This window comes from Nothoprocta perdicaria, unplaced genomic scaffold (genome assembly GCF_003342845.1).
Source record: "Nothoprocta perdicaria isolate Ctin4 unplaced genomic scaffold, notPer1 scaffold_97, whole genome shotgun sequence".
NCBI classification, from domain to species: Eukaryota; Metazoa; Chordata; class Aves; order Tinamiformes; family Tinamidae; genus Nothoprocta; species Nothoprocta perdicaria.
The window spans coordinates 331,432-402,844 of NW_020456276.1; the positions used below are offsets into that span (position 1 = coordinate 331,432).

General features: G+C 46.0%; 2 protein-coding genes across 3 annotated transcripts in view; one reads left to right on the top strand and one right to left on the bottom strand.

Moving 5' to 3' along the window:
- Positions 1-9,502: 9,502 nt before the first annotated feature.
- PKP1 (plakophilin 1) lies at positions 9,503-49,428 on the top strand. Of its 2 annotated transcripts, XM_026053215.1 has the most exons (14): positions 9,503-9,704; positions 16,752-16,852; positions 26,480-26,907; positions 34,700-34,844; positions 36,510-36,717; positions 37,369-37,546; positions 38,429-38,482; positions 39,699-39,813; positions 40,589-40,744; positions 40,848-41,024; positions 43,047-43,200; positions 43,747-43,933; positions 48,019-48,103; positions 49,357-49,428. In XM_026053215.1, the coding sequence occupies exons 1-14, from the start codon at positions 9,503-9,505 to the stop codon at positions 49,426-49,428; spliced, it is 2,262 nt and encodes a 753-aa protein (XP_025909000.1). The 2 variants fall into 2 exon arrangements, with proteins under 2 accessions (XP_025909000.1, XP_025909001.1); XM_026053216.1 differs by lacking the exon at positions 38,429-38,482.
- A 10,456-nt stretch (positions 49,429-59,884) lies between these two features.
- The window catches only part of TNNT2 (troponin T2, cardiac type), a 21,301-nt gene continuing 9,772 nt past the window's right edge, over positions 59,885-71,413 (bottom strand). The window contains exons 14-19 of the mRNA XM_026053201.1: positions 71,177-71,286; positions 70,236-70,326; positions 69,471-69,511; positions 68,775-68,780; positions 68,083-68,149; positions 59,885-59,939 (exon numbers count right to left, since the gene is read on the bottom strand). Of these exons, the coding sequence (XP_025908986.1) occupies positions 68,101-68,149; positions 68,775-68,780; positions 69,471-69,511; positions 70,236-70,326; positions 71,177-71,286 (297 nt within the window). The 3' untranslated portion in view covers positions 59,885-59,939; positions 68,083-68,100. The remainder of the gene's footprint in view (positions 59,940-68,082; positions 68,150-68,774; positions 68,781-69,470; positions 69,512-70,235; positions 70,327-71,176; positions 71,287-71,413) is intronic.

Genomic DNA, 71,413 nt, shown 5'->3' on the forward strand with positions numbered 1-71,413 from the left:
TTGTTCCCATTCACTGTCCACAGCAGCCCTGATGGCTCAGATCTTGGCTGCAGCCGAGAAGGACATTAACGGTAAAAAACTGGGACAATGCTGTACTTTTAGGACACTAGTGTTTACTGCACAAAAATCACCATGTACTGGGGAAAGACTTGTTGATGCTGCAGAAGCTATTCCAGCAACTTTCAAGGGGATCGTTGGCTTTTTTGGGTGGCTGGGATAGCTCACAAGGGTCTTAGATAAATCTGGATTAACATGCTTCTCTCTGTGAAGCGCGGATCATCTGCTAGTGTTTCCATGTCCCTGTGTGCTCCTGTCTCAGCACGGGGAAGCAGTGKTCTGCTCATCTGGACACATCTGTGCCACCAAGGAGAGAGGACCATGGGGTTGCTCAAGCACTGACCTGGCTGTCTGGATATCTTCATTGTTTGTTCCTTCTTCTGCTTCATCTTGAATGACTCCACCCTGCTCTCCACAGGACAAAGCCCAGGTGCATTTTTGCGTCCATTCCAGGAGCACTCCCAAAAAGCAGGATGGACAAGACTACACCAAGTGTGGCTCCTTCTAGCCTACACAGCCCTCCCAAACTATTCCAACAGGCTCTGCATCCTCATGCTGTGCCCTGAAGTGTCCTACACCTCCCCTCATTTCATGCTATAAAAACCCCAGCACCAGCCTGATATTATTTCCAGCCCTCAAAACCTGGGGAGGAAAAAGCCTCCTTCTATGCAGTTTTGATGATGTAGGCCACCCCTCGTGTCCAAAAGAGTGCAGTGCACTATTGATGCAGCCTGCTCTAGACAGGGCTATCCCAAACCTGCATTTATGGGATCCTGTCTGTTCACCCTGCCCATGGACCAGCGTTTAGTCTCTGGCCTTCTCCATATGGCAGCGTCACTAGGCAGGGGACACCCTAGGGACAGTCATGGAATGGATGTGAGTCCCCTTGGCCAACACCTGTGTGTTGCACCTCTGGTACTGCCCAAAGCCCCAGAAAGGTCCTACTAACATCTCTGTGCTCTTTTCCTTCCTCCAGCTGGTGTAATGGCCTTGGATGTTGTGTGCTGTGCTGGGAATACATGAATTCCCTCCCCAGGAAAGGCTTCCTTCCCTGAAAGCTTCTGCTGGGCTGCAGCAAGGAGGCTTTTCTCCCTCCCAATCATATGTCTGGAAGTGGCAGAAGATTTGCAGGAGGCTTCCAGGAGATGAGGTCTCAAAGGTTGGAGCAGAGCCATATAGAAAATTTGTGTCAAAACAAATCTTGCCAGAGAAGGCTCTGTTTTTTGGGGTTTTTTTTTGTTAAAAATTATTCAGGGCAGCTGCTGCTTAATAACAACTGAAACATCCTTTTTGGTTTTCTAGATCAAACATTTGTATAAAATGGTATAAAATGGCAGACTGTTTTTACTACAAGAGGAAGACGAGGCACTTTGATCTACAGAAGCAAGGTAAGATTTTTTTGGGGGTCATTCTTAAGCAGCAATGCCATCTTTAATGATTTCATTTTAATGAAATTATATGTGTATTTCAACCTCAGCAGCTATTGTGTCTTTAAAGGAAAAAAAAAACGGAAATTGCTCCCTGGTGTCCCAGCAGTGCTATATCTACTCTGCAGTCTTGGCAAGTTTATATGGCACATAGCTAGCCCTGAGCTTTACAGAAAGAGCATAGAAATGTTATAAATCTCACCCTTTCACAAAGATGTTTCCCATCCCCTAGACATTAGGAAGGATTTTGTAATTAAAAATGATTTTTTGCCCAGAGAAGTGAAGGCTGGAGTGGGATTGCTCAGTCTTCTTCTACCCATAGGATGGGAATGGTGGCAGAAATAGCCAGGTCCTTCTCCAAAAGGAARAGGATGAGTGAATCCATGCAGAAGCTGCGACAAATATAATTCCAGTTGCACAAAAGGAAAAAGATTCTCCAGATGGAAGTGCAGAGTTGGCACTGGAGAATTCCCATCCATAGAAATATTCAACACTTGACTGGACAAGGACCAGAACAACCTGACTTGACTTTGGAGTTAATACTTTAAACTTGATGTTGACTTGGGGCCTATTAAAGTCTCCTCCAACCTAAATCTTCCTACAGCTTTGCCCCATTGAAAGATATACACACATGAGGTAGTTTGCATCTTACAGAATCATAGAACCACGGCTAGAGAAGACTGTCAAGATCAAGTCCAACTGTAAACCCCTTCAGCAGCTTCGTYGCCTTTCTCTGGACATGCTCCAGTGCTTCAGTGTCTTTATTGTAGTGAGGGGCCCCATCTTATGGAAGACTTTTGAGGTTTGGAAGAGGGAGCCAATGCTTGACAATGATATAACTAGTTTTACTGTATCAGCCTAGGAAATGATAAGCATATATGGTTACCTGAAGGTGGTATTCTTAAAGGCAGGAAAATCACAGCTTGCCTTCTGGGTACTTTAGCCTCCTAACGACCTCCTTCAGAGATATCAGGATACAACTAGATGCCAAGCACAGACTTGCCGGATGCCTGGTTTCCAGTTTCTGCTCCCTCAAATGCACATGAGACGTGGCAGCTGATTTTGCCATGTCCCTCCACGGTGCCTGTGGCTGCCAAGCTGTGGAGCAGGAGCCCAGTCACCTAACCAGGAGGCTGCACAAATTGCATGTCTAAACCAAGGCTGAGGGGAGGAGCGCATCTCCTCTAACCCAAACTCACTCGCTGCTCAAGCTGGACATTGAAGGTAGGTCCATCTGTCCCAGTGATGGGTTAAAGTTCTCTTGCTCCTCTGCATATGGTAGGACGGASAAGTAGCACTGTGTTTCCCGGAACAGGTTGGCTTCTACTCTGCAGTTTCTTTGAGATCAGAACAGCCACATGTAGAGACAGGACTGGAAAAATGTGCCTTGTACTTCAGTACATTTCCAATAGCTGATTTCACAACAGAGAGGTGCAAACTTGGCAAAAGGGACTTGAAGGCTGCCATGTGGGCAAGTAATATGATAAGGCAAGAGACTGATAGCTGCCTCTGCCCATGTCAACAGCTGGGAGACTCAACATCTTTGAACATCCCCTTGGATGTGCAACCCCTTGGAAAGAGAGACTCCTTGCTCCATCACTAGCGTGCTGGGAGCATTTCACTCTTCCAGTTGTAACCTAACTTTGAAAATCTCCTTTTTTTTTTTTTTTTTTTTTTTTTTTTCCTATATTTAGTTTGATGTTGAATGTGTAAATACCTGTCCATCTTTGGAACCAAATGTGGTGTGTACTTCCCTGAAGAAGTTGACATGAGTTGAACAGCTACCGTGTGTATGGCCTGTGCAGATGAGCCTGTGGATCATGGTGGTAGCAATGCCTAGTGGTGTYGCACTGGATTCTGATGGTTTAGGTCCTTCCAGAACAATATGCAGACAGGGTTAGCCCAATGTCTGTGTTCTGACAGTACGATGTATACTGGCAGTTACAAACCCTCTTGGATTTCAAGTTCTCGAAAGAGCTCATGTCTAGAGAACTAGTAGTCAGAGAGCATCGCTACTAAGTGCTGATCCTGTTGCTCAGTCTGCTCTGATCCTATCTGGAAGAGGACAGCAGAGCTTGCAGCATGTGATGTCTAGTGATAGTTTCGTGCACAAGCTGGGGCCAAGCTCTAACGGGACTCCGTGATGCAGGATATGAGGACAAACTAATCTGCACCCCAAGATCTGTATTAAGATGGCCCCGTAGAGGGAAGAGCCTCTGCTGATAGCAGGAGTATCTGTACCTTCCTGCAGAGCATGTGGTTATGAAGCAATGGAGCTGCCAGATGTGGCGTGGGCACATGTCCGTACAYAACCTGTCCAAGTGGCTGGCATTTGACCCAATTCTTCTGCAGCGCAGCTGGTAGATCACACAGTGCTTGCACTCTTCTTTCTCGGCCAGTCTCACAGCACATCCCCTGTCTGCATCCAGCAGATTACTGGGTGATCACCTCCCCTTCCCCACTCCCCTAGTCAGTGTGTGTTTTAGCAAGTTGGGTCCCCATAGGCTATATTGCTAAAGCATTACATAATCTGAGCTGTGGGATTCCCTTCCCCCGCCAGAAACACCAGAGCATTTCCCAACACTGTGGAATTAAATGCATCCTAGCATCGTTTACATGCTTGCTCCTTTTCTAAATGTGACCTTGTCACGCCTGTTCATTCCAGAGTGGGAATAAGATCTCCCTTCCCCAAGTAGTTCTGAGCTAATCCAGGTTATTACAGGAGCAGAGAGGCAAGGAGTCCTACTTGGGTACCAGCTTGGCTCAACTGCATGTGTACCTATCACTTTTCAGCTGGATGAAGASGTAGGGCAGGATCGGTGGGGTCTGCTGCCCCATGCAACAGGGTTTCCTGTTGCTCAGAAATAAGCTGAAACACTTCACTGGAACAGGCTGCCCAGGGAGGTTGTGGAGCCTCCTTCTCTGGAGGTCTTCAAAACCCACCTGGATGCCACCCTGTGCCACATGCTCTGGGTGTCCCTGCTGGAGCAGGAAGGTTGGACTAGATGATCTCTAGAGGTCCCTTCCAACCTTGAAGACTCTGTGATTCTGTGAAGCTCAGAAAACTAACCATGGCACATGTGCGGTGCACCTCAAGTCTTGGGGAAGGGCCATCTTCTTATAGCCCTCACCACTGCCCACATTGCTGTCCTGGTGGAAGAAATAAACCCAGAGCAATATACTAGTGAAGAAAAATTTTGGTTGTGTCTGGTGGCACGTTGGGAGAGACAGGGACATGTTATGGGACAGCTGTTTGGAAATGATAGGCAGCATGAACAGAGACAGAGTGTGTGGCTTGGGATTGGGGTGCATCAACCATTTCTACAACTTAGAGTATCTTTTGGCATCTAATGCGGCTGGAGAAACATCTGCCTGCTAGTCAGCTACATCCGCAGCAAGGGCCAATGCTTACATAGGCCTGTTTAAGTGTGGTGGACGCATGGATCTCTTTAGCAAAGCTGGCCCTGAGAAGGCCATAGAGCTGCTATACTTGTGTCCATGAGCAGAGTATCAACTCTGAAGACAGTGCTCCACACCCCAAACATCCTTCTTGCCATTCTTGGAAACAGCAAAGGCATCTGACAGGAACTGACTGGGCTGAATTTGCAGGACACCACCCAGGTAATGTTCATGAACCCTATGGTGCCCAAAACAAACTTTTAGCTTATCCCTGGGGCTCGTCCTGAGGCAGCGCGGGGTCTTCTCCCCATCCGAATGTGCTTCCTCCAATGCCAACCTCAATAACTACCCCCAGCTCTTTCTGGAATTCCTCGGCATGGCATAGTGTGAAGGGGAGGAGTTCTGCAATGCATTAATTATTTAACAACAAGATAGCCACTGTTCAGTCCTCAGGTAGTCTTCAAGATCTAGAGAAGGGAGAAGGGAGATGCACCTATGGAGAGGATCTGTACTGCTAAGCACCCTCAGGCCCAAGGCCAGGTGTCTCTGGGCACAGCCAAGGGGGATTTGCAGGCAACAACAGCATGCAATGGATGCACAACCTTGCTGTGAGGCTGACAAGAAGCCACAAGATCTTGTCCCTAGGTGCACAAGGATGGATGTGGTAGGACAGTAGCATGGCAGAGTTATGGAGGTCAACCTCTCCATGCTCATCTCAAACATCCTCTTGGCAGCAGACCTGCGTTTCTGAACTGCTTGATGGGTGATCTTACTGCTGTCTGCAGCTACCTAATGGGAGGGTGCAAGAAGGCAGAGCCAAATTCTTCTGAGGTGTGTTGTGACAGGATGATAGGCAATGGGAACAAGCTGGACTGTAGGAAATTTTCCTTTGATACTAGGAAAAAATGTTCACTGTGAATGTAGTCAAATACGGGAACAGAGGCTGTGGAACCTACAATCTTGGTGATACTCAGACATCATCTGGAAAAGTTCCCCAGCAGCTGGGTCTAAGCTTGTCGACTCTGGACAGAGGGTCAGTCCCTTCCAAACTAAGTTATTCTCTGTTTCTATTATGACATACCTATATGATGCATTAACTTAATTTCCAGGCTTTATCTCCATTACACTACGCTTTCATCTTGGGTCATTTAGCCTCACAGCTGCTCCGTGCGAGCTCTGATAGAGCATTACACAGTCCTTCCCTTTCACAGAGCAATCAGGATTTTCCTTCTTTACTTCATGTAAGACCATTCCCTGTCCTTTACAAACTCCCATCTGCCGTGGGAGGTTCTCAGTGAAGTCTACCTACTTTGTCAATGGTTTACTTGAAATCTCATAGGTGCTATTGTCATTTTGTCCTACTGCTGCACCAACCTTAAAATCCATCTCAGTGCCACATATTTTGCTTGGAAATACCTTGTCCACTTGCCTCAGCAGGCTTCTACCTGGCTTTCCTGAACTTGGTCACTCTGTGATCATTTTTGTCTGCATTCGAGTTCCCCTTTTGTGCCTGAGCCGTCCATCCATCCTGTTTGAAAGAAGGGGAGCCTTTCAAGAGAGGCTGAGCGAAACTAAGGCTGTGCTGCTGAAGAGCAGGTTTCCTCCCGCAGAAACCTTGCCAGGCTCTGGGAAGTCTCAGCTGTGGTGGGGCAAGGCTGAGTCACCCCTTGGAGAACGGCGTTTTCCTGAGAAACACAAGAAATGCCCAGTCCTCTTACATCTGTCTCTCTTGGTGACCATCCATCCTTAAGAAGAAGCAAACCTAGAAGCTAAAATACTTCACAGGGCTCCCTGTCACCAATTTTGGTGGCCAGCCATCTTCTCCTGGCAGATTCTACAGCAATCTGTAGACACTTTGAATTCAGGAGTGTCTGACAAGTTTGAACAGAAAACCCTACACCACTCTGGGAGCAGTATTGGGCCAGCGAGCCCTTTGATTGCAATCAGTGAGTTGGCAAGAATCCCAGGAACTCGTACAAAAATGCTTTGAAGAGGCCAGATGCACAAGGTGTGTCCCTGTGAGCCTGTGGGGTGCGGAGTGGTGATTCATGGCATCACCATGCGATGGTTGGTGTGTGCACATGCAGCCGTCGGACCGCAACTGAGGCTCCGGTCCCCCTCAGGTCGCCAGGTGCCTCTTTTGCTCTCCAGTCTTTTGCCAGTTGTGCTCAAAATTCCACATGGTTCTTGTTTCCCTTGCAGCTTTTTCCTTCCGCTGTCCCCATGCCTGCAAGCTCCAGACGGAAAAGCAGACAGGGAATTTGCTTAAGGCACTTGGAGGTGCAGGACTCYGGCTGCCGTGCGCTACTCTGGTGCTGAGTGGGGCTCTCTGGGGATGACACTCACCGTGCCCTGCTAAGGGAGCATCACTGTGCCTGATTCAGAGCAGAAGCAGCAGTTTGCATAGAGCTGCAACAAACTCCTTTGTCCAAGTAGCTTTTAGAAGCAGGTTTGGGATATGTTTCCAAAAACCGGGAGATTTCTTCCCTTGGGCTAGATGGTGCAAACTCACCCCTAAAGAAACTATTGTTTCTTGAAAGACTTTATAAGCGCCCTGTCCCCAAATGCAGCCCAACTCAGCGTTTTGGGCGAGTTATGAAACAGGGCAGATGCCAGAGCGTAGCATTTGTATTATCCGCCAGTAAATGACTGGATGTGATAAACACTTGGCTGTCCCGCACRGGGACAGGGTGAGGGCTGTTCCTTGCCGTGGGGCAAATGACATTACAGGTTTGCAAGACCTGGGCACTTTGTTGTTCAGAAGCCATCTGACGCTGACAGCCTGTCATTGATTTGCGAAAACATCGCTTGGCATCGATAACAAGCTTTCAGGAGAAACAAGTAGGACACAGGAAAACAACACCCAGATATCGCTCTGCTGTTCCTTACCCTGACTGGGAAGCATGCAGACTTATCCCCACTGGGTGAAAACGGGCCCAGGAGCATCAGAAAATATTCCTCCAYGTCACTAGGCACTGACAACCCAATCTTCGGCAGTGCTCTCCCCGCTGGCCTCTTCTGCTCATAGTCTAAATGGACTGAGCCTGGAGGGTGCCAGAAGACAGTGAAGGTGCCACATCCTTTTGATGAGGTGTCAGGAAACCTGAGGAGGGGGGACGGAAGGTAATTAGCCCTTAGCTGCTCTAGTCATGAGTCTCATCAATAAATGCTGAGTTTCTAGTGCTGGAGTTTGCTGGAGGAGCATTGCGGAGCCATCAGAAAAGGAAGATGAACAGCCCCCATGCTCCTCAGTATCATACCTTGGGTTTTATACTACTGCTGTTTCTTTGAAAACCAAAATGCAGACACATGGGTTCACAAACTGCCAAGAAAACATGAAACCTGATGAGTGGAAGCAGAGTTAATTTTTTTCCATGTCTTCCTGCTGCTTTCAAGGAGTGACCTAGTGCCCCGGAGTGAAAGCACCAGGCCTGTGGCCAGATCCCAAGCACTAGTTCCTCATCCAAGAGAGCAGCTGCACAAGTGCTCTCCAGTAGCGCAAGGAACCTGCTCCTCCTGGCCCTTGTCTGGGCCTTCTGCTCCTGCAGACATCCGTGAGAGCCAGGACTGGGGGGGACATCAGGAAGCCTCTGCCCTGGGCGCCTTCTCTCCTGGTCTCCTGGTGTATCAGCCTCTTGTGGCTTGGCAAAAGCTTTGTCAGCATTTGCTGTTACCTGAAACTGGTCGCACCAGCATTGAGGTGTCTGGTTCACAGCAGTGCGGCTTGGCAGGGAGAAACTTCTTCCCTCAAAACCTCTTCCCTCCAATTCAAAGCTCGGTGTGTAATGTCTGATATTTTCTCTGTGGAGGAGAGCCTGGGCATAGGGCTGGCCCTGCAGAGGCAACGAGTGATGCCACCACGAACACCCATGCCCATCCCATGGTCAGCAGGCCTGAGGGATAGCTCCAGGACCAAGCTGAAGGGTTGCTCAGGCAGTCCCATGCACTCCCTGGTTGGTGCAGGCAGAGGAACCTTTCCCCAAATACAGGACTGGAGCTGATTGACCTGAGAACATCCCAGCAGGGCCAGGGACAGAACCCAGACCCACAGGCACAGGGGAGCGTTGCTGCCCATGCCCATGCTGCCTCTTACTACCAAGGGCATCTCCTGCTTCTTGGCACAGAAACCCCATTTCGATCCAGTTCAGACGCAGGGAAACAACAAAGTACGAGACGAGCGGGGCCGTGCRGGATCTCCTGCAGCCTCCCGGCCACCTGCTTCCCTCCCGAGCCCGCCAGGCCCGTGGGCCCCCGACGCGGCAGGGCGGCCGCCGTGCCCCGCGCTCGGGCCGGGCCGGCTGGCGGAGGCAGGGCCGCGTGCCCCGCAGCGGCGGCGCGGGGCTGCGAGCGAGCGCGCGGAGCCGCGCTCCCCGCGCGTGGGTGGGTAGGGGCAGGGCCGTATATCCAGTCTGGCGGAGGGTGTGCCTGCTCACACGCCGCCGAGCCGAGCCGCCGGCAGGAGCCCCGAGACACCCTCGGCCGCGGGACGTATGGCAAGGAGGGGCTTGGGAGATTAAGCGCAGGGCGAGACGTGTCGCGGTGGCCTCGTGTCGCGTGCGGTCAGGTGAAGTGCAGAGCCCCTCTGTCCCCCCGCCCAGCCCTGAGGCCCGTTCGCAGCCATGCTTCACTCTCCGCTGAAAACGGCGCTGGCGTATGAATGTTTCCAAGACCAGGCCAGTTCCACGCTGGCCTTGCCCTCGGATCACAAGCTGAAAACTAAGGGCACGGGAAAACAGAGGGTCCAAGAACAAGTGATGATGACGGTGAAACGGCAGAAGCAGAAATCGTCTGTGTCTTCGAGCATGGGCCACTCCAACCGAGGTAAAATCCCACAGCGCGGCGGACAGCAAGGGGTCCCTGGTGGGCACGGAGCAGATGYTAGAGGGTCATCCTGCTCCAGGCCACGGGCTTGTTGGGGGCTTTGTTCGTGGGGGACAGACCAGCTCATGTCTCTTGTTACCTACCTGCTGGGTTACCTTGGCCAGGAATGCCCACGTCTCTTGCACTGGACAGAAGAATTAAGATGAGATGTGGCTTTGGAGGCAGTGACTCCTTTGCTGGTGTGGATATGAGAGAAAAGTGAATGTAGATGAGCCAGGAGCGCAGTGGAGCCAAGCTGATCTGCATCCCTGAGGCACTTGGATGTTTCAGCACGGTGCTATTAACTCTAAAGCCGGAGAAGCTTCCTAGCCTTTGTGAATCCTTTCTCTGGGAATGTCCCTGCAGGTCAGCTCCTTGGCCAGATTCTTCCCCTCCTGTGGCCAGCTCTTCTCCATCATGCTGTGGAACTTGGAGCTGGCCAAGAGCTCTGGCTCAGCTGTCACTTCTTTAATACTGCTGCAGATACTGCAGCTCAATGCAGGGTTCCCCTTGGAGAGTCCCCATGTTTCCCTCCCCTTCCAGGCTGTGTTACAGAGAAGCATGGAGACAGCCGAGTCTCGGGGACACCACGGTGTGATCAGAGAAGAAGAATGAGAAAGGTGTTGAAGGTTTTTTTTCCCTTGCTGTGGCCTCTTGTGTTTCAGAGGGTACGGGACAACCCCATCTGTTTTGCAGACAGGTCAGTTGGGGTGGGGGGACCACTGTGGTCCACCGCTGTGCCAGGGACTTGTGCCGCAGAAAGCAAGCAGTCAGTTGAGTCCTGGAGTTTTTTCAGATTTTCTACCAGAACACTTTTTTGGGGACAGGACTTGGCAGGTGATTGGCTTCACTGTCCTTCTTGCATCTGGAGAAAGGTGCTTTGAAGATAAATCCCAGCAGAGCTSAGTTCACTGGGAAGAAGAAAGTGTGGGGACGTGAAGGAAGTTGAGCGGTTGGGGCTGAGCCGTCCGGCTGCATCCTGAGCGAGCAGTGCATCGAGGGGTGGTTACTGGAAGGCTGGGTGACTGTGACCAATTTTGGTGACTGTGGTCCTGACTCTACCATGTCTTGCAGGCCACTTCTCAGGGCTGGGTCGCTAGGGGGAATAGGTGGAACCCAGTGCTGTTAAGGCRTCATGGTCCAAATATTTTGAGCTGATTTGAAGAGAGAAGCAGGGTAGCAATATGCAGCCTGGTGAAGGAATCAGGATGGTGGTCCCCAAGGACCATAGGTGCCCTCCTGGCCATATATATTGCAGTTGCTGTGGCTGAGAGAGTAGAACAGCTTTGTGGGGGAAGGCAAATGTGCCATAGCTCATGAAGGGCATCGGTGGGTGCAGATAACTGGTCTCTTTGATTTGACTTGTTTGTGGACACAGATTCCAAGGGGTGGATGGGGAACAAGTGGGTGAAGAGAGCTTTTTTTTTTTATTCAGCCACCAAAAGGGAAAGCAACAGAGAATGCAAATAAAATACAAACCAGGATGATAAGAGAAGCTCTGGTTGAGGATTGAGTCAGTGCTGGTCTCCCTTTTCATCAGAGTTTTATTTCAAGAAGCAGGCAGGCAGATGTCTGATTGGTAAAGAGAAGAGTCCCTGTGGAGAAGTGTCCAAGTTAAATCTCCTGGGAGGAAGTCAGGGGGAGCAAATTCTCCAGGTGCTCCTCTTTGCTTAGCAAACCCACTTTAAATGTGTCCCCCAGACTTTGGAGAATATCAGGGAATTGCTCGGAAAAGTGTAGCTCTGGTTTCTATGTCCYCGGGAAGCTGAGTCACACTCCACTGAGCAACCAGCTGCTGCCTCCAAACACAGGGCAGAGACTGTCCCCTTCCCACAGCAGAACACCAACCAGTGCTGGGATCCTGGGCGCTGCCTCCCTGCTCACACACATATGCCAGGGASAGGTAGATTTGCCCCCTTAGCACCATGGGGTGCTGGATGGACTCCCAAAAGGGACAAGAAGTTCTTGTTTCTTCTCCAGCTTTTCTCCTGGGCTGACATCATCGTGCGAGGGTCAGACTGGATTTCAAGGAGCAGAGTGCTCTCTTGTTTTCTTTATTGCTGTTGTTCTGAAGGTGAGATGAATGACACCTCAAGAGACACAGTTAAGTTTCTATGAGTTATAAGGGACATTGCAGCTCTCTACTGCCTCTTTGAAGGCTCCTCCAATATTAGCTACACCCATCCCTACCTGATTTCTCAGAGATGCTCCTCAAAGGCAGCCCACGCTGGGGAATTTGCAAAGCCCCTTGAGAAATGTCCCAGCATGTTGTTCCTTCTGGATTCAGAAAACTTCCCACATGTGCCTGGTTAGGTATTGGTCCATGTTCAGCTCTCACTGCACTTTCTCCTGCAGTTTGGACAGGCACTGGAGAGCCCAGCAGAGCTTTGCTCAGCTTCTGGAGCATATTTACCTATGTATGTAGGATGGAAACACAGACATACAGGCATAAACCCTACTTACATGTAGCAGGAATGGAGTTAAAGTGACCCTTATCTGGAGTTTCATTAGAGGGCAACAGACATCCTTCCAACATCCTGCTATTAATGTCTGCATAATATTAATCAGTTAATGGCAATCCAGAACATCAAGGGACTAAAACCAATGTCTAAGCCCTGGCTGATGATCTAGTGTGTCCTAGTGTGTGTCCAAACCACAGAGCATTGATGCCTCCTCTGCAGGGCGAGGTGATCCTTCTAAGACTGAACTGATGTGCACTGGGGTAGGGCAATGAGCGGAAACCAAGTGCAAGGAACACAATCCTGCATCGTCATAGGGGCCTTTTCTCAGCACAGAACCTGTGAGTGTTTCCAAGGATGGCTGTAGAGCGCTTGGCTCTCAGATCTGTGGGAACTGCCTCAGGGACATCACTGCTCACCACGTGAACAGCTAACTGGAGAGCTCCATCTGATCTGGGAGTAACGCACAGATTTCAAGAGAAAATAGTTTTCTCTGGCATGACAGGAGAAAAAAGCCAGGCTAAGCTGAATAAAAACACCAGCCAGCTAACAGTKTATACAAAATCCTCTGGCTAAAGAAAACTTTCAACAGTGTCTCATCTCTGGCTAGCAAGAGGTACCAGGAAGAAAAGATCTTAGGAAGCCTGAACTTAGGAGTGTTCTGTCTGTCTGTCTCTCGGCTGGGTTGTGATTTGGAGGTTTACTCTGCTGGCTGCTGTTGAGAGGAGTGAAATCCCAACTAAATCCTTTGAAGTGAGACACTAGCGGACTTTGAGGAAAGTGAGTTTTTTGAAGACTTCTGGAACCTTCCCTCTGTATGAAATGATTCGGTGAACGCTGTCCACTCTTCCATGAGCCTTGCTTTTCGGAGAATTGTTTACAGTAGCAGAAACCCTTTAGCTCATAGCTGAGAACCCCAAACTGCACTTCTCATTCCTGAATGAAACGCAGCTGCTGGGATTTGACTAACACTTCTCTCCTTGGAGGCATCCAGGCTTTGCTTCATGCTTCCCACAGGCCTTCTACTCTTACCACTTCTTTCCTATGTTTAATCATCCTCATTGTTTTAAAGTCATGCATAGTTTATTATTCAGCTTGTCTAGCCTGCACTACCACTGACTGGTTCTTGTCTTGCCTTTCCCTGCCACAGATTAATATTTATTAATCTGCATCCATTGCCACAAACTGCCTATTAGCTTACGTGTCCAGCTGACATCTTTTACTGTTGTACTTGAGAAATGGCTCTGCTCACACAATTCTCCTCTCCGTGAGCCTTTTTGYTTGTCAAAGCTGCCTCTGAAGGCGCTAAATAGCTCATCAAAAGTTGCAAGCAAATTGCAGTAGGTTGAGTTTGCTCCATAATGATCAATAATACCTAAGGGGAGGAAGAAGAGGGCAAGGCAAGCATGTAGTGGCGCTTGCAGTATCTCAGGGCAARATCCAGCAATCCCTAGCAGTTGCAGGCAGTCTTTACTCTATGACCTCTCTCACTGATTGACACTTACCAGCTTTTGAAGGAAATGCCATGGGGTCATAACAATTTGGGTATGGAAGAGAAGRTTTCTATGACAGCCTAGCTAAAGCTTGGTTAGACAAGCTTTAGCGAGGGATATTTTCCGTCCACAACCACGATAGCTGGAAGGCTGTGCTTCAACTGAGCAATTAATATCAATGTTTTCTCTGCCGCCTATTCCATCTCTTAATGCATGATGTTTTAAATCTGCTCTGGGTTTAGCCATAAGCAGGTGGGCACTTTAGAGACCTGCTAAAGAGTTGCTCAGCTGTTGGCACCAGTAGATAGGACTCCCACATGTAAACATAGTTAGGAAACAGCACCAAGGAGGCCTCTCCTCCAGAGAGCATTTCCACCTCCTGCAAAATGTTCTTTGAAGAGGACAATCTCTTTTCTTTCCCCATGTTCTCAATATCTGTGTCTAGCCTGAGCGCTCTTTACCCTTGAGCTGCTTGCAGACAGGAATATCCTTCCTCTCCTCCAGGGCAAATTGCACAGCGAAGCCGCCTTTCAAAGTAAGTCAAGTGGAGAAGTTTAGAATTGCAGGTCAACATAGAGCTGACGTTTTCATTAGCCACCTCCATCAGGAGATCGCAGATTCTTCCTGGCTGTCAGACTGAGCTCTCCGAACAATAAGTCTCACTTTAGTGGTGGCAGGAAAAGTATCTTCTCCAGCCATCAGAGTGCCTTCAGAATGCCTTGGACATGTGAGCCTATATAAATTCTTAGTAGTGATGGCAACTGTTCAGGAACTGAAGCACATAATACTGCAGGAATTGCCTAGTTTCTGGAATTTGGGCATGTAGTGGTCCATTTATATAAAAGAAGCAGAGGTGATTCTAAGAGGGCTTTTTTTTTAAATGTCTTTTGGCTAAATCCAGAAGTCTTTAGTGCTATGCCTGGTGAGGACCAGTCATAACTGATCCGGGAGATAAGAGGAAGAAGGAAAATGGATCAGATTAGCCTGTGAGTTGTGTTGAGAAACTTGCATGTTAAAGGGAACTGCTAAACTCCTGGTGTCATGCTCACAGGTGCTTCAAACTGCAGTTATTCAATGTTCACGCAGAACAAGTGACCAATAACGAGTAATTCCCAGGAAACAAAAATCATAAGATTATTCTATCTTTGCACTCAGARCTAGTTTTATTGGGTAATTCTGTCATCTGGTGAAACGTTGGTGTCAAAGGTATCATTTCCAGCCTTGCCTTGCTTTTCCTCAAGCCCAACRCTGGTGTCCTCATCTGTCCCAAAGGTAGTCATGGGGAAATCGCAGGGTGGGGACGCACTAGCTGAAGGATGCAGCTGGATGGTACCTCCATGTTGATGTCTAGGGTCATCAGCAAGTCCTATGCAGCTTAACACATATGAATCAACAAGAACTGGAGAGATTATCATAGGGATCTTGAAACAATGCTCACTAGGTCTATAGAGTTTATGGAAAATGATAATGACGAAATGATGAAAATGATGTTTACTGCTGCTGCTTGTTTTGGGTTCAGTGACATTCCTCAGATGCTGTCTTCTGCGCAGTGTTGCTCCTCTCTTGTTGACAATAGAAAGCAAATCTTATTATTTATACTTTATCTACGGCAATGATCTTCCTGAGAAAATGCAAGAATTTTAGCCACGCACCAAATCAACATAACAGGTTCTGGATGCCTAAGGCAAGGCAATAAATTAGATATATTGCAAGGTTCAGTGGCTGTAGAAGACCTAAGTGGCTTCAGGGCCTTTGTGGTAGAGCTTATCCAGTTTATCTAAGAGATGAGTCTTATCAAACAGTCAAAGAGATTAGAATATTTCTGACATTACCCACCAGTTTTGGTGCATAACTGGGGACGGGTAACTCCTGATTTTGCAGGTTGTTAGACACTCAGGGGTTCCTCTCAAAGTTAATTGGAGTGTAGGGTTTGCACTTCCTCATAACGGGATGGGGAATCCCACAACCACTGAGAACTTTTAAAGATGAAACTTAAATGATCTGGAATCCCTTTGGAGCGTCTGAAGAGTGTCAATGGAATTCCCACCTGGAAAAAGATGGGATCTCTTCATTTTTGCTCATAATGTTTAATACAGCCCTAAGTAAAATACTTTCAGAAAGTTCCAAAGATGACGCTCCCAAGATCTGCTGGAAAAAGTCACCCGTAAGAGATTTTGATACGGTTGGGTTTGTTGGGTCCAGACACTCTGAATAAAGCACCCAGAAATAGTGATGGCAGTTGGGTTCCTCCTGATCCAAGAAATATTCATCTTTGCAAGACATACCTGACGTAATCCCACACATTTCCCCAACTCCCTTTAAATAATAATCAAGCTGGGTACTTTTCAGAAACAGGAATATAAATATCCAGAATGATCTTTTAGAGACTAGACATGGAAATTTAAGCCAGTGGTATTTGCTTTTTATTTTTTTGGTATTTAATGTGTGATGCATTTAGATCCCCAGGTGTTAAACAGACTTGATCATCATTTACTGATCAAGTTTGTTATTTACAATTTATTGAATTTAACAAAACTTGCTCATAAAATTTGTGTTGACAAGATTGTTAGTGTTCAGACCATGAAGGCAGGTTCTCCCTAGCTACACTGGCAAGAAGCTCGAGRTGGGTTTTGCCTTCAGAGAAAGGGCAAATTCTCTTTACCTCCCACTCAGAATAAGAAAAACGAGTTCTAGGTTCATCTCATTCTTTTCATATAGCAAAAAACGAAGATATTGGCCATGCCTTTGATGTTGTCTGCTGTCGTCCCTTTTAGCCTTTATGACACTTAGTCTTTTGTGCTGAAGTCCTTAGGCTGTCGCTCAGTCTGTGAGCCGGAGTTTCTGAGAGCCCTTCTGGAATAAACATCTCTGAGTTGCTGGCCTGGCAAAGCCTCACTCACTGACTTTCTTTTCTATGTTCCTGTTAAACTTTCTAACTCCATCATCCTTCAGTAACGAGTAGAAAAGACTAGCCTCACTGGAGAAAAAGAGCTTTAAGCTCTACAGGGATACTTGCCGGTCTTCTTTCTCCTCCTAACAGTGTTTTTTATTTACAGGTTCCATGTACGATAGTCTAGCTGATGGTTATGGCTATGGGACATCCCGGGGCAGCTATTATGCCAAAACCCAAACAGGAAACAGCAACTGGGGCTATCCGGTAAGAAATTCTTTTATCTGGGAACTGTGGCATACTCTTGAGGTAGCATAGACAGAAAGCAGCCTCCCGCAGGAGGAGTCAGGTAGTAAGTTAATGGCACTTAGGAAACATGAATGAGAGATTATCCATAGCTATGTCGATTTTAGCCAGTAATTCAGTGCAATAGGAGAGGATCAGTAGATCACAGCAACCAGCATGGAAAATTCTGTATCTGCTCAGTATGTAATTGGAGATTTTACTGTGGATGAGATATAGTTTGGTCTAGGGGACTGCATATTCCCACAACACATTCCCCCAATGATTTGAAGCTATCTGAAAGACTGGTCGCAGGTTCAGATTCTTATGTTTTAGTTAAAGGTTGCACGTCCAAAGTTTGCACGTCCATAGCTCACTTGTAACAGTTTCCAGTTTCGTTTTCTCCAAAAAGAATCTGTTCACATGCACCAAAACTGCTATGTCTACAAGACCGATGTGGTTCAGTGGGGATCATCAGTGGGTTAGCCTTGTAATCGTGTGGCTGTTCCAAATCTAAATGCCAATGCAGACTCTTACGCTATTCTGTGAACTTGGAAAAGATGTGTTGCACTTCTCCCAGGGTGATTTCTAAAGAATACACTATAGATTGTCAGGAAAAAAAAAGAAAGAAAAAAAAAAGACTGTGCTTGTCTTTGCGTGGTCTGAGCTTATGCATTCCACAAAGGTCCTGGTCTTGTCCTTGATGACAGACTTTCAGTGCACTGAGAATCACCAGTTCTTCAAATCACTCCAATGTCTGTTGAGATAACTCRTGTTTTCTCTCCACCTTTGTCCTGTATGATGTTCTTCCTTGCTCTCTATCAGTTGTAATGTAGAAAGAACTCACAGATCTGAGAGTTTAATATGGGAAGAAGAAAAGGCTCCTTTCAACCGCTGTGGACTGACTAACTTTAGGAGCTGTAAAGCAGTTCTTTCAACTATCAAAGGGCTGCACCAGCAGAGGTGCTTATGCTGGCTTCAAGCACAGAGTGATGCTTTTCCTGCTAGCTGCCAACTCCTCTCCTTGTTCATAGCTTCAGCATTCCTCAGCTGCAGAAAGATTTGTCTGTCGTCTTTGTTAATGGCCACAGTGTAGCTTCAAGGCAGACATAATGTCACTGGCTAGGTTTGCATTGCTGTGTTATCTTCCTACTTCCATCATCTTCAGTAGGAAGGACTGGAAGCACTGGCCAGGCTTTGCAATTTTGACCTGCACTCTGTCTGTCAGCTGGTTTCACTATATTTTGTTGAGCTGGTCAGGTTCCCAGGCAGTGGTGTTTTTGCCAGGAGTAAGACCGCAGCAGTGACTGGAGTGGGTCAGAATAAAGGTTAATCGAAGCTAATATCCTGTCACCGTGTCTAAGGCAGTGATGGACCCCTGCAGAAGAGTCTGAGAAGGGCAGGCAGGCAGAGAAGCTTCTCCGTATTTTGCTGTCCACCAGCCAACTGCAGCTCACTGCTTCTGAGGTGGAGCCACCATTAGGTAGATGTTACCACATTCACCAATTCAATGTTGGATGTCACACCAACATTGCTGTTACTGACAAGTGTTTCATGCGTAGAACAACTATGGTTGGTTGGGGTTTTTGTTTGTTTGATTGATTTGATTATTTATTGTCACTTGTATATTGGGTCTTCTTGAAGTASTTTGGCTTTGCTTAGGCAAGGCATAACATTCTTTTATGGCTTTCTTTTATGTTTTACTTAATGTTCTAGCTATTTTACTTAAACAGTAAGGAAGGTAAGTTTGTTTTCTGATGGTGCCTGCAGTGTGTTTTCATTTTATTARCTCCTGATGTTCTTCCCAACTACTGCAACAAATGTTGGATATGTAGAAATGCTAACTCACTGGTAGAGATTCCAGTCCAGCACTGAGGTAGAGGTTTGGGGAATGGCTCACAAGATGACTATGAAGATCAGGACCTCTCCTAGGCATAGAGGGCAGTGCTTATGCCAGTTCAGTCAGTTCTGGCTCACCACTGACTGAGGCACTTCACAGCTTTTCTCTGAAGGGTTCTTCTGCTTTTACTGATCAGGGAAGGTCTTTCCGCAAACCTAAGAGTCTCATTTTGGTGAGGGTCTTCAGGACCTGGGCTAGTTTGGAAAAGGAACTAGGATTCATTGCTGATTTACAGCAAAAATCATCTTACCTAACTTAGTCTATCTGTAAATCTGCCACTTAGTCTTAACAAGTTGTCTATACTCCTCCCATAGCCAACAAAGAGAGAAGTACCAGGAGGTGATTCATCTCCGCTATCTTGGAGATCTGTCAGGTCAGGATGAATCAGCCCCTCTGGATGCCTCCTTCCACTGATAATGAGATTGGAGCAGACACCTAACAGAGGGATGGCTGCAATTAGGGCCAGTGCGTCCCAAGCTCCACTGGCACACTGGAGCATAGAACATSGGCCCCAAATCTGTTTAAAAAGCTTAACAGACACCACACTCCCCAGCTGCACTGAGAAGCCTCCTCTATTTTGCTTCTTTTAGAAAAATATTAAAGATTTACAAAAACACACCGCTGCCAGCTTTCAGCTTCAGTTGTCTTTAAGCTTTGTCTACAGGCTTAATTGAAATTCATGCAGGTTCTAGACACTTAAAAATGCATTTGTAGCCCTTGTTTTGTAAGACATGGACAAAAGAAAAAAAAAGTCTTTTTGAAGACGAAGTTCTTTCCTTACACTATTTTTTTTTTCTGAAAAATCCCAATGGCCATTCAAGATGTATGGTCAAATACAGACATTTAAGGGAAATTATCCAGCGTAGTATTCAGTGACATTGATTGCTCTTAATATTTCTGAAGTTAAAAAAATGTAACAGGCAATTTATATCTAGGTTCTGCAAAAGGAAATAGTTGCTACAAAGCACTTAGGACATATACACACTTCTTATTTGTGGAGGTGACAGTGCAYGCTTGTATTGCCTTAGATTGTTACTCTAAATAACATCTTTTTAAGAAGAAGGTGTGTCACCTGTTCTGCTTCACCCTTCACCTTCACTGAAAAACTATTATTCGTGACTTTGAAAGATTAATCTGTAAAAAAGAGCTTGCTAATATATGTGTTGTCAACAACCTTTCAGTCTATCAACACTCCTGGCTAAAACTTTTGATTTATTCATTACTAAAAAATGATTTTCTGATTACTTCTATTGTGGAGTGCCTCGTTAGTAACATCATTGTAACTAACATTACAGTGAGTAAGTACTCATTACCAGTTTAAGTAACACTGAAATCTATGTATTTACTCAAGGAACAGGCACTCCTCCCCACCTCTGAGCGCTGCAGAGTTGGTCCCCCAGGTTTGGCTGCACTGTTTCTTTGACTCACATCACAGAGCCTGACTCACCCTTCAAGGACGAAGTCCCCAGTCTATCACTAATGTCCCCATTTGCATRGTGACCTCGCAGGAGGCAGTAATGGGTACGTTAGTGATAGCAAGCTTCTATGGGTTGTCTTCTTTCATGGCTAGTTTCATGGCTAGTCAGATACTGTTGAGCCTAGAAGACCTTCAACGACATTTGGCACCATTTATCACAGTGTGGATTATAAGTGGTCACTAGTTCCCAAAGTCATCAGACCATCAGGAATTTAATATGCCATATCCTGATCTGAAGGCCTGAGTGATACCTGAGGTGCAAGTGCTGACTAGAGTTCCTGCAGCTGAACCTGAGGGAACTTTAAAACTAGATATCCGGAGCAGAATTGTGGCAGGAGAGGTCTCAGCATGAGCTGCACCCTTGGYTGTAACCTCCCCACTGCTCAGTGCACTGGCATCTGTTCAGTACCAGTACAAAAGACACCACCACAGTCCATTGGACCATAGTAGTCTTGTAAGTACGCAGACAAAACCCAAGGCAGAGAACATCAAGGAAAGTCAGGGAGCAGAACAGATCTTCCAAGGCTGATTTTTTTCCATCTGCAAAAGTTTTGCCTTCGCTCTGGCTCTGTGGGTTGGCAGATCCAGCCACCATTCCTGTTAGAGAACTGGGACAGAGTTCCCAGGTCCCATGTGTGCCTTGGCACTGTGTGGAAGGTGCAGTAATGGGACAACATGTCCTCTCCATGCTGACTTCCACACAAAGAAAACCTGCAGGGTCTAGGCGGAGGTGACAACTCGTTCCCCCAGGCACTGCCCCGAATGAGGGGAGAGCAGGTCTTTGCCGTGCTGGCCGTGCATCACTGGGAAAGTAGCTTCATCTCTGACGTCAGGGCACTCTTGCTTCCAACCACACGAACAGATCTTCATCCCCAAAGAGCTTACTCAGCCTGTGGGCTCGTTGCTATTGCAAATAACGTTTCCGGGAGCATCTCAGCTCCTAGGCCAAGGAATATTTGGCATGTCTGATGTGGCTGCTGTTGAGGCAGTAACTGAGCTGGATCCTGGCACAATTAGYGGTGGGAGTCTGCTGGCTTCTGCGTCACCAGGGCTCACCCTTTTTTTCTTCAGTCATCACAGCTAGGGTCTCATTTTGACACGAGGGAACTATATGCACTTTGGTGGTCCCTATGCAGTAGAGAACTACTTAGATCCCTAAACAAATTTTCTCTATGGGAGTACGTTGCAGAACTTCTTCTCCAAAATGCATTACCTGCATTAGGGARGCTGACCAGCAGATAGGCCTGCCTGCAGCCCAGCACCATTCCAACRGACAGGAATGCTCCCTGAAATCCCCTCCCTGCTGTCACCTCTGCTGACAAGAATCTGCAGATTTTAGTGGGAGCTTTGTCCTGTAAGGACTTCAGGATGAAATTTGTGATTTACTGTAATGACACACTGAAATAATAACAATAAAAAGGAAYGCATTAAGTAGCCTTATTAAAGAACAAAAGGATTTACAGTTGTTGCACAGCACTGCTCATTCAAACCCTTGTCTCCCCGTGGGATTTTACAAGTGTCTTCATGCTTTGGAGCAGCGTGTTGGACAATGCCTTCCCCTGACAGGACAAACTGAACTATCAACTAAATCACAGCTACTTAAAGGATCAGGTGAAAAATCATACAGAAAGGCAGCATCCCGTGAAGGTGGGAAAGAGTGTTTCTGAAATGGATAAACAATGTATGTGCTGGTTTTGCAATTTTTTTTCTCCATGCAATGGAGTGTGTAGCAGGCAGCAGCGAAAGCATTTCGCAAGCAGCATCAAGAGTTTTCCCCACCCATCACGCAGGGTGGGACGCTGTCATGTTGCATTGCCTGAGCTTTGCCCTCCAGCCTGGGAGAAACCTGCCCTTGACGTGTTTATACGGAGTCCTTCACTTCTCTCTGTCTGCTGCTCTAGAAACAAATTGCAAGGGAAAAAATTAGAGCTAAGTAATGAACTGATCGCGTCCTTAGATGCACAAGTCAGAAACACCCAGTTATCGGGGAGGGCCTGTGACTTGGAAAGGCCGTCCTGAGTCGTGGATGGGATTCCTGGTTCTGGGATGCTGGGTCATCAGCAACTTGCTCCATACTTCACTTTTTCTCTCTGGAAGTTGAGAAGAGAACAGTGACTTTTCCTGTTAAACAGAGGGTTTATAGTAGAAAAGCACCAGAAATTGACTCATTATCAATGACTGAAATACTGCAATGGTGTCTTTTTCTTTCTCTATGGCATTTTTTGAAAGATGAAGTTAAAGATATTTATTTCTCCATTTTCTATGCTGCTTGTTCTAGTTAATGACTCTAAGATAGCTTTGTATTTCAGGCTGATAGCTGGTGAACCCCAAATGCTTGTGAATTTAAAGGCAGGTCTTTATTGTTGCCAGTGAAGGAAAACACCAAATCTCTGGACCTGATAGGAGCACCTGCATGATATCAGGACTCATCTTCACTGCCTTTCCTCCCTGTGTCTCCTCTCCTTGTTTTCATATGAATGAACAGCTCCCAGGGATTGGTTTAAAGCATATAGGCCTGTTTCACAGAGGGAGGAGAAGTTCAGACTAAGATGAAGGATATCTGCATGACGCATTTGCACGTGAGCATCCTCACGTGTCCTGCAAGSACAGGTCACTGCTGGTGGGTGATGATGTCTGGTCAAAGGAGAAACCTGCAAAATCTCCCCAGGGCTACTGAAGTCCTGCAGGAAGAAGAGCCTGAGCTCTTCTAAAATGATTTCCAAAGCTTGGAGTGCAGGAGGAAGCACTGCTTTCTGTCTTTATCCTGATTTGAGGGAATTCCTTGTCCAGGATTCCAGAATTTCTCCACAGTTATAAAGAGAGGAGATGTGGACCTGGCCTACCTTCCCTGTGCAGACATCCACAAGGAGTGGGGAGATGCAGTTCAGGCCATTATGGAATCTAGGTGGTTTCTAAGGTTTGAAAGAGAGAGATTGATTGCTTTCTTTTACTAACGCCATTCTGCATAAGATGAGCTTGTTCTGTCCATGCAATGCAATCAGCAAAGATTATGAGATTGTTGTCAAGTGGATCTTTGTAAGACAGACTACTTAATAACATCACCTTCATCTTCAGAGATGACATCTCTTCTCTGGATGGCAGAATGTCTTTGTTCTTCTTTACTGCACATCCTATCTCACTGATTGCTGCATCAGATAAAGAGATACTAAAAGGGGGAATTGGCTGGCTAAATACCTGAAATGGGGACACGGATGTTAGTTTGACAAAGTTGTGCTTAAGACATGGCCAAGGCCGAGCTCAAGAAGCAATCTGATCAGCTACATTTGCAAGAGAATTCGTAGAACCAATCTGGCAAGCAGATCTGCAATCCGCTGGAGCTGACAAGAGACTCCTCATCGATTTGGAGAAGCTTTGTATCAGGCTCTTGCTGCAAAAAAAAAAGGATTCTAAGATACCAATTAGGTCCGTGCCACTTGAAAGAGATTAAAATGGGCTCAGCCAAGCATCTCGTAGCATCAGCAATAAAAGTCATGCACTGACTTTGGTAATGAGCTTCACATCACACGGGAACTATTTTCCCATGAGTTTGCAAAAGGCTTCCCCGCCCTGCTAGGACCTGCACTAACTTGCAGCTCTGGGCTCCCTGTGTTGCAGAAAGGAGTCTTTCCAAACAGGCGGTCGCTTTGCTTCGCCCTTCTCAGGGCTGCCAGGAAGGAGAACAATGCTCAATGGCACTATAAAACACAGCAGGAAATGCAGAATTGGTAATTCCCACCTATAAATGCAGACACATTCACGCCTTTCCCTGCCCCTTCTGTSGCCAGAGCTCTCATGTGAGTTCACTGAAAGCAAACAATATCTTTAGCTAAATAGTAAGCTTGCTGGTTTCGGTGAATGCCCAGAGGCTCCACATCTCTGCCAAGCTTCTGACAACCCTACAAAATCATCCCAACTTATATACTGACTCATAAAGAAAAACGGCAGGGCTAACATCTGGCAAACTGCTGCCCTGACCTCCGGCCAGCCCTCTGAGCCTGGCTTCTCCACCCAGCTGGTCACGGGCCACCCAAGGACCCTCCTTCCACAGGCTCGTCCCACACTCTCCTCATGGTCCTTGGCATCTCCAAATGCCACCTGCAAGGGTAGAGCTCATGGGGKTTATTTTACCCTGTAAAGGACACAGTTATTCACAGTGGAGCAGATGGTGGCTTTGGTGGAAGGTCACTTTGTGCTCTCGGAGATGGTAGATTTTRCCGTAGCCAAAGAGCAGGGCCACCCTGGAAATGTTTGTGGGCCCCTCTCCGTGGTTGAGGGAGCCCATATGCCTTGTCCTTGCTTTGGTTATCACATGCAAATTTTTTTACTAAATGCCCAGGAGCTCTGCAATATGCACCAAACCTGTTACCTGCTGTTCTGCAGTACTAACAGGTTTTTTCTGTGTTCACTGGAGTAAACACAAAGGGAATTTGTCCTCCTTTTCTCCCCTTCCAGCAATTCACCTGCTTAGATGCAAACCTGCTGAATGAAAATATAAAAATCACTTTGGATTTAGGCTCAAGTGACAGGATAATCTGGGTATCAGTGTAAATGGACTAAAGGGTTTCCTCTTACACATGCCTAATATATAACCTGTTCTGAAAGTTTTCAGCTGTTACTCACCTGTGCAGCTCTCTGGGAAACAGCAGAGAGGATTCACTACATTCCTGAAGATCAGCTTGTTAATGGCAATATTTAGCTTAATTAATTAGCGTAATGACAATTCTGCAAAGTGTCAGAGACAGAAATGATGCTGACTGAGCTCAAGGCTGGGATGAAAYGGGAAAGAACAGCAGGAGACAGGGAGATCCTGCAGAGGATCTGATTCTATAATTAGGATTTCTGTAATTTCTATATCACAGAACGTTACAGAACACCAGTCTTTGTCACATGGTGTATCTTCATTAGAAAACCCAGATTTGTTCACAGAGGCACAGGCATGGAAAAAATCCAYTGCACCAGGTAGAAGCTTGTGCATTGAACCTTTGTGGAAATAATAGGGTGCCATTGTCTTTTCTCTTATAGCCCATGGAACCTGTGGGTGGCTTGGGTAGAAAGAAGCATCTGTAGCCTATCTGCTAAAATTAGGTGAGAAAACACCCCCTCAGTCACAGGCTTTTCCTGCACAAGCTTTTCCAAGATAAATCTAAAAGAGATGAATTCTATGTCACTGTCTTCATTTGGCTCTTTTTATGCCTCTTTGCTGAATACCTTGAAGATCTACTAGCCAGGGTGCTCAGGAGAGTAAGGTGGGAGAACTTGATATCTTTAGGTAAACAGCATTAGAATATCTTTTTAAAAAATATTTTTTCTTTCTGGAGTGTACACCTTAGTGACACATCTTTGACCTGAAGACATCCATGGAGGCCTCCAAATGTCAGRATGGGTATCCAGAAACTTTAATATTGCAGAAGAATATCAGATCCAGTCCTGATTTGTGGTGTACTTGGGGAAATCCAGAGTATCATTGGTGAAGTGGTAGAGTCCTCTGGACAGGGAGCAGGACAGATAAAGCCATTGTTTCTTTTGATTAATTTCTTTTTTTTAATTTTTTTTTTGTTTTTTTTTTTCTTCCTTTTCCCCCCATTTTAGTGACTGTCATTTCTTGCCTCATCATCCTCCTTGTTCTTGGAATATCACATCGTGTGAGGTGATACTACATGCCTTGCAATGCAGAAGCATTGCCCAGCTAGCACAGTGGGATTCAAGGTTACCTTTTAACCACCTTTTCCCACCCTTTTCTCCCTTTCTAAGGAATATATACATGGAAGGTGAACAAAAGATAAGAAAATTAAAAATAAGGACAGGCAATGCTGGAAGGGCAGAAAGGGGCCCCATTCCCCGTGGTGACAGAGACGTGCCATGGCCTTTCACATGACATTTATATGGCCAATAGGTGAATGTCTGCTGCAGGCACTGCACGTAAACCCTCACTGGCTGGTGGTAACGATGAGCTCTGCAGGATGAACTTCAGCATCTCATGAGGCTCATGCCTAGAACTAGTCATCTCAGTGTAGCGYAGGTTTGCCTGTGGTGCCCGGCTTTCACTGTGTGTGCACAAGGAGACTGTCACTGCTCTTCTTCCAGGCTCATTCAGCAAGGGGTTGGTTGGGAGACTGGACCACAAGCTCTCTAGAAACATAGCAGTTTGGCAGCTACCCATGGAGTGTGGCTTAACAACACTGATCTTCAGTTCAATCCTTTCCTAATTTTTTTCTYCTGTTTTCTTGTCGATCAGCTGTACAACGGGACGCTGAAGCGGGATGTGGAGAACAGGCGCTACAGCTCCTACAGCCAGATGGAGGGCTGGGGCAGCAAGCACTACAGCAAGGCTGCGGTCTGCAGCCCCGCCAGGGCCGGCAGCGACTACTGCTTTGTGCAGAACATCAAGAGCAGCCGGAGCGAGCCGGACCTCTACTGCGAACCACCCCGCGGCACGCTGAGGAAGACTCAGGTGGGGAACAGGGCAGAGCACAAGGCAACCCTGAACCGCCAGAGCATCTACAGCAGCTGCAGCACCCAGCAAGGAACTACCAGGACAAGTAAAAAAATGCCAGCGCGGGCCCTCTCCTGCCCCTCCAGCAACAAAGCCGACGTRGTCTATGCCCAGCCTATGATGAGCAGCAAGCAGGACGTGGTTTATGGACAGGCTCAGTCCAGCTCCAAGTAAGTCTCACACGGTGGGATTCATCTAAGTAAATGTAGACATCTGATATGGAGGCTTGTCCAGTTAGTGGCTTGAACTGTTTTTTAGCCAGTGGAAATCTGTTCACTGGTGCAGAAAGTACTCATTCTTGTCCTGCAGTAGAGTGTCAAGTAGGTCAGATGAGTCACACTCATCTAATAAAGGGCTTGTTTCTGTTTGCTSACTGTGAATGGGGACCAATCTGACGGGCTCAGTGCAAATGTCTCTGTTGCAGCTGTGTGACATTAGCCAGGATGATGCCCTAGTCTCCAGTGCTGTTGTCTTACAACTCCTTTGTAGGATGAAAGTGAGAAGGTGAAGAGAAGAAAGGCCAGCTTGCAGTTCAGGTGTCTCTCCTGCCTGGCACAGCACTCTAATTTGGTAGAAATTCCCAGTAGAAAGCTAAAAACAAAAAATATAGCCAGCTTTGAAAGGATCGATCCCTTGGGTTCAGGACTAAGAGCAGAGCATTTACCCTTCTGTCTTTGTAGACACTCCTTATTTCATTCCCAGAGAGGTCTGACTGATTGACTGATTCACATTTGGGAAAATAAGAGTCAGAAATTGGGGAGGAAAAAAAAAAAAAAAAAAAAAAAAGCCCTACCTTGGCTAGAAGAATTTACCAAGCCTTAAGAGAAGAAGGAATCTAAGTTGTACATTTTCATCCTATCCAATGCATCCAACCCCATGAGTGTTAGGAACCATGCAAGTGTGGAGGGTTGTCATTTGTGTCTCACTTAGCACCAGATCCTTCTTGCAAATGTTGCCTACAAACAGTAGGCATGTAATACACACCATAGAGCTCAAAACAGTTATTCCCTGTGCAATGCAGCACAGCYCTCAGAAAAAAAGGAAAAGGTGGGATTTTGATGGCATTGCAGGAATACTAGTTGAACRCTGCCCTGAAGCTGTCCTCTGTGCTATCACCAAATCTGTAGCATGAACCATGTTCTTCTGCTCACAGGAGTCCTAGAAGACATTTAGCTCAAGTCCATAATGTTTTACTCACCTAGAGAAACAGGGTCTATATCTYCTGCAGGTATTCCCAGAGGCTTTGSCCTGCCTTTGCAGCATCAGTGTCATAGAGGGCTTGCTCTGTGTCAGCCAGATATTACCACCCTCTGCCCCATGGACGGGACAGGCTGTCCTACAAAATATGGAAGTTCCTGAGCTCATTTCTGGCGATCTTTGGTAACTCCTCTGTGTTATTAAAAAAAGAAGTTTTGATTTCCAGGTTTCTCCATGGATTTGGTGAATGCTTTGCTCCACCCCCCTCATTTCAAACTGCATAGGAGACGTAAATCCCAGAGTGAGGATGCCAAGAAACGTCATTTGCCTGTTTTCATGTTGCTGCTTTCCTTGTGCTCAGTTCCCTTAAGTTTAACACATGCACAATTAGCCCTGATCACCTCCAGCACAGAGCACTGGTGGGGTCAGTTTGCTCATCTCAGAAGCTTTGTAATTCCTGCGGAATGGACGACAGAGACACTATGAAAACGAGAAGTAACTTGTCCCAGGGAATTTCTGACTAAAGAGTGTTGAAGTGTGAGGGGAGTGACAGATGAATGAGGGAATATGGGATAGCTGCTGCTTTCTGCATAGGGAAAAATGTGGATTTGGAGCAGTTAGTTCCAGGTGGACAAACTTTCTTGAAAGACCTACATGACAGAACCCACAATTTCAGCCTTGGTCGTTGCTTTGGAAGGGTCACTTGAAGAATAATTAGGTTTTCTCCAGAGAAGGAGAACTACTGTTGTGAGAGGAATATTCTCCAGCACTGAATGCCCTCTGGTTAGGGAGTGGTTGCTTTTATAGACTTCTCCTGGCTGGGGGCATTGCTCGTCTGGCCGAACTGGTTCTCATGTGGAAACGTCAGGCTTGAAGTCGTAGGCCCAACAGGGGCTGTGTCCCCTGAGTAAATCTGATCTGGCTGGGGCACCCCTCCCTGCTCCCAGTGAAACTATCTGCAGAGCTGGATTCGTTTGGGGAGTACAAGTGATTCTGCTCCTTACTCAAAGGAACTGAGGCTGGCTACAGTCATCCTTATAATTTCAGAAACTTATTAAGGAGTTGTCCTCTTTGAAAAAAATGTAGTGATTTGGAAGGCCAGTCCTTCTTTGAAAGCAGGTTATGGCAGCATTGTTGTTCTCCTTGGTCTGGAGTGTGGTTTTAGGACTGTGCACTCTGCCATGTAGGACTGTTTCTGCTTGGAGAATTCTGTACTTGGAGATATTGATCTTTATTTGGGTGGCCTGATGGTTGGGTAGGGACGGGTTTGCTTGTAGGCATCCCATTGTTAACATCTGTATTCAGGAAGAGCTTAGCTGGGTAATAGYTAGAACTCATTCTGGGATTCTGTTCTTTCTGTTCTAGTAGTTCTTAAGGTAGAGCTTTTGTCTTTAGAACCATTTAGGACCATGGTGTGTTTCAGTTTCATGCTTCCTATTTCCTGCGTAGGTGGGTAAGTTGTCCATAATTTGGCTTGGCAAATCATATCTGTTGGGTTAGACTATTTCCAGCCTTTCAGAAGTGACAGGATAGGACAGTTCCTCTTGCTGTAGGAGTGATGATGGTGGAATCTGAGATCCAGTGGATCTGTTTTAATACAGGTCTGCTCTGTAATATAGTGACTCTGGACGGGGTCAATAATGGTTCAAGAGCTCTTCAGATGCCTCATGCTACATATCTAATCTTCTGCCCAGATAGTGTAAGATGCAAAAGGAGACACTGGATATTCTCAAGTAGTGATATTAGCATGTGGGTATCAAAATATGGAGTTTGTAAGAACCATCAAAGGCTGACTGAGCAGTCTCTATAGCAGAAATGTATTCGATCACAAAGTTACTTAATTCTAGAGCTCTTCTTGATTGTGTGGTTGCCTCCTTTAATTGAGCAGGTTTTCCATGTCTACAGCATTTCCTTTTAGGAAACAGAAAGTTGTCTTGGACAAACATCTCTCAGAAGAGGACTTCCTCATGCAGAACAAATGACGGCTGAGGAAAGTACCTTTCCTCCAGCTAGGTGATAAATAGTAAATAGTTTAACATCAGAATGCTTGTTGTTGACCCTTTTTTTTTGTTTTGTTTTTAATCATGTCCTATAAACTAAAGCAAGTGATAGGATGGTAGTTACCCCAAAATACTGGCTCTAGTGATGAAATCTGCATTGTTCAGGTCAGGAGACTATTCCAAAGGTAGTGGTTCACTTTTGGAAATGTCCTCTTGAAGTACCTTCTTTTCAACCACCCATCATTATGACGCCACCTCTGTGAGTAGAGAGGGACTTTGTCATGTTCCTTTTGGACATACTTCTCTGAAGCTGGTCAGGGGCTTTCTGGAAAGTCTTTGTGCGTTTATGTTATGTCAGATTTGCAACAGTATTTCCAAAGTCAGCATCTCCGACCTGGGCTCAGAAGCTCATGGATTATTCTGATAACTCCTAAAGTCAGTTCCCAATGTACACCATTCACATTTTTTCCAGAATACAGCCTTTTTGGAGTAGATATTCTTATCTAATAGAGCCAGAGGGGGATTTCTGGTGTCCACCCCCTTCTCCTCAACAKGCTTCTCTACTTTGTACTCTCATGGCTTCTTACAGACATGCAACCTTTCACGTGGGGAGGCAACAGCAAAAGTGGTTTCAGTAACTGATAAACACTGGGCGTATTTGCCTGCTCTTAACCACTTTCTCTGACTGATGGCGTTTGCTTTCATTTTGTCATGCTCCAATGACTGTGTGCCATYTGGAGCTAGCCAGCTTCTAGCTAAATGACATATTGCAATTCAGCAGTCAGGAGAAGTTTTTTTACACCTTCCTCGTCCATCAGGTAGTGGAAACAAGAAATAGCAATCAAGTATGTGGTGTTTATTGTGTCCTAGAAAATCCTGGGTCTTTCTTCCACTCAAGCTGAAAGTCAAGGTGCAGAAAAACTATTTCTGCCRCTAGCTAATCTTGTTTTAGCATTGCTTCCAAATGTGTTGCATTGCATGCTTCAGATACCACACATACAGTCCAGGCTCCATCTAGGTTGGTGATATGGACTGAGTGTTGGTCTGCAATAGTGTGTGTAGCAGTAAACTAKTTATGTGCATGCCCCTCTGTTTTTGATGCCTGCATATGAGCTGGTGGCCTGGGTTCTTGCTGCTACAAGAGATGCATGCATGGGCCAGCAGAGCTGAAATCCGAGGCAGGTCAACAAGTTACCCCTGACAAAGTCAGCATCTTCCTCTTGACTTCAGAGGAAACACAGGTGACTGAGCAGCAGACGTTACTGTCAGGTCAGACCAGTCTCACCCTTTGTGAAGGATTCAGAGTGCTCACATTTGTAAAGGTGAAGAGATGGCCTGGGGAGTCTGCAGCCATTCTCCAACTGGAGTGGTGCTGATGTTGATCAGGAGCCATAAATGGACATCTACAAAATGTGTCGTCTTCTAAAATAGTCCATGACTTCATTTTTAGATATTGTTGATGGATTTCATTCTGGCATTCTCTGTGGAGGGGAGAAAGAAGCTAAAATGTCTCTTTAGAGTTCTCACGAAAGTGAAGGGCTCTCAAGAGACTAGGACAATCCTTTGAATTTTTAATATTGCAAAAACATCACTCAAATATGACCAAATCTGCCTATGGCAACATCGGCTAGCCCAAGACAGGCTACAGCAGTTGCTGTACAGACTGTTGTTAAAGTTTAGAGGCAGTAATTGTGTGTCCTGGAACCGTTCATTCCTTGTCAGGAGCTCAGGCTCTCTGGATATACAACGGGCAGCAAACAGAGAGAGTTATTGGAAAAAAAAAAAAAAAATTAAAGGAGGGGAGAGGTGCTTAAGGTATTTTTTTTATAGATTTGTTTTAGGGATAGGAAATTAGGACCGAAGAAGATAAGTATAAAAATATAGTTTCTCTCAGGCTATGCCATACAGTGAAAGCAGAGCCAAGTACAAAGATTGTCATCTTCACTTTGTTTCATTCTTACTTGAGATAAACTGCTTCTGAAAATGATAGCTTATCAGTACTGGTCCCGTGTGATTTGGGCTTGTCTGCGTTGTGTATTTACATCCAAAGGAACTGCGGAGGAGCTGTGCATGATGCTGCCCTGACAGGGTTCCTATAGCAGGATTGCACATGGAGAGGATCCTCTCCTCCTGGGCTCCGTGTCAATCTGTGCCCATCTCCCTGGTATTTAGGAACTAAGCAGAGCCTGCGGGAAGGCTCCAGCCTTGCTCTTCATGGCACCAAGGTCTTGGTGGAGAGTTCCAGTAACAAACGTGGCTGCTCAGCGAGSAGCATGGCCTTTAAGTTTGATTTGGTCAGATGCCCTAGAAATGCCTGGATGCCCTAGAGAGATGCAGCCATATGTTTGAGTGTCTTCACTCTCAGTTTGTTAATGAATAATGGAATTTCTTAGAAATTTCTGTTTTCCTCCTCTCCTGGGACTCATAGCCTTAATTAGATTAACACAAACCAATTTGCTAAAATGAAATGAACCAAAGTCCTTAGTATCAAACTAATGATAGAAAATTTGCCTTTCTGTGATACTGATCCTATTAAGTATTTGTTTCCCTTCCAGACCTGAATCTGATCATCTAATTTGTCTTGTTGAATCATTTCTAATTGAGGTCTCTCCCTGTTTTGATTGCTTCTTTATTGTGGAAGAAGAACAACCCTTGGAGTTCTTCCTACCAGGCACTTTGGCCCAGGTTGGAGATGGCCACAGCCCAAGAATTTCTCTTGGAGCGGGCTCTTATTCACGTAGTGTTGAACTGGTTAGGAATAGCCCTGGCTGGCTGATGAACAATCTCCCTATTAGCACAGGCTGTTTTAGGGTGATTATATTCTTGACTAGGAGAGATCACTGCTTCTAACTTCTCCAGTGACATGACAGAACCTAGCTGCTCATTCCCTCTGAACTTCTCCTGTTGTGATCCAGCAGAGGAAATGGATTYTGCTTAGACGTCTTTTCCTGTGAGGAAATGGACCTGAGTTTTTCAGTGGTGAAATAGAGTTTGCCCCTCTTGTGCAGTGAATGTGTAGAAAATTGCCATCCTTGAGTAGCTGGACTGGAGGGACATCTGTCTCATAAAAAATGCTTGTGGATTGAGGTTTTCCTTAATATTGGGAATATACAAAAAAAAAAAAAAAAAGAAAAACAAAAACAAAAAATATCTCCATGATTGCTCCCTCCTTCCATCTCTAGTCTATCAGACCAGATCCATGTTCCCAAAGTCAAAATCCCTTTGGTTCCATTCCAGCTGGGACCTATGGATGTTTCAGCAATATTGTGTGTCTGAGAGCATGAAAAGACTAAGAGAAAATCAGAGCATTGTGAACCTAAAAACTACTAAATCAAACCCAAGTTTAAACTCCAGTTTAAACTTTTTCCCTCCAATTCTGTTTCCTCAGTTCAAGTTCGATGAAAGGTTATTGGAGCCGAGTTTTGATAACAGTTCAAATGATGAAGAACTATATGATTAAGTGATATGATTTTATTCTTACAGTAGAAATGGAAATGGAATGATGTTCATCTAACCTTGGCTATTGAAAGCTGAATGTCCCATCCAAGATCATCATCTCAGATTCCTGCATATCAACAGAGGTTTCTCCAGAGGGAAAGTCCTCTTATCTTAAGATAAATGTCTAAGACATATAAGCAAATTGTTCTTTGAAATCACCAGTTTCTTTTCTTTCCCTGCACAGGTGCATAGATGAGTAAGTTAAACTGAATGCAACTTTACTAGCAGGGAAAGGGGAGTAAATACTGCAATAGTCTCTGTTGCTGTCTTCCAGTATTGCATCATTATTGTTGACTTTTGATATTTTGTATGACATTTGTTATAGACTGGCCTGTGCTGTGTCAAGGGGAGAGTCTTTTGATATTTAAAATATTGCTTTTATAGTAAACTGCTGATCCTTTCTAGGATCAGCTAGGATCTCCTTTCTATGTAAAAATAAAAAATCACTTTTACAGTTCTTTGTCACAGCCAAAATGAGTCTGCACATGCTGTTCATGATAAATCAGTCCCTTCTCGTGATTAATGCTTGTGATTAATAGGCTCATTTGAAGGTATTATAAAACTCCCCACTAGTCTCAGCTGTACCTTGAACGAGGAATGATCCCAGTCAAGCAGCAGAACTGTCAGGTCATTGTCCTAGTGAGTCTCCCACACTTTTTGATTTCATCTACTGTTAACAAAGTGTTTCCCATTTGTTTYCTATCACAGCTTAAATACTAATAATCATATGGGATATTGGTTTTTGAGTCTTCTCTGTTCTGAATTTTATGTTGTTTTTCAGTTCATGTGAATTAATGCTCCYATGAGCTGAGACCAGAGCTGAAGGCCTAACAGATAAGGATGCTAAAAAGAAATAATAGCTTTTTCCAGACTAAACTGATATAATTGGAGAAAATAGACAAGTTCTGTAGTTCAGAACCCCTTCATCAGTCTGCAAATCTGTGCCTTTTTCTGTTAGCTTGGTAGCAATACTGCTGAAGACAGATGGATTTTCTAAACAGTGAGACAAGTCTTCAAATGTCTACATTTTTCCCAAACCCTTCGTTCCTGCTCCAAACCAGCGTTACTGATAATCCTCCTCTGGATTCCTTTATCATTCTCTTTTTGAGACAGGTACAGATGCTAGAGGTGCACCTTATGGTTTGTATGGTGATGTGATCGTGTTTTTGCTGTATGTTTGATTCCTTCCTACTAATTCCTAGTACTGAAGTAGCTCTTTTGTCTGTGCCTGAGCACCAAATCAATACTGTATTTTTCTTTAACTTAGAATATGTGGTGATGAAATAGATGGCGGTACAATGACCATCCAGAAAGCCATACAGCTTTTGTGCTCCTCCGATGACAAATACCAAGCCATGGGAGCTTACTACCTCCAGCACACCTGCTTCCAGGACGAGTCTGCCAAGCAAGAGGTGAGCTAACTTCTTCATAGCTCTTCAGTCACGTTGTATGTGAGGGCACACTGGTTGGATGAAACTGGTCTCCATCGGTGCCTAGTATCCTTAGCTCCTCTTCATTTTTATTATAGACTCTCAAACTGTGTTAGTTCCACATAGGAATTAATTAAGTGGATTTTTGAACTATTAGTGGCTACTTTCTCTTAATAGCAGTGTGATTAGGATTTAACACAAGGTAATAGTTGCCAGATAGCAAAGGAGACTGTGGCCACATTATYGGTATAGCCCTCTGTGACACAGACATGTGGATTTAGGTGATAGGAGAAGCCACCCGAATGCTCTGCTCTCCTGCATGGAGCCTCCTGTCCTCTTGGAACCACGGTTTCACATGAATATTCTGCTATTTCAGAGCTGCAGGGTCCAAGTCATAGAGAATTGCCCCRAATCCTGCTGCAGTCTTTTCACTATGCATTGCTCAATGATGTTTGAGCCATCCGCCTAATCCACTGGATTAGTCAGTGATCATATATAAAGATACTTAATCAAACAGAAGGGCTTCTCATAACACGGCTTATTTTTCTTCTGTTCTTATTCTCTAATTGCTATTTCTATGGCAATACACCACAAAGGAGGCAGCTTAAAGGATGGATCTGCTGCAGCAACACTGTCTTACAAAAGCTTATCCAATCCTGACCTGTTTGAAAATGTAGATTTCTCAAGATGGCATCTGTATAAACGTGGCTTTCTATTTTCTGGCATAGTGGCGAAGTCAGGCTGGCACAGTGCATGAACCCACCCATGAAACCTTTGTCCCCACTGCAGCTGCAGACTGTGTTATAGTCCCTAACAGTGGTGTGACCTCTCCCTTCGTTACCATTGAGAACACACTGGCCTGCCCCATCGCTTCCCAGAAGGAAAGGATGTGTTAGAGCAAGTACACAATGAGTCATCTGAACACATGATTGTTTTGTTTCTTTTGTAAAAGGCGCTCGTTCATTATCTATTGTCAGCACATCTTCAGCCAGTAGGTTTGTTTGTGCAAGTAGGAGCTCCACTGAGACTTAGGTCTCCAGTAGACCTGGCGCGGGAAGGAATCCTATGGCAGGAAGCTTCTTTATTTCAGAAAGCCTCAGCTGATGGAATTCACATGGCTTACAAACCCTCCCTACATGTATATTATTTCCTTGAGGTCTGGATTTGCTTCTGTTTCCAATGTGGCCTGATGTGCCTTCCCATTTTGGTACCAGAATATGGCCCATTACCAGTTGACCTCCAGGGCATTTACACTGTACCACCGTGAGCCACCCCTCTAGTTCGACCTGTGAATTTAGGATGTAAATAAATTACCACGTTGCATTATTATATTGCTATAGATGTCCTTTGCATATTTACAGGGCCTCATTTTCACCTGACATAAATGGATGGAAGTAGTGGGAATTTGTGGGAGCAAACAGTGCTATGTTAGTGAAGGATTTGGTCTATGGCTSATATGAATCCATTGTAAAAAGCTAAATTTAAATCTCTAGGGCAGCACCCAACACATATGGCCTGAACAAACACATTGTTTGCAAGTTCCAGTCATTCTTTACTGCCAAGAATATCCGACTGTTACAGTTTTCCTTCTCTGAGCAGTGTTCTGCACACCACGTTGACGGTAGTATTCTTTTTTTCGTGGCACAGGTCTATCGTCTCGGGGGAATCGCCAAGCTTGTTGAACTGCTCCGCAGCACAAACCAGAACGTTCAGCGAGCAGCAGCTGGAGCTCTCCGAAATTTGGTCTTCAGGAATCCAACCAACAAGATAGAAACACGACGGCAGAATGGGATAAGGGAGTGTGTGAGCCTTCTCCGCAGGACGGGGAACACAGAAATACAGAAGCAATTGACAGGTRCAGTAGAGATTGCCAAGACCCCCCTGGTTGATGTCAGCCCAAAGCATAAGGCAGTGGGGATCCTGGCCCTTTGATATCCTGYAGGAACTTTCCATGCCCCAAGTGTCCACTGGGGTTGCGTCTTCCCCAGATTTCCCTCCACAGCTGTGGTCACACAGACATTCCCATGCCTTCCTACAGCCTTGGCCCCTGCGCTGTTCCCGGGGAAGGCCCAAGGCACTGGTTACCTCCAGAAGGACGGACAGGTTGTGTGGATGGTGCCACAGGCTTTCTCGAAGGATTCAAGATCCTTGAAGGATTCAGGATCTCAAAGGATTCAGGTCATCCTCAGCAGTGCTTGAGATCCTGTGTTTGAACCTTCATTAGATCTCTAAAGAGATGCCTTTCCCTTGCTAAATGTATGTCACTAAACATCAGTTTGGGCAGGAAGAATGCTCAGATGCCCACCTGCACATGGTAAAGGGGTCCCTTCTGCCATTCTCCTGTTGGGATGGACAGAGACTATGGTTTAGCCTCTACCCCTTATTAGCTCAAGGAGTGAACAAGGATTTTGTTGTTGAGATTCACCCTGATCTAGATGAAGTTCCTACTGCATCAGTTCCTACTGACCTTTCTGCTAAGACTTGTCTCTTATTATTTCCTTTATAGGACTGCTCTGGAACCTCTCTTCCACTGATGAATTGAAAGAAGAGTTAATACAGGAGGCCCTCCCTGTCTTGACAGACTGTGTTATCATCCCTTTCTCTGGCTGGTCTGATGGTGGCTGCAATAGAACAAGAGAAATTATTGACCCAGAAGTATTCTTCAATGCTACAGGGTGTTTGAGGTGAGTCATGAAGCAGGGATTTGCTGTTGACACGAGATGAAGATGTCTAAATCCCCTTACAATAGCTTCATTAATAGCTTTACAGTGAGTGTTTTTACATATTCTCGAGAAAGTTTTCCTGAATAGAGGGAGCAGAAAAACTTCGATGTAAAATACTTCTAGCAGGACAGTATCTTCTCTCTCTTTTTTTTCTTCAAAATAAGTTTGTCCTCACAAAATCTCTACTCAAAAAATGCAAGAAACTTGGTACTTTTGGGCCTTAGAGTCCAAGGTTTTCAAATGGAATTTTGTTTAGTTGCTGGAAAAAAAGTCCATTTTTTTTAGGTGATAATAGAAAGAATTCTCTATGTAGAGAAAACAAGCATTTTCCCACYGGTTTTAATTGATTTTAATAACTGTTTAACTACAAAATATTCTCATTGCCCTGGACCTTTCCTAGCGCTCATTGACATTTGCAACTTACTGTCTACCAGCTCATTTCAGCACATGGCTCAGCTACAGAATGGGAGGGGTATATCAAGCTTGGAGTACATTATCTTTTCACAGAAAAGCCAGAGTCCTTTTGTAGGAGATCTTCGTCCTGACTTGCTGTTTCTCCTACCATCCTCCTCCACTTGGATGCAAGCTTCTTGTCTCACTGGGAACAAGGAGAGAGAGAAAGAGAGAGAGAGAGAGAGAGAGAGAGAGAGAGAGAAAGGCAGTATAATTAGGTACTTTCATCAACTGAAGCTCTCCCCGAGGGAGCGCGGAGCTGACCGCACCCTTACCAGACATGCAGCTGGTAGGAGCTGTAGCTGCTTATGAAACAAAATGGATGAATGCAGTAGGGGCCTTTGAGACTTGATATGATCGTCTTTGGAGGCTGGGAAACGTGTCTGAAAGACAGCGAATGCAGCTCCTTTCCCTGTCTTGGAAGAGAGCCTTTCTCGTGCAATTGCATGTCAGAGTGAATGGTTTATGTAGCACATAGGAGATATATGATATATATTTTAGATGAACTCCACTTACGAGATTGTCYAAATTCGCCTATGCCACAAGGTAGTCCATTAAAATGAGGAAAGGAGTATGACGTTAGAGCCCATAAAAAGGGCTTTCAAAGTAGTTTAACTCAAGACAGGCTCTGTCTTCTGAGACTTGTTTATGGCAATCTGTGATACATGGCACCACCACTAACTACTGTCAGACTGCAGGTCAGTGAGGGAGCTCACCAGGGCTCAGAGAAACAGAACTCAGGAGCACCCAGAAGAAGGAAGGCAGAGTGGTTGGGTCCGGAGCCCCTGCTCCAAGGGCTGAGCCTGGAGAGCTGTGACTCATTACACTGCAACACCAGAACGCAGGGATGAGAACAGCCTGGGGTTTGCCCCAAGGTCGAGCCATTGCTGCTCAAGCATTTCTGGATTGCAGATGAATTCATGTTAATGAGGAGGCTGCAAATCACAGTGAACATCAAATCCAGTTCTGGGATGCCTGGAGTGACTATCTCACAGCAATTGCCAACCTCTCTTGTTTTTCATCTGCAAGCGACAAGGCTTTAAAACAGGGAAAAAAAAAAAAAAAAAAATATATATATAAAAAAATATATATATATATATATAAAAACATTTCCTGTTACTGTAAAAACTCCTCTGTCCCAGCAGCAACCTGACAGAGTGCTCAGGAATATGTTATACCCTGGTCAGTCCCTCTGATCAGAGTTCTTGCTGCGCTTCATCATACCTGCCAGTGTTTCCCATGCAAATTTCTGTCAACTCTGTGTAGCTCCATGGTCACAAACATTTACACATTCCTGATTTCCACAATAATTACAGATGGTCTTTAGTCAGTCTTCTCTTTGGAAACACCTCCAAAGAGGCAATCAACCTGTGCAATATCACATGCATAGCCTCTAAGGCATGAAAACTATTCATGATAGAAGAATGTCTTCTATATAGAGCTCTTTAATAGGACATTTTCCCAGATGAAAGCCATATAAAAGAGCAACATGAGAGCTACACAGGTTCACAGAAGGSCTGCAAAATGAAAGCAATTCACCACCTTGATGAATTCTGGAAAAAAAATAAAATCCACCATGCAAGGCTGAGAAAGACTTATGAGTGAACTCARTCTGCTTTCCTCCTTCTCTCCTGATATGCTTTTCAATGTCCTCCTTCAGAAACTTGAGTTCTGCAGATATGGGACGCCAGACGATGAGGAATTACCCAGGCCTGATTGATTCAGTCATGACCTACGCCCAGAACTGTGTGGCTTCTAACCGACCTGATGATAAGGTACCAGATGCTTCTTCCAGACTGTCTGCTAGAGTTTGGTCCTAGCAGGCTCACAGTTAATAATTGCAACCTTGAGAATATCTCATAATCCCTTTCAGGGTCAAATGCAAGAGGGCTCTGAGCTCCTCTTGTCCTACCAAATCCCCTTGTGGTCTATTGTAGGACTGCAAAGTCTCTGTGCTGTTGACCTGAAGTAGATGTGAGTTTTACAATTTCCCTTCACCAGACACAGAACCATAGAAAAATATTTTGGTTCCTGAGCCCCCAGTATGCTTCCCTACCTTGCCCTCCCACCCCATGATCCTTCTGGCATCTTGACCTACATCTCTTGGTTTCCCCATTACAATTGCATTCCTACAGCAGGGTTTAAGTTTATAAAACCCAAGTGGACACCATACATAATAAGAAGCCAGAAGCTGGCATCCTTCCCCACTCCCCAAACTGTGGCTCTGGTCATTGTGTATAAATGACACTGGAAGTAAATGCATGTCTGTATGTTTTGATGTTGGCTAGAGGTATTTAGCAAATATCTAGCAAGATCACATTTGCTAATTGTTCAGTCGCAGGGTTCTATCACCCTAGTTCTTGACTACTCTGTGTCCTTTTGATGGAACATTCGGTGCTCCATTAAGCAGGGTCAAGGGCTTATACAGTGGAACACCAAAAAAAAAGATAACTATGTCATGGTCTGTGTCCTCTCTGCAGCTAGAGCAGGTATTTTCCCATTTTTCTGTCTAATGTAATGCTTGTATCTTTCTTCTGGGGGTGACTTCAGTCTGTGGAGAATTGCATCTGCATCCTGCACAACCTCTCCTACCGCCTGGATGCTGAAGTTCCCAACAAATACACTCAGCTCAACCACATGGCCCGGAGTGTTTATATGGACAAAACTCTCACAGGCTGCTTCAACAGCAGGAGTGGCAAAATGGAGGTAAGAGATGCTGCAGAGGGCTTGGAAACGCGATTTTCAGCCCCAGGCAGAGGCTGCCAGCAAGGAGCAGCATCTAAACATGCAGTCTCTCATCTCTCTGTAGAACGATGAGTATGGCATCCCCCTTCCTGAGGAGGATTATAAACCTAAAGGACCCAGCTGGCTCTACCACTCAGATGCCATCCGCACCTATCTGTCCCTGATGGAGCACAGCAAGAAGGATGCCACTTTGGAAGCTTGTGCTGGGGCCCTGCAGAACCTCACTGCAAGCCGAGGGCTGGTAAGCTCTCCTTTTTCTTCTCTGTCACATGTGTCCCAACATGTCAGCACCTTACGGTCATCAGAAGAAAAATGCTCTTATAGAATTTCAGGACATTTATCACAACTATTTCCATATCAGGTGCTCCAGCTTAGGTTCATATGTAAACTCCAAAGATATCATCTCGTGGGGAGGTATAATCAGTGACCCACAGGATCTGCACTCTATCTATATACTGTTCCAGGGGAACCTCTGTGTTTCCTGGTCTGCTACTCACAACACAAGCATCTGCTGATATTGGTCCTCTCACCCTATGGCTCCGGCATGCGTTTGCACAGAAGTACAGATGTGGACAGTTCTCATTAAATTTTCCACAAGAGAGAAAGGACATAAGTCAGCTGCTTGTCCATGTTTTTATAGTGGGAGGTGACTCTAATAACAGGGTGGGTTGTACTGTGGATTGTAGAGCATGCTTACATCGGAGATACTCATAAGCATCACAGGTGCTCCTAGTCCTCTTGTATGGCAGTGTAGAGGTGATACAGGCTGCGTAAGGCTGTGAGTGTTGCAGGGGCTAGGGCATGGCCAGTGCCACATCACAACAACATCTCTGTTTGCAGTGCCCAATATCACTATGGCATGTCCTCGCAGGCTGTGTTCGTGTGGACAAACCTCAACTTGCCTGTTTGTGTCGAACTTCATCAATTTTAATTTAAATAAGATGGCTAGGTAGATAAACAGCTAATTATTTTGTGCACAGGAGAGGTGTGTCACGTGTGCAACGTGTTCCACCCAGAAACAGACTGACTCACTAAAGGAGCCTTTGCTGCCAGGATGACATTAAACTGCCAGTGCCAGTCCCCTCCTGGGAGCTGTTATTATAAGTCTTTCAATGCGAAAATGCTTTTTTMTTATTTTTTTTGCAGCTTAAGTAAACAGTGCCACTAACAACAGGAGGGAGGGAGCCTGTCATGGTGTGAGGCAGAGCTGTTTGGAGAAATGGGGCTGGAGCTGTGTACTACATAGGAATGAAAAGGATTTCAGCAATCGTTGCAGAAAAAAAAAAAGCCTTTTTATAGTGGAAAGAAAGCAAACAAAGAGAAATTATTGACTGAATTGCAATAACTAATTTTAGCTTTTTGAAGAGAGTAAGTGGAATTTGCCAGAACGCGCAGAAATAGCGTTTACTTTCAAAGCTCTTATTACAGCTCAGATCTGGAGTTGCAATGGTTTGTTATCACTTAAGGAAAAAGAAGACTGGTGAGAAGCTTGCCAAGTGATGTTATTAACCCGGTAGCTTATTTAGGAGGTGTCTGAATCTCTTCACAGCCTCACATCTCAACTTGTTGTGAATCCTTAACACAGCACATGTGCCTCTTGGAGTGTGGGAGGGAAACTGGATCTCAGCCCAGGGGAAGGGGATTGCCTCCTAGCTCCTTCCCTCCATCCTCTTGTTCTCCCTGTTGGTGAATGTTTGTCACTCTCTGGTGGTTCGATTAACTCCAGCAGCCCATGTGGTGGTGCAGTAGCTGAGAAAATCAGTTTAACTCTACCAGTATGTGGGCAAGTTTATGTGCTTCAAAATTCATGAGCTGCATCCTCTAGATTTACATTACCAAGCATGAAACTGTGATCCAAGACATGCATTTTGGCCTTCAACTTGTTTCTTAAATGTGTCATTAGCTGTTTCTGCTCTGTAGCAGTCTATTTTTTTATGGCATGGCAGGGAGCTAAGTAAGGGCAATGTAGACATGGAGGTGAAAATTCTCCACCTAATGGAAAGAAGTTGGAGGAGCAACTGTGTCCCTTTCAGACCTCCAGAAAAAGGACAGAAGTACAAGTCATGTCACAGAGGATGAGTTTGCAATGTGCTTAGCTTATTGAGAAGAGGGATAAATGACAAAGCAGATGGGATTGTGATAGCAGAAGAAGGTAGTATACGGATGCTCATTTTATAGTGTAGGTATGTTTCACTCTGTACATTGTTCCAGTTGTGTTATCCCAGTATGAGAAGTCATCAGACATCTCTCTTCCATGTCCTAGATGTCAAATGCCATGAGCCAATTGATTGGTATGAAAGAAAAAGGTTTGCCTCGCATTGCACGGCTCCTTCAGTCCAACAGCTCTGAAGTTGTCCGCTCTGGGGCTTCTTTGCTGAGCAACATGTCCAGACATCCTGTTCTCCACAAAACCATGGGTAAGGAATTTCCAACACAGAGTATTCCAAAACAATGTCWAATTTCTACTGTTCTAATATATGCCCACCCCACCCCAAGACAGGACTCAGACAAGCACCCAAATGGGACAAAGGGAACAAATAACAATGTTATTTGTTCTGGCCAAATGAACCTTTACAGATGATATCTGCTTTCTTAACAAAATGCATGCTATTGCAAAGTATACACAAGGATAYGGTATGCTTATAAATATGTATATACATATGCTTATTTATATATGTATATGATATGGTATGTTATGTATACGTAATGACAAGTCTGTGGAGTCACTAAACTGCCACCTGGATGACTGTTTTGGGGACTGAGTTGGATTTGATTAGCCCTGACCCACACATTGCCTTTCAAATCAATAATGGCCCCTGTACTGTTACTGTGCAATATTATTAGTGTCTCCTTTAGASGGTAATAGTGCATTCTTGTATCAAACTGTGCTTACTCAAGTAGTACTGTTCATTTTAGGTTTTATGTTTTATTTAAACATTGATTGGAACATTCCACCTTTTTAGCCCACCAGGTGCTTCCAGATGTATCACGTCTCCTATCATTCCAGTCTGGAAATACCAACAGCTATGGAGAGATCATGACATCAGCCTGTTACACTCTGAGGAACCTCATCATGTCCAACCCACATCTGGGAAAGTCTTACTTGACGAGCAACATGCTAAATAATGTAGTAAGCCTGTGCCGAAATGGGTGAGTTTGGAGCAGAAGTCATGCAAAACTTCACGTGCAGACATTTTTGAGCCCACAAAGTCTGTGCAAAACCAGATTAATTCAAGAGTAAAGCATTCTTCTTTCCTTATCCTTGTAACTGAGTTGAAGATGTTCTATGTTGTTAATAGACAGAAATTCTCAGCACTAATTCCTTGGTAACAGACATGAGCCACCCAGGGTGGGATTTGTTAAAGGAAACTCAGGAAATTCTCTCTGGTTTACTTAAATGAAATTGTAAAAGGAACTGAGGGACTAACATCTTATCCTCTATTAAAAAACGACAGCTCTCAGTACAAAGTATGCCAGGTATGCAACCTGATGCCGTAGCACCTGGGTTTCTGATCCGTAGCTTCCCACAGTCCTTATAATGAAGGTCAGGTGTGAGATTCAAGCACTGCTCATATGCTCCAATCATGACAACCTAAATAATCATAGGTARTTGGGATTGTGCTTATATTTTTAATGTTCAGAATTGTTCATCTTTCAATTGAAGAAGGGCGAAGTCATGGTAAAGACAAAGCTGTGATGAAGCATATATATATTCATAAATACATCCTCTGGTCTACCTATATATACCTCAAGAATAGCAACAACTGAGTGGTCCCTAAATGTTTTATGCACTATTTCTCTRTTACTTGGTTTGATTTCTGGTAGTAATAATTCTGTCCTGCTAGTTGTCCGTGCTCCTTACATGACAATGCAAAGACTGTCAGCTCATGCCGTATGATACACTGGTCACAGAATCAGAGAATCACAGAATGGTTGAGGTCAGCAGGCACCTCTAGAGATCRTCTAGTCCAACCCCCTGCTCCAGCAGGGACACCCAGAGCACAGGGCACAGGGTGGCATCCAGGCGGGTTTTGAAGACCTCCAGAGAAGGAGCCTCCACAACCTCCCTGGGCAGCCTGTGCCAGGGCTCTGGCACCCTCACAGTGAAGAAGTTCCTCCTCACCTGGAGTTGGAACTTCCTGTGTTTCAACTTAYACCCGTTGCCCCTTGTCCTRTCACTGGCCACCAATGAGAAGAGCTTGGCCCCTTCCTCTCTACATTACCCCTTCATGAACTTATACATGTTAATCACATCCCCTCTCATCCTTCTCTTCTCTTGTTTCTGACCAAATTGGTGTTTGACTTATAATGGAATTTATAGTCTTTGGCCATGTGTTCCCTTTCCTAGATATTCATCTCTCCTATTGTCTTCACTATAAAATATCTTGTGTAAAAACCAGGCATACTAACAATAATAGAATAGACATTCACATCTCCTCTCTATCATCCTTTGATGAACACTTACAACTTGCCACATGTTCCATGGTGACACAGAGATACACCCAGTCTTTAGAAGTTTCCTCTTTCCTTAGTTTGGACCTCAAACAATAAATACTGTTGGTTAATTTGCTCCTTTTATAGGTTTCCACATTACTACAAGCCCAATTAACATCAAGCCCTTCCCCTTCTAAGCCTGTGTTCATAGTTTTGGATGATGTTAACTTCTCCATAATGCCCTGTTTCAATTCCCCCACACCAAACATCGGCTAATTTGCTACCTCAGCAAAGTATTGCACAACTCAGATGATAGTACGCACTTCAATTGTCCTGGCTGTTTGGTGTCATAAGCTTTGTTTTCAATGACTCACTGAACTGTGTAAGGAATTGCTAAACTCCTAAAATGTCTTCAGTGTGTTCCTCCTGTCTTAGTCAAAATCCTTTCTGAGGAACTCCCCGGTTATTATATCGAAAACTTGCATTGTTCCCATTACTTCGTGATCCATTTCTGTCCCCTAGAACTTCCTTCCTGCTCCTTTCTGATGACAGCAATTTACACCCAAGATTAATCTTTACTTCTTCCAATCATCATTTCAGACTCTCCCCTCAGAGCAAATGGGTGGTCTCTCCTCTAGCAGCTTGGATCTGCTAATTCACAAACCAGCTAACTTAGTCCACTTCTCCGTGTAGAATATGAAGAGGACATTATAGGGTGGAATTTGTTCAGACTTCTGCTTTAGAAAGAGCTGAGCCATCAGATGAGCCAGTAATGGCCATCATAAATCCATTATCTCTGTCAGTGGCTGTTGGCTAGGCTAGCTTTGACCTCATGTTGTCTATACAGACCTTTGGGGTGATAAATCCCAAGCTATGATCCTCCTCCTTCCCAGTATAAGAGGAGTACTCAATGGTGATTACCGAATGACCAAATCCGCATGGTGAACACCATGCCATGTTGTACCTTGTTAGTGCACTGCAGACTTTTCCCCATCACTTTGCCTCAGTTCTGCTGGGAACACTCTTCCTTTGCTTCAAGCATTGTCTTACAGTTGGCTGACGTGTCCGTAACACCTCCCTAGTACCTGCTGCCTCTGCATTTTTATGCAATCCGCCAGAAAGTTCTTTGCCTGCAGTCTTTCACTGGTGCCTCTTTGCATTCGAATTTATAAATCATTAGTTTGTTTACATCCAACACAATTAATTTTGTATTCGTATAACTTCCAGCTTATAGACAAGTAGATTATGAATCTTTTCCATAGGCTTTTTAATAGGCAATCCTTCCTGCATTTCTCATAGTTGGGGTTATCTTTTTCCTTGCTGCTTCCCGTGGCTATATTCTGAGTTAAAGGCATGAACTGCTCTACTGTTTTTCTGACAGCTGTGGTTTCTTCTCCTTCCTGGAGCACCCCAATTAGATAATATTCTCAGTCTCCTGTTTATGTCCTCATTCATGACATGGACTCCATAGTGATGTTTGTCCACTCTTTATCAATTTTTAAATCTAATTGCCAAATATTTTGATTGCCTTCCTTTTAATTGGGATTTCTGAAAAGCAAACTAATATTACTGATTTGTTGTTATGTCCTTTCACCTTTTCTCTTCCAACTGCGTGAAAAACATTCCTTTAGTCATGTTCACGCAACATTATTTTTCTGATAAAATTATCTTTTTTTTTTCTCAATAAAATTCCTGGCTGCATTGAAAATTTCTCACCAAAGTCTTTTTCTATAAACTTAGAATATTGGATTTGCAGTCTTCCTCACAATCCCCTTGCCACTGATTTATTTCAATATCACTTTTTTTTTGTTCTTTAAGTTATCTCCTTTCTGTTACACAATTTAATTATGCAATTCAACTATATATTTGCRATCCTCATGTATGGTGTTTGGGTATTATCTGCTGAACCCCTTGGGTGATTATGACCAGGATAAATTTGGTAATTCCTGTTAGGCCAGAAGGTCTTTTCTACCAAATGTTGCGTATGTCAGAGAAATGCCCCCAAATTCATACAGAAATTCGTACAGAGTTTGCTGATCCCATGTTGTTTCTGATGTCAGCTTTTCATAGTGTCATGAACATAGTATTTTGAGAACACTTTTTTTTGTGAAGCTATATCATACTAGGAGCCAGGGCTGGTCCAGACTTGGATCTTGTGCTTCTTCTCCACTCTGGTTGGGACGGATTGGGACTGTCACCCTGAATCCCAAAGTTAGGCCATGGTCCAGCAGATCAGGAGCAGTGATAAGAACCAGCACCGAGCGTTATATCTAGGTGCATGAAATGCTCCAAAATTACAGAAGATACTGTATATGAATCATGGTTTCGGAGCTGTTACGTGAACAAGTATCTATTAGCTTGTGCTGAGCAAGGACTCAGGATTACTGTTGTTGTTACTAATGCTCCTGTCTCTTCCATACTCGCTAGAGCCCTTTCCTGCATCGCTCTTCTGAGCGATTCACCCACRCAGAGTTCAGAGAGGGATTGGCACCCTTTCCCTTCTCCTTCAGTGTTTCCCAAATTTCGGACTTCAGAAATGGCCCTGCAGCTCATTTTAATCTTCTTATTCCATTCGAATCTTCCTTTCCRTTTTTATTAGCCTCAGTTTGGTCCCAGTGGTCATTGTCACGTAGCACTGTTGGGAGAGCAAAAAAGATTTTATTGACAAACCTCAGTCAGGACTAGCTAGTCCTCAGCAGAAGGCAGGCTCGTTGAAGAGCTCTTGCTGATGCATGCTGTTATCTGTCGGTCGCTGCTCCATGCCCTGCTGTAATTCCCTGGGGTTTCTCTCATCTTCCCAGCTCCTGTCCAAAAGCGGCTGAAGCTGCTCGCCTCCTCCTGACGGATCTGTGGTCAAACAAGGAGCTGCAGAGCGTGCTCAAACAGGTAAGGGAAACACTCCTGCTTCTCAGCTGGCAGCAGAAACCTGATCTTGACTCACGCACTCAGGTTCGTGAGTTTGCAAAGGTCACAGCTCAGAGCTGAAGATGGGCAGTGGCCAGGAGAAGCCCGGAGCACTGGGGCACCCCGCAATGCTCTCAGCACAGGGGTAGGATCAGAGTGAGAGAAAGTGAGTTGCAACAGCAGGTCCCCGGGCTGTCTTTAGAGACTAAAGCTAGTCCCCTGGAGCTAATGGACTCGACGACCTCTAGAGGTCCCTTCCAACAAGGATTCTAGTGCTAGCTCAGGTAGGCTCTGCTGTGATGCAGCCACGTTGCTACAGGAATTAGTGCTGTTGTGTGTGCATGAATAGCTCTGTGCTGGGAACAGACCAGGTTCCTTCAAGCTGTCTTGGGAGATCCCTGCATCCTGGCCATTGTGCAGGATAGGTATTCATGTCCCAACAGATCTCTGGCAATGTTTCTCCTCCCTTTCCCCACGTTTTCTTCTGTATCCATAATCCCACTCTGTGGTCACATCACCCTCACAGGCAGAGTAGTCTTTTAAAGCAATAAGAAGAATATTTACATTTTGTTTTCCTCCTTGCACCAGAATAAAAGTGCAGAGCCAGATGGGGCACTTTGCCAGGCTTCCAGCTCTCGGTAGCTTCCTTTGAACAAGCTAGGTTTTTCCAACTCAACATCAACAGCACCTGCACAGAGTAAACAGCCAAATTAAAGCGGAGTAACATCCACAAAGTGAATACCCTGGGGATGGGGAGGTAGAGAGTACCTAAATATTCCTGTATTAACAGTWAGGGACTTTCTTACTAGGAATTTGCACAGCTTTGTGTCAGGCTCTGCTTAGGAGACCATGCCAACTCATTTTGATGTGACTGAGTCACTCATGTATATTACAGAGATGTTCATTGCATTGGTATACATCAGAAAATGCACATGAAAGTCTGCAAGACTTTTTCTGGTACAGGGAATAAGATTAAATAATGTTTAGTAATGGCTTTCTCCAGTAAAGTCAGAGAAGTCCAGGTCTTAGCAAATGGAAGATAATGTAAGATATCTCAAGGAAGATAAAGCCCATCAGTAAGGATGACTATGCACTTGTCAAGGACAACCGAGGTCCAAGCAGGTTCTTAGTACAGAAAAGGAAAAATACTTTTTTCATGTGGAACAAGAGACTCTTGACTATCAGTTTTGAAATCRCCATACATTCATGGAATTTCATATGCATCTGTTTTTCAGCAAGGATTTGATAAGAACATGATGGGATCTCTAGCTGGAACGACCTTCAGGACCCTCTCTTCCAGATTCTAGGAGCCTTTCTATGTGTGTTGCCATTGCAGGTGAGAGTGGGGCCCTTGTCATCATGGAAAGGGAGGTCCTTGGGCAAAGGAAGAGTACATGAGCCCTTTGCTTACAACCCCCCTAAAGTGGGTTTGTGACACTGCCATCAAAATCCTATCAGCCCAAACTGCAAAGCATCTGATTTGCTGAAAAGTCGGAAGGACGCAGTTCTTGGTTTTAGTGCTGCTTTTACTTTCTTTGCTAACTAAAAAGCAAATAATCATAGTTTGCCAAATTCTCAGATGGGATTTTGCAAAGGAATGTCTTTGAGAGTATTTTCATTCTTGAATTTTGAGCGGTGTGAACCAGAAAGTATGAGTAACATGCAACTAATTCCAGAACATGCTATGACACTTGCCATCACTCTTAGGCTTTTATGATCATTTAAAAAAATCAGAAGGCCTCAGGTCAAAATTTGGAACAATATGCTACCATGTGAACAATCCCAACAGAGAAACCAGGTTGGAGAGATCAAGAGAAAAATTTTCAGGGCATCCCTATGACTTATTATTCGCTATGAGATGAGACCTGATTATATAAGGTGTTTGTGGTTAGTAATTCTCAGTGAAGAGAATATAAGATTTAAGTTGTTTTGCATTTCTCAAACATTGGATGTCTCTACGGGGCCTGAGATCATGTGATATGAATTATTTGTTCCCTTCCTGAACATGCTCTTTGTGATGAAGCTAAATACAGTCTTGATGTAAGAAAAGTAGATGGAAAAGCCCATTTATTTCCTATGTCCAGGAATGAATTTCACTTCTTGCTTTGCTGGGCTGTTTTCATTTCAAATCAGTCTGATCTGTGATGTAGAAGTCTAGAGGGGAAAGAAGGGTCAGGATAGCACAGAAATTGGGTAGAGACCAAAGAAAAAGATGAAAASTTGGGTTTGAATGTAAAGAAAAGATTCATTGAATGCTTAATTATCTGGGTTTTTCTTTTTTCCTTGTTTTTCTCCATTCAGAATGTGGATTTGGTTCATCTTCAGGACGACAATCCTTGCAGAATTATTTAGGATGTTAAAGACATAGAGTGTTTCTGAGTTTAACTCAACTGTAAAGCAAACTAAATATGCGGATATCATCTGGATGATRCTGATATTTTTAATCATTTTCTTCTTTTTAGGGGGGGAGAAGGGACTTTTATTAAGGTTATACTTCCTTGATGTCAATAATTATTTTTTTGCAAAAAGTGTGTCTGTGTAACTATGTATGTGTAGCTGTGTATGTGTGCATGCCCACAACATACATGTGCACACATGATGAGTAGAATCTTCCTACAAGTATAGTCCCGTGTCTGCCACTGAAAGTCAGTGTGAAATGTGCAATTAACTCCCTTGCAGAGTTTTGACAAATTCCACCCTATCCGTGCACCAGATACTGCCACATTAAATACTTGTCACAACCTCGTTTTACCCACAGGTATAAAATTGCCAACGATATGTTAAGTCTTCACCCCATTGCATATGGCTCTTATAAACAGATACACACCACAGTGCTCTTTTTTTAAAAAAAAAAAAAAAAAAGCTTATTATTCCTGACATTTATGAACATGGGTTTCTTCTGTGCTTTCGAGTTGTTCTCAAATGAGCTCTTATAGTTATTAGTGTTTTCTTTCGTGTCACATGAATTCTTTTTCTTAAGAAGCAAATTCATGTCTGCAAACTCTCTCCGGGATCTCAGTAGCCATTCTCTGAAGCTATATGCTAGGGGCAACTATAACACATCTGCAGAGCATGAATATACTGGCCTCCCAAATCCTTTTGAGCACCAGAGCAATCATTCTGAACAGCTGAACAAATCAATCTTGTAAAATATATCCACTTCTTTCCTTTATAACACTGTACCTAGATAAATACGGCATTTAAGAAGCTGAGCTGGAGACATCAAATGCTATTTTTTTTCCCCAGGATCATTGACCACCACATAGGGCTTGAATGCAAGGGATGTGGCATGTTGAATCATGTTTTGTTTTTAACTCATCAATATGAAAAATTAGCATTAAAATGCAAAGGAATGTAAACAGTTGTGTGAAGTTAGATTTGAAAAAGTTTTATTTCTCAGTATCTTTAATGACCTGAATCACTCTGTCCTGCTGAAGAGGGGACTGCTGAGCTCCCGTTAGGGCAGCCCACCTTTCCCTGGGACACYGTGTGCCCTGAAAGTCCCCGGGCGAGAGGGGATATAGCTCCGTGCCACGGGATGGGATCAGCTCCGGGTCTGAACGTGCTGTCCTGTATGCCGGACTCCTCTGAACCATGAGAGGCCACATGACACCGTTCAAATACCCAGGAGGGGCTTGGGAAGGACAAATTATGCAATGAAATCTTGGTAGGGAAAAGCATCTTTTTATTTTTTTTTCTGTCTGTGTGTAAGGGAAGAGGGTAAAAGCTGGTGTCACGCTCCTGAGCTGCTGGAAATGAGCACAGCTCCATTCACATCATATAAGTGCTATGGTTGCACCAGCTGGTGACCTGTCCATAAAGCTCAGGTTTGCTCTGGCACGGCTCTACGCATAAAAACCGCGCTGGCATTTTGCATGTGCCTGCAGAGCGGACCTGGTGGAAATGAGTTGCTCGATGGTTTTTCTCTTGGACTACAAAGGGTGGCTTCATCTTTGTGCACTTTAATGAGCAGCAGCTCTTTGCTTGCAGTCCCCCACATTTGCTTGAGAGCTTTCTGTGCAGAGCTCTCAGCCAAATGAAAGAGGGAAAAGCGCCTTTGAAGTGGAGAGCTAGAACCAGGCGCAGCCGGTAGGACAGTTTCTGCAGTATTTAAGCAGCAGCAAAGGAGCCGGGCCCGCGGGCTTGCCCTTGCCATACCTGTCAGTTTTTAAGGATTTCGGTACATCTCTTCAGGTACACAATTCCAAACATTTTTCAGCAGAACCCAAGACTATGGACATCCAGAATGGCTGCAATATCCACAGGCAAGAGGTCGCAGTTTTGGTGTAATTTTGGTGTTGTGTGCAATTTTACATTCAGATTTGTTCCTGTAATTACACGTCTTCAGCAGAAGTCCTGGGAGCTGGTTTTTTTTTTCTTTTCTTTAGAATTAATTTGGAAAGAAATTCAAATCTCAACAAAACAAACTAATGGAATGAAGAAATTCATTCTAATTGGCTGCTATTTAACTTTTATTTTAAAACAGTTCTGCTTTCACTGGTAATTTAGTTTGCTATCACTATGTAAGGCACAAAGAGCTGTAACTATATGATAATGGTATGACAATTATATTTTTTACAAGCACTGGAGATTTCATTAGTAGTTAAACATGAAGAAACAGATACATCATTCACATAAATTCTATCAAGTTCAGCAAACTGCTTTTACCAAAGCTAATAAAATAATAAAAATAAAATCTGTCTCCATCCTCGGAGATGTTCAGAACTAGACCAGACAAAGCCCTGAGCAACCTGATCTGGCTCCTTGGTTGGGGCAGGAGGTTGAACCAGATTCCATCCTCCAATTAGGATTCCATCCTAATTTTTTTATGATGCCGAATGGCACTGCTCTCATACCTCAGGATAAAGAGAGAGCCGTGTGCTGTGTAAATTGTAACCGCTCAGTCATCCCAGGGCTGTTTTGCAGCTATTTATGCAGCCAGGAAATTCTCCGATCATTTAACTCTGTTTCCCTTCCTTTTTAAAATCTAAACCACTCTATCCAAATCAATGACGTGACACTGATGTCAAATCAGTGCAGGAACAAAAATTAGACATATGGGAGTCCAGAATGCTGTGGATAACAAGCAGATTCAGAATCTCCTTTTCCAAGCCCCACTCTTCCCAGGGGCAGAGTCCAGCACTGCAGTGATGGATGCCATTCCCACCTCATCTACTCTTCCCAGGGAGACATTGCTCCTTAAGGCACATCCAACCACAGCATCCTCTTTGATRGGCCCTTTCCCCCTCTAGCTTGTTGGAGAGCCCAAGTAGGGCATAGCCCCAGTTTGACCGGTGAGGGCAGAGCTGCAGCACATCACAGCACGTGCTCTGAGTCATAGCGATGGAGAACTCCTGGGGAGGGAAGGACCAGAGCTAGCAGCACTGCTGGCCCTGCCCGCACTGGGATTAATAGCAGTTAGGGCATGATTTGCGCACAGGACATGCATCATGTAAATAAATACCATTCTTGTTTGTCCTGGGCATAGCAGAGTGTTTTGGTCTATTTTCTCATAAGTGCTTTGTTTGTTTTGTTTATGTAAAATCCAACCCACCCCAGCATTTCAGAAGCCTCATGGACGAGTAGAAGGCGGGAGGCAGTTTTATTCCTCTCTGACCACACACCAGTTTGAGATCAACTTTGCCTACCAGTCCATAGCTATACAGTGTATTCTGTAAGATATAGGTATGTGAGAATAATGTATCAGAGTTTTGTTTTGGCTGTACTGTATGTATTTGCTTCATTGGAAAAGCTGAAATCAATAAAAATTGCTGAAATTTCTTCAAGCTTCCCGTTTAGCATGGTTTGTCTTCAGCTATCTGAAACACGCCTTGTAATAACCTCCTTCTCCTGCTGTTTAGCCTTTCTACCCTTCAGTCCTCAAGAATTTCTTAATTGATGGGATGTGCTGGGGTTATGCTCGCAGTAAGATTAATGGACTGTTAAATACAGTCCACATTGCCTGTAAAGTTTAATTGTCCCTTTTCACTTCCCTGCCTTAACAAAGATTGTCCTTTAAGCTCCCTTTCTGAAAGTGAGCACACAGTGGCAGCTCTTTAGACTTTTGTTGATCCAGATGTTGGTGGCACCTCTACAAATCCAAGATTTTGGGGACAGACCCTTCACATTAATCAGGACTAAATCTAGGGGGTCATCTGCTCTGGTGACTTCCTAGGCTCCTCCAAGAAACTGCTGCTGACAGCATCTAGAAATCTAGCATCTAGTCTCTGCATCACAACCCGCCTAACTCTGGTTTTTTGGTGATAATTGAAGTGCAGGATGCCCAGAAGACTTTTTAGTTCCAAAGTATGGGAGATCTRTAGCACACAAAAAACCACTGACTGCAAAATTACAGAAGGAATAAGAAAGGAGCATTTCCTTGATCTCCTTCAGAAGGCACCTCTTCAAAGAAGAACCTGGCAAAGGGGAGTGTGAACTTGATTAAGAGGTGTGTTCAGTGCACAATGCAAGGCTGACAAAGAAGCCCTTCAACTGCCAAGTATCTCATGAAAAGAACATTCAGAGCCTTTCAGACAAGCTTGGCACCTCCTATAATTCCATGTATAGGAAAAGGGGAAGGCATCACCCCATGCCACATCACTCAGAACTCCTTTTCAGGAGCTCCTCTGTAGGACCTCCTCTGCTGTTTTGCTGAGATTTCTGAAGGCTGGGCAAACATCAAAGGATTAAGCACAAATGCAAAACAAGGAAACTCAAACTTCTGCGTTTTGGATAGACTTTGTAGAGCAACACTTCAAAACTTAAGTTGTTTTGGCGATGATAGTCATCCTTTAGTCTGGCTCTAGGCTGCAAAGCATCGAGCATGGAGCTACTGCTATGAATGCAAAGGGAGGTAGCCCTGTCCTCTAGAAGGTCTAGAAGGCATTCGTGTGGGACCCTGCAGAACCCCACCCTTCATGCTCCAGCTCCAGATCTACTTAGTCTTTCTTATAGTTGATATTTGAACTGTTAAACAGGTTTAGATCTAGATCCTGAATGACTTACTGCTCCTCTGTACATCACCAGTGAACTGCTTGTCCCTAGATCAGCAAATCCTTCCAGGTCCCCCTCTCACAAGGCAGGTTCTAGGCCCTGTAYGTCTGACTGGCGACCTTTGATCAAAGGTGTCTCTCCTCTTCCGTATTTCACGGTATTCCAGCGCATCTTGTTTGAAGGGATTACCTTCCTAAGTGACACATTTCTATTACATTGTCTTGTCCATCTCATGGGCTGTCAGTCTACAGGCACGCATAACCCCTAAGCACTATCAGCGGTGATGATATCTGTCCTTCTAAGGCACTGATGGCACTACTGAGCAGCACAAGGTCACGCACTGATCACTGTAGCGCGGAGCTCCCTGAGGAAACCATCTCCTGAGATAAGATTCCCCACTGTAAGTCACATTTTTGCTTATGAACCACCCAGTTCATCTAGTTAAAACGTGCTCATTAGCTCTGCTCACCTGGGCAGATTCTTTTTCCTAAGACCTGCGGCTTGTTCAGTCATGCTTCCTGCTTCCTCACCCCCCATGAATTTTGTGCCCTTCCAGGCAGCCTGAATTGTAATGAACAAAAAGCAGAGCACGGGAATATCCCCTACTGCCACATCCCTCTCTTCTGTGGTGTCTCTTCTGAGTCTTTTATTATTCCCTGTGATGCCCTCAGCACAGACCCACTGCCTATGTTCAGGCCCATGGGATACTGCTGCCACAGATCCCAGGCACCTCCAGATGTAGGGGAGGGACCAACCACTTCACCGCCAAGAAGTTTCCAGTTTGACCTTATTTCCCTGCACAGAGACCACACTGCAGTGCCTCCCTAAAGCACACGGAGCCCCCRCCAGTCACCCTGGCAGCAGTGAGAGCCTCCCAGCACCACCACCSCGTGCTGGGACACACGAGGTGTGTTTCCTCTGTCTCGGTTTCCCACTCCTTGGGTGAGATCATTCCAAGCAGCAGCACCACCGTGGAATCSCAGTCTCACAACCCAGCACCTTAGGAGACCCAAAGTAAGCCCCACACGACACACTCCTGGAGGTCACGTGGCAGCCCATACCCCAAACCTGTGCCCCCAAACCAAGGCATGTGCATGKGAGAGAGCTTGCAAGAGCTTGAGTTCTTGTGCGTGCAAGAGCTTGAGCATATACACGGCACTCACATCATGCCCCCACAGCRCTTGTGCACCCACACACACCCCAGGGCATCTCCACCACGGGAGCTGGGGGCTTGGACCGGAGGAAAGCACGATGCTCACGTGCAAGGCACACACAGTGACTCATTCCCTATTTACCTTTTCCCATAATGTGCATGACTTTATGCTCCTCTATTGTACAACTCGCATCTCACAGTTAGGTCCTAGTAGATTGAATCTCATCTAACAAGGAAATTGTTACCTACCCAACATTGTCCTCATGTTTTCCAAGCATGCCTTTGTTTCTTATGGCATGTCACATGAAAGTCTTTTGAAGGAACCCCGTGAAGCATCCCAAACACAGGACCACATGTCTTTCAGATAATACCAGGAGGTCTCTGCTTTGTATTATGGAGGTGTAGGAAGAATATCACAGCCCTACAGTCTTCACAGCATCTTTTTCCCCATCAGGGTGGCTAGAGCAAGGATGCCTAGAAGTCCTTTGCCGGCAACATCTCTCTGGTTCAGGAAACACCACATGMAGTATGTCAGGGCTTGGCCCCACTGTCAGATACCCAAACTTAGTAACTTCCAATCATCTAACTGAACCCTAATATGACTTCATTTCCAGCTGCCTTTACCAGCTCTCTGGAATTTGGTTGTCTCATGTGRAAGGCAGGCAAGAGGGGTTTGGATGAGTGCATAATTACTACCTCATTCCCGCTCATCTGCATGCTCTCCATGCTTTGTGGGAGAAAAAATCCCTTTGTGCTTCCAGCATCTGAGCCCAGCAGGGCCAAGGGAGGAAGCCAGCATTGGTAAAAGCATTGCAGGAACTTTGCAGGGTCCACCARGGTTGCACTGGGAACAGAGAATTGCTGACCATAATTTTTAAGCAGTAGATCTGTTAACACACTGGCCGGTGTTGCAGGTCTTGGTTGGGATCTCAGGCATTCTAAACATGAGCGATGGCCAGATCCAAGCAAGTCTGGCTTCTGCAATGGCTCCAGAGCGCAACGCTGCCGCCTGACACGCGGAGCTCGCAGGAGACCTGCACAAGCCCGTTTCTCCCCTCTGCCTTGCGCGGTCGTCTGCACTTCTGAAAATGGGGAGGAAGCGAGTTAAAATAGCCCGAGCTAGAGCAGCAGCAATACACCTGATGTTGCACAGGCATGTCCGACTTCACACGGCAACACAACGGAAGAAAAGTAGGCAGAAACTTCAGGAAAGGATAACACTATTGGAAGTTCCTGGCAATATAARAACCAAATACTTTCCCAGAAACACGGAGTTCCTCCCTCCTATCTCTACTGCCTCTCGTCATGAAAAGCCTCACAAGTGTGCTGCAAGTTCTCACCTAACAGATTGGAGCTCAGGTAATAACTGCTTTTGAGTCCTGAGGCCAAGTTTCAGTCTCATAGATGACCCAGATTGGGAACCGTACAGTGAAGAGAAGGTTTGTGCATCTTCTTATTGTTTTCTTTCTTATGTTTTCTATTCTTTCCCCAGGAAGCCTCTTAATCTCACAGGACAAGTAACTCCTGCTTCAATCAACAAGGATCTGTCCCGGCAGAACAGGAAAATCAGTCTCATGTCAGCAGGGCTGAAAAAAACACATGCTCAAAATGTGAAGGAAAAAAAATCAGAGATTATGCGAATGTCTTTAAGTCCCATTCTGAGTTTTTCTATAGCACATTCTACCCATGAGAAAAAAAGGACTGGTGCTTCCTTTCACTGGAGAGGAGACACAAGGAGGTAAATGTGATGCCCTGATAGCACGGAGGGACCGCGGGAAGGATGGCAGTGAGACTCAGGATTTCCCATGTGGCAGGCCACCTCCTGAATGCATCTTGTTATTTCTCTCTGCACTATGGGAAACCAGTTGTGTCTGTCCCACAAACTGGAGGGTTTGGGGTTTTTTCTCCCTTTCTTTTTTTTCCTGCTAGCAGCCAGGTAGAAAAGATTTCCTCCGAGAAAGTGGTGAAAACAGAGGGGTACAGAGCTCGGGGAAGGGGTGAGGGAGGCGGTGGCACGGGCAAGTGTTTGTGCCATCCAAAGCAATGACTCCTCCGGTGCGGGAGCGGGTCCCACGCCCARCGCCTCTCCGGAACCTCGCGCCGTTACTGCACCGTGGGAAAGCGGCGGCGCCGGCACCCAGCGCGGGTGAGTCAGAGCCCCACCTTGCTGTGCACGGCAGGAGCCGCTTGCAGAGGCACCCCAGGAAAGGGCTCTTCCCAAGAACCCTTTCTCTTCCCGAGCCCTTTGCATCCCTTCGGAACCGATTCGGGCGCCCAGGAGCTGCATCCAGGAAGATGCAGCTAAGAATGAAGCCATGTGCTGAATTAGCCGGTGTGGAAATGAATGAAATAACGAGCCCTGATGGAGCTTTCTCCTCCAGCACTCAGAGCGTCGAAGACTGACATTGACTGGCAGGTTTTGAGCAGGCAGAAAGGGAATGGGATGAGCASTCACTATTACTCATGGACAAGTAGCTAACTGCTCGTCTTTGCCCTAGGAAGGGTCAAATAGAGCTTGGTGTGGAAAGGCAAGTCCGCTGTGTGGAGTTACACCTTCTCAAGGGCTCTGATCTGAAGTGGGACCACTTGCTGCTCCTGCCAGTGTTGCAGGACAACCCCCAGAAATGACATCTGAGGCTCTGCTCCCCACATCAGCTGGCACTTGGAGAAGAAATGGATCACTTCCATCTTCATCCTGGTAGGAGGAACAGGAGGAGAGGCATGGACCCCTTGGTCATATGTCCCCCTTGGTCATACTGGTCCATACTGGTCATACCTTGGTCATACTGGTCTTCAGTCCAGACTGAAGACAGTGTGGAAGGAGATGAGCTGCTATTGCTGCTTCTCCCCACCCTCAGGTGCTGTGGAGAGGCAGCAGAATGTCCAGACACAGACCACAAATACAAGTTGACCGTGAACCGTGGTTGTTGGCTCTTGGCTGCCCATAAAGACCAGCCCTCTCCATCACACAGTTTGCAGGGCTTGCAGGGAAGCTTGGTTTTAATACAGCTGAAGGACATTCAGTTCAAGCTGGAGTCTGAGGCTGGAGGTCTGCAGAGCAGGCAGGTCGACCTGGATGCCACTATTCCCTCAAAAGCATGTGGATAGTTACACTTAATAGGGGTCTCTTGCACTCAGCATGCTGYTGGATGTGCACGTGGGGCCATTAAAATGGGGCCAAAGGGCCCAGAGACCTCAGGCACCCAATTATGAAGGTGCAATTCCTTGCAGTAGGCTGCATCTCTTTCCAAATGCCTCTGGCAAGATACCTCTGGCAAACTGGCAGATACACAACCACTGACATGTAGACACAGCTATTGCATGCACTGTGCTCCACGGGGCATGACCGTTGTCTGGCCCGCATGACTTGTGCAGACACAAAAATAACATTTTTAATATTATTTATTCTCTTTGAACACAACCAGACACACGAGGTGCTTTGCACAGACAGATTCAAATTCATCTTACACATAACCTTTGGGCTCCAAATCCATTTATAAAGCTTCCAGGTTCTCCTGAACTTGACTCCCAATAGACCCGTATGATGGTGTCAATCAAAAAAAAAAGAAAGCCAAAACGCTCTCATTCTTTCCTTTCCCATCCAACTATCAGGAGGCCAACTGAAATTAATGGTCCAAATTCCAGTTCATGCTGATGTACTTTTCAGGTGTTCTGTCAGGGTAAGAGTAAATCATAGAGTGACTGCCAGTTACATATATATTTACRTCAAGCCACTTTATTCTACCTGGTTGGAGTTAAGGAGTGCTAGCATTAGGTGATGTTGAGTACAACACAATTGCATTGGCCAAGAGCTCTGCCGAAATAGGGACAGAACTGGGTGTGTGGACAATTCAATTTTTTGAGTGCTGTTAAGCATCTTAGGCTGAACCTAGATTTTATTGCTCTGTCACAAAAAAAAAAAAAAAAAGATTACAGATAATGAGCTAATAACTCTGCACTCTCCCAGCCTGCTTTGCATCTTCAAAGCACTCTATAAGAACAAACTAATTAACTGTCCAGAGAAGAAGCTCATGACTAAGAGCTGAGAAACCATGTGAGTCAATCTGCTTGCAACAGGTCTTYGCAGATTTCAGTAAAAATTCATTTTGTAGGAAGATCTGTTTACTGGCCTAACTGGTCACACCGAGCTGAGGCCACATTCCATGAGTGTGAGAAGCACAGATGGACCCAGCCTGGGAGAAACCCCACGGACTTCAAAAGGACACCACCTCAGCCGGAATGCCCCAAAACCAACAGTGCGGCTTCCTTCTTTTAATATATGTGTGTGTGCACTTAATGTGAGCTCAAGCTGCTGAGCTAACAGTCCCAGAGCATCGCACCTCTGCAACGCTCCATAAAACAGGGACACACGCCCCTCAACTATCTGCATGGGGAGTCATTATTTGCAAAACGCCTTTTTTTCCAAGGTTCCAAGACTATGACTTAGAAAGAACATACTACAGCAGGGTCTGTTCATGGAGGATTATTGCTCCTGATGCAACCTTGGGMGCTACCTATCCTATTGCCTTGGAGCTGTATCACCACATTGAGTAGTTAAGTTCAAGTCCCAGCTCTCAGTCTCCTTCCTTTGGGCAAATAATTAAACTTCCACAAGAATACATTTTTTCTTGAGGGTCATTAGGTTTCTTTGCAAACGTGGCTCACATTTATCTGAGCAAAATGGAGATGCCAGCATTGGTCTGGTCGATAGCTTGATGAACTCAGAGACYGATCCCTACAAAAAGCCTTAAATAGAATTAAGACAGCGAAGAATGTTGTCTTGGAAACTCCTGCCTATCTGCATGTATTTCCAACAGGAAACATCCCTTGCCTGCCTGTGAGATATGAATCTGAATCTCTAAATTAGAACTCAAATTAAACCCCAGTTGCCCAGAAAATCATGGCCTTTGGTTGTGGTGGGCTGGTGAGGAAGGTAAACTGTACTCTGGGAATTTGGTTTCCATCTTGTTTTCTCATCACGAGACATTTCAGAGATGCAAGTCCTCACCTCGTGACATCTCAGGCCCAAGGAGACTGACATTTTAGGTACAACCTCCATTCCTTCTCACTAGCTTAGACATCCATCCACATGCAAGCTGGAGAGGACCCTGGGATGAAGCACTTAGCACTTAGATGTCCCCTGGCTTCTCTAACCATTAGGGAGACTGAGTTAAAACTGCAAATCAAGGATTCAAGTGCCTTAAAGCAACCTTTATCTGTGGTTATAACCCTTGTACCTCTGAGGCCAGCCTTATAGGTCRCAGAACAAGGGGACAGATTTCCAAAATCTCTGTCCCGCGTGCCATGTCTTCACGGAGCGATCCACAGCTGGTGTTAGCAGCAGAGAGTGGTTGCTCCCTGTGAGCTCCTCATGCACAGAGGCTTTGAGCAATTTCACGTTGTTTCTCCTCCGTGCCAAAAAGAGAAGTGCTTCTTTCTGRGTTGTTTATTGGTTTGCATGCGTGGAGCTGTCGGTAGATTGGCATGTCCTTAGCCCAAGGGCCTTCAGGCTGAGCAATTGTGACTTTTCCATAGCTGCCAAGAAATGCCAACAATTTCCAGAGTCCTTTAGTTAATTTGTGCAATGATGATGTTTGGATGGCTGCAGTTAATCACAAGGCTCAGGAACTTGAAGTGCTAATTGTCTCAGCTGGCAAATAATCAGGTGCACAGGAGAAATTCCCATCTTGCCACACTGTGTTATCCAGCCAGGACCTCAAGTCCGTGGCTTTATCCTGCCATTTTGAGACCTCTGCTCTTCCTTCTTAGCTTCTGCCAGGGTGATTCTGTCTACACTTCTTTCAAAGAGTTCAAATCACTCTCTTGGACAAAAACTCAGAGGCGGAAAACACTTGCAAAACCAAGCTTTACATTTCAAAAATAYCTTGTTCCAGAAAACTGGCAGAACTGGAGAGCTGAAAAAATTATCGGAATTTTGTTTTCTGCCTGTTTTATTTCATGGCATGTCATAGAGTTAATGCACAATTAGAGTAATGCCAGAKCTTTAGCAGTATGGCCCTGAAATACTACCTCAACCATTACAATTATTCCTCTATTTCTACAGCTAATCAAGGGAACATTTGGTTCCTAATCAAAAAATCAAAGTCTTTCTCTAGATCAAAGTGTTTTGTCTTTGCAATAACAGCCAAGTTTGATTTATTGCTCTGGGAAGGCACCACTGTGTTTATTTACATGCGCAGGCAAAACGTTCGAGTGGCTCACAAGGATTCTGAGACCGAAGAAGCAACACGAATAGAAGAACTTGAAGATCTGCATTGTGCCACAATCTAGCACAGCAGCTGTTGGGCAGAGAAAGGAAATTATAAGTCAAGCTAAGACAAAGACAGTACAGGAGGTTGCAGCTCAGCTGGGGTTAAAAAACAGAGTGCAAAGCCGTGCTCACATCAGGCTGAGCAGAGATTGGAGCTTGAACCTTCCATATCACTCGTGAGTGCTGCAACCACTAAGGTATTAGAGAAGGGATGCATTGCCTTCAGTTGCTGCTCTTCCCTCCATGTCCTTTAGCTAAGGCTTAGCCTTGGAGGCAAGCCAGGAAGAAAGACATCTCCTTGGTGGATCAAGTGCCAAGTGCTCAGCAGCATCAAGATTCAATGGTTCATCAGCCCTAACCCAGGGAGCCACAAAGGTCAGGCTGGTGCTCTAGYGGGCAGAGATTCGGGCCGGCATGATGGTGTGTAAGGCAGGGGCCAGTAGYCCTGGGCATCTCGTGCTGCTCTTGGAGACCCCTCAGGAGACCAGCTGCCTGTGTATTAAAGGGACATATTGTCACAGCAAGATAGAAAAGCAGAGCCCACATTTCCAAGCACTTTGGATCTGAGTTTTAGGCATCATTTGTTTGGAGAGGAAAAGTTGTTCCAGCAGTGCCTTTAGAGACATAGGACCACTAAGAGTGTGTAGGCTTTAGTACATCAGTAGTCATTTCCTCTTGAATTGTGTGGGTGATATGAATATGCTAAATAAAAATAAAGTGTTCTGTGAAGGTAAAATACGGAGTTATTCTCCCAGACTCTGGATCTGTCCRTCAGTGAGACTTGCGCTTCTACTTCTATAGGAGCTTGCACAGCATGGTTCATCCAGCCTGCCACGAATGTCCATCTTAGTCTAGATGAGATGCATGACTGAGAAAGAGCTGCTAGATATAACACCACGTGTTTCATTGCTTCCTGCTCATCCCCTTCTGTGTCAGTGCCTTTTATTTCACTTTTAGCAGAAAAAAATGAAGATAATTGCTTCACAATAGGAATTTTCCCAGTGCCAGGTCATGCCAGGTCCAAAGACAAAGATTTAAAAGTTCACATTTCGTTTTCAACATACATTTCCATTTTCTGCCACTCCAGCAAACCCAAAGCCAAAGTAGAGCTTATCTGGAAGGGCAGAGATATCATGTGCCGGGTCCCTGCGGTAAGAACATGGTGTGCATTGGGACTGCATTTTGGCTGGGGAACAAAACCGCATCCCTTGCTAAATGCATTTGTGGTCATCTAAAAGAAGACAACTAAAACTCAGTRCTGCGAGCAGAGATCTTCCTCAGAGGAGGCCCATCACAGGAGCTGGCACGGCRACATCTCCACATGTGTGTGCATGCAGGGCATGTGACTGTGCTGCACGTGGATGTGCGGGATCACAYCTGGGTCTCTGCATGTCCATGTGTGCATATTTGTGTCTGTGCATCTCTGCAAGGGAGCTCACAGCTCTGCGTGCTTTACGAGAGCTGGCATTATTGTGTATTTAAACATGCCTGCAAGCCGGGAGTGTGGAGGTGCTTTGCCTATTTTGCATCTGTTTCTGGYTTATCTGCACATGGGAGCCTAGTGAAGTCCTTCCTCGGTGGCTTCCAAAGCCACAGAAGTGACATCCAGAGACCTCTCTCTTCTCCACATATCCCTCATTCCTGAGCACCCCTTGCTCCTGCCCGTGACTGCCAGAGCCTCAGCTGGAGGGACTGCTGCTGCTGCAGACCATCACAGGAGCTTTGGTGCTCGGTATCCCTCCAGGTCAGGAGATGCGACATGGCACCCCCTTCATGGCCAGCTGGGACCTTGGGGATCCCAGGGCTGACCCCAGGGCTCGTGACAGCTCAGCATCTCAGTGCTCCTGCCAGGGATTGCTCCACTGCTCCCCTGCATCACAGCAGAGCGTAGCTCACATCTGGGACTTCAACTGAAACCCGGGCATGAGCGCACATGCAAAAGCAGTGACTCAGACATCACCAGAAAGCTTATTTTCCTTCCACAAAGAGCCAATAAAGTGCAACTTCCAGACAACAGCTAAAGCCTCCTCCTTTCCATCCCAGATCGTTGCTGCCTGCTTTGTCAGCGGGACTTGCCTTATGAACATGGGTCACTGTGTGCCTACAGTGCATTAAAGATCGAATTGATGAGTCAATGCACACGTGGAATCAACATAAACCATGACAACTTTAAACAATTAAAGGAGATAAATTGATACCTATGATTTAGCTACTATAGGCAGTTATTTATAGGGCTTACAGGTTAATTTACAGTTTTACAAAGAATTTGAAAGTAAGCATAAAAAGCTTGGCTATGTCAGATGCTTACAAATGGACCTGCCATAYAGGAGAATGCATTGAGAAGGGCCATCTCATAACCACATACTGGCCTGGCACTCTGGAGATCAGAGCTCCAGGTTGGAAAGTGCTTCAAATTCAGCGCTCATATCCTTTCTCTCTCTCTCTTAAGATATATCTTGTTGCCATTCTTGATCTACACAAAACAAAAATCAATTGTCAACGATTGCTCTCTTTTCAGTAGTTTTTGCCTAGCATTTGACCTCAGCTCAAACTCTAAGCAAAAAGGAGCTGTGCTGCCCTTTAATKTGCTGGAAGGCACAGGGAAAAGATGGGATAAGCCCTGCTGCCTCCGTGATATGTCCTCCAACATAGTCCTGTCTGCTGTCCCTTCCCACCACTGCTCTGCATGCTGCTCTTGCTCACACTGATGAGGCATCAGGGCCACCTCAAACTCAGTGCTGTGCAAGATGAGTGGAGGTGTTGCTCCAGTGTCTCCAAGGTGGGTATGGCAGTATCTTTCATCCTGTATGGATTCTCCAGCTGCATAGGGCTGGTCCCTATGGTAGCCCTTAGCAAGGCACATGAGGTCCTGACCATCAGGCTACTGCGTCATCCCATGAGTCCTCATGGATCATTGCAGTTATGTTATGGACTGTAATGCTGGTAGCCTGGGCACATGTGTATCCTTGGTTTCATGGCTCAYGCACTTGGCCAGTTGGCCACAGGACATCAATCCTGAGGAACAGCTGGACCCAAAAATCTCCTGTGCTGTCCTGGGCATCACAACCTGCTCTGGTTAGCACAGTCTAGCAAAGACATGAACAGGCTCTTTCATGGTCTGCATTGTCTCTAGCAATAGTGTCACATACAGCTCTTCAGTATGTGTATGTATTTTAACCTGCAAGAGTGGTCCTGAATCTATAGGTGGATAAATGCATGAGGCCACCTTATGCATAGCTTTGGTTTAGCACCATCAAGACAAAATAAAACATGGGAGCCAATGTTTCACCATCACTTTCTGTGCAACAATTGCATCCTCTTTTGCATGCATCCATTCAGGGGACAACGGTAGGCCAGGGAGGATTCTGCACTGGAGCTCCATCAACAGACCAGAAGGCAGGAATGACTCTGAGAACCTGGGCATGGGTTTCTAATGCTGCAGTCCAAACTGGTGTGACAGCAGTGCTAAAGACCAGRGGAGCAGGATCTCTACATCAGGTTGGCAGAAGCCTCTGCAGCTTCAAGGTGCATTGCACCTTACCAGATCTGAGGTGGGCAGACGCATCCTGCACTGCACCACAGGCTGATGTCCTGCACTGCACTGGCTGCACGGATGCAATCCGGATTCTGCATGGTGCTTTGGTTACATGCGCCCTAGAGGTCCCTAGTTCCCTGCACTGTGATCTCAGCACCCAAGATGCTCACCAGCACGAAGCACCCTGCACCCACAGGCCTTGGCACAACACCCTGCAGCCATAAGTGCACTGTGGAAGACGCCAGCACCCGTTAGCGTCCTGAAGGAGATGCAATGGGCTCTTCTGCATCCCGCCGGCTACCTGCACCCTGCAGCGCTCTGCTGTGCCTGGAGATGGCTTGCACAAGGAGCAGAGATTAGGAAGGGGCCCGGGGCAGGGCGCTGACTCAGCACCGGCTAAGGAGGGAGGCGCTGGGAAGGGAGGTGCACGCAGGTGCGCCAGCYCCGGCGTGCTCGGAGCCGGAGCCGGGCTGGCCGGGAGCCAGACGTGCTGCGGGAAGCGGGGAACACTCCTGTGCCTCTGCCCCGGGAGCAGGGAGAAGGGCTGCAGTGCCGCGGCGTGGCCACGCATCYGCAAGGTCCTGCCTTTGCCCACCCAAAAAGGGGAAAGATTCAGCCCAAGTTGCGCTTTCTGCAGGTCAGACATACCYTTCTTCAGCGAGTGCTCCTCTCTCTTTGGGGCCATGAGCTTGGGAGCTTCTTGGGACTTGGTATCCCTGGCACTGCCATTCACCCCATCTTCCCCATTTCTGTCCACTAAGGGCTCATGTGAATACCTCCAGGCTGGATTTTGATGAGGCCAGTAGGGTGTGAGGGTTTCCCTGCCATTGCTGCCTCCCTGGAGCTGAGGTCTCCTWGAGGTTTGCTGCCACTCTACCACGGCTCTTCTTGAAGCAAGCAAAATCAGCCCTCATCCAACAGGGAGAAAGCTGCAGCATGCCCCATCACTGCACCTGGGATGGGGGAGGACGGGCAGCAAGAAGCAAGAGGGAATCTTCTTAAGAGCTTCAACCACCACTATTCTGCAAGCCCTCCCTCCCCTACTGCTCTGAGGGGAGCTAGACTTTGCCTTGATGCCTGACATTGCTGAGCTACAAAAACCGACACCTTGCACTAGGACAGGGTCATGCAACCTTGGTATCTTCTAGTGGGCCAGGCCCAGACCTACGTGCCAGCAATACTTAAATTAGGCAGCAGACGTGTTTGCAAGGGCACTAAGTGTGGGAATATGCTACAGAGCTGCCAGCGGCTGGATGAAAGCAGCAGGTTATGTGCATCCCTGACAGGACACATGGATAGTCTCTCCATGACAGCTCCTTCCGTTATCTCACATCATCCTTATAAGCTGTCAGAAACATTCTGAGGAGGCAAAATAAGTCTGCCCAGGCCCTTTGGGATCATCTCATCATCCAGGGAGCAGAGGGCTTGGAAAAGCCTTGCTGGAACGTGCCTCTGGCCATGCTGCTCCACAGGGCATGCCCTGATGTGGAGAAGAGTGCGGGGTCTCTAATACACCRGGAACAGAAGTGGCCCTAACTAGGATCACCCCAGACTCTCACAGGGAAAGTAGATCAGACCTTGTTATGGAAACCTGCCCAGCAATGAAGGTGTGAGAGGCTGCAAGGCAAGGGCACATGTTACTCAGGAAGTCTGAATAATCAAGAYACCCGAGTGGCCGCCCATGCCCTCGTACCCCAGCACCAGGAGGGGGGTCTGCAATTTTGCTTGAGCAGCAGAGCGCTGCTAGGACTGGTGCCTCTTTGCTCTCAGAGCTTCAACATGGAGACAACACCCACACCCCCTCACCATTCTCTTTATTTACAGACACAACATCTTCTGGGTGGGGGGAAAACGAGAAACATTCCTGATCTGCCCACCCAGACAGTGGTGCGCCTGCAGCAAGGTCCTTGTAAGTACTGTGCAGGGGAGAGATGGATGTGGGCTCCATGATCTAGGGAAACCGGCTGGCTGGCCAAAAGGTAATGTGTCTTTCCATSGCTAAGCCTCACCTTTGCCTTTGAAGTCATCTATTTCCACCGGCCACCCACCATGGTCTTCCCACGGGCAGCCTTTGACCTGGAAGGGGAGCAGAAAAGCATGTGCAGAAAGGCATTAGTGAATAAGAAAGGAGAGAAGAGATGGGCTCCATCTGAGAAGAACTGGAGTCCGTGCAAAGGGTCTCATCAGGCTGGTCTGTCTCTGGTTGATGCTCACTGCCCACCATGGACAGAGATCTTCAGGAGCATCTTCCTCAGGTTAGGCCTTRGGATTGGCCTGTGCTTTGGGACTGCATGGGAGCAGGCTCATGCATTTCACCAGGTGCTTATAACTATCCCTGATTCCCTTCCCATGCCCCTCCCTTAGAGGGATCCTACAGAGCACATAATAGCAAGTGCACAATCTCTCAATCCAGAATCCATGACAGTATGTTAGGCACAGCTCACTGAACCACTCTTCTTTAACAGCACCAAGGAAAGAGATGATCTGCACCAAAGCTAGCAGGGAGGAAGAGGAGGTAGCTGAGATGTCTGGTGAAGAACATTTCTGGCCAGACACTTTATCCCAAGAGGCACTGACCCTGCTCTGCCTGTCGCTCACCCGGATTGCCTCCTCCCCTCAGCCCTCTTCTAACTTCCTTCAGCCCTGCGTGCTCATGCAGCTCAGCAGTGAGACACAGCACTCATGAAACGCCTGTACTCACCCTTTACTGCAGCAACAGGCCATGTCAGGGCAGAAAAGAAGAGAGACTCCATGTGAGCAAGAGGGAAACCGCTATCTGGCACACAATGCAGGCTAAGCCCAGCTCATCTGAGCGGAAAGGGCAGGATGAGGTTGCAGGACCAGTGTGGTGCTCCTGAGAGTGGGGGGGCTAAATAACAGCCTCTGCCCTGGGAGYGCTATGAAGGGTCCCCAAATCCTGTGCAAGGGACACAGAGACAGGMTCCCCCTCCTTGCAGATCCCAAGAGATTTCCCTTCCTGTGTGCATYGGATCTGCAGGGTCTTCTCTGAGCTACTGAGCAGAGCTACCCCCATGCAAGGACAAGGACTGCTGCAGGCTGGCAAGTCCTCTAAAAGACTGAGGCCCTGCCCCAGAGCTTCATGCAGAGATTCAAAGATCTCTGGTTGTGATTCATCCCTAGCAAGACCTGGAGGGAGAATCTGATGGAGTTCGGAAGCAATGGGGGCCTTAAAGGGAGCAGAGCAGCACGGACCAAGGCTGCTGGACTAGACCTGCAGGTCCATGAGCAGCTGCTGTCAATGGCACCAGGTGTAGGAGCAGGAAGAAGAGCAGGAAGTCTGCGATACTGACGGATACCAGGAGAAACACAGGGAGGGAATTGCGACAAGTAGAGCAGGAGGAGGGGAGGAAGGATGCCTGGCTTGCCGGTTACTTACACTTTCTGATGATCGCTAACGCGGTTTCGGAGAACATTGATCTGCAAGAGAAACACGGGTGGATGGTGAGGACCAGGCTGATTCATCCAAGATGTTTCACCACTGGGTGAAGATGGACCACTGCCCTTCCCCTTCCCTAGCAGTTCTTGTCTGGCTGCAGGGGTTTAAGCAGGGGCAGCCACTAGTCCCATTCACCACTTCTGGTTCCAAGCCAGGTGGAGGAGCCTCGGGCACTGTCATGGATGATTCTGGACCTGAGCTCTGAGCTGAGTACCAGAGTACTAGACTACAGGAATACTGGAACCTGCCTGTTTAAGATAGATGCAATATAGTGAACCAATGCAGCAAGAAACACATCACAGTGCGAGGGATGTGTCCCGAGGAGCTGGAACCCACCAGGCTACCAAGCAGGAAGCCCCAGCTTTATAGGGCAGGGATGGACGGGCGTTCATTTCTTGTCCCCCGAGGCTTCCAGACATCCTCCAGCATTTTCCAGCTTTATGCCCAGCCTTGCCAGATGGCAGGGCATGTGCCTGGTAACTGCTGGGGTTGAATTTTGGAATGATCCTGGGTCATGTCCAGAAGACAGAACAATGTGGTTCCCTTCTTGATGGTGCGGAGCCTTTGTGACTCTACCGGTTTGCTACCTTCTTTCCTGTGACAGCATCATGAGCCAAACAACCCACCTCATGTCCCAAATGGGAAAGCAAGGAGATGGAATAGATGGGAGTGGAAAGGGTGCTCAGGGACGCCTTTGTGTCTCACCTCRTATTTCTGCCGCTTGAACTTTTCCTGCAGGTCAAATTTCTCAGCCTCCAGATCACGGATGCTTTGCCATAGCTCCTTGGCCTTGTCTCTGTGGGAAGAGCTGATTGTTGTGAGTGAAAAAAAAGTGGCAGTGGGGAAGAAGAGAAGGCTGAGAGAGGATCTAATCASTGTCTATAAATACCTTAAGAGAGGGAGTGAGGAGGATGGGGCCAGACTCTTTTCAGTGGTGGCCAACAATAGGACTAGAGGAAACGGCCACAAATTGAAGCATCAAAAGTTCCACAGGAATTTTTCTTGACAATTTCTTGACAAAAAAATTCTTAACAGTGAGGGTGACAGAGCCCTGGAACAGGTTGCCCAGAGAGGTTGTGAGGTCTCCTTCTCTGGAGATCTTCCAAACCCACTTGGACGCAGCCCTGTGCCACATGCTCCAGGTGACCCTGCGTGTGCAGGGGGGTTGCACTAGATGACCTCTGGAGGTCCCTTCCAACCTTAAGCACTCTATAGTTCTACGATTCTATGGCACATAGGATGTTATTGCGGGGGGTAGGGCAGGGATGACACCCTCTCCATGACATGAACCATCTCTCCTCCTCCCCCAGTACGGGTCTTTCTGCAGGCTGCTTGAGCAGCCAGGCAGCAGTTGACCAATGCCAATGATGCCAATGTCATGCATATGCAGCGCTGGGGTGAGATCAGGATGCACAAGTGTCACGCGTGTGAGCGTGGCTCCCTCTGATGGCCACCACGGTCAGCACCAGTGGTGGCCCTGCGGAGCTAGCGGTGCTCACAGCCTCTCTTGGGGTTTCTGTGGCCCGTCACCTGCAGTCCAAACTACAAGCCCAGTGCGACCACRCAGACCCGGGCAGTGCTCCGGGTGGTGGGACTTTGAGCAGGGGGTTTCTGTTGCAAACGCTCCTCCTGCACCCTATCCTCACCTTAGATTGTCCTCRCTGAGGTGGTCAATGTTCAGGGGCTTCCGCCGCTCACTGAGGATCTTCTTCTTCTTCTCCCTCTCTGTTTGCTTCTTTCCACCTTTTTTCTCTGTCTGAAGAAATCGGCAATTACAAGGAAGGAAATCTGCCTAACCATTCCTCCTCTCCTCCTGCCCTGCCCCAGCTTCTCCTGTCCCTCCCTTGCTCTACCCCAATGCCCATCCCTTGCTTGGCCTCCAG